This window comes from Xenopus tropicalis, chromosome 6 (genome assembly GCF_000004195.4).
Source record: "Xenopus tropicalis strain Nigerian chromosome 6, UCB_Xtro_10.0, whole genome shotgun sequence".
Classification (NCBI taxonomy): domain Eukaryota; kingdom Metazoa; phylum Chordata; class Amphibia; order Anura; family Pipidae; genus Xenopus; species Xenopus tropicalis.
The window spans coordinates 110,354,878-110,426,966 of record NC_030682.2 but is presented as its reverse complement, the minus strand read 5'-3'; the positions used below and the strand labels follow the sequence as shown (position 1 = coordinate 110,426,966).

The following is a 72,089-nucleotide window of genomic DNA, read 5'->3' as shown; positions in this document are numbered from 1 at the left end:
CACCTAAACCTAGGGACTCACTCACAATATACTGGTTATACAGAATATAAATATCACAATATAAGGTTGATCTGTAAATAATACAGATTTATTACTCTATGGCAGCTCTGAAACTAGTGCAATTAGCATCAGAATATAATAATCAGCCCTGTAACATCAGCTTATATGACAGATAAACCTCATTTTCTGCTTGATAATTATGTGTTGACCCGTAAGCTTAGCTTCTCAGCAGAGTGCACTAAGCATGTGACAGGGCCGGATTTAAAGTTATGCCTCCCCTATGCCCCCAGCCACTCACACATTACTACTCTCAACTTCTCCCTCCTCCATTTGCATAGGGGGGAGGCTAAGAATGGGGTAGAGTTTAGTTCTCCTTTAAGTTCAGTATATAAAAGATAGATATATTAATTTTGGGGGGTTAATTCAACTTTAATGGTTTTCTGATGGTGTGATAATGTCACAAGGTGACATCAATAGGCCACATCCCCATTTTTGCGGCACCACAAAGCAGCATTAGTCCCCCACCGCTGGGTCTATGCTGCAGCTGGTTGACAGCTCTGCTACTTATAGATTTTCACAGTAAGAATTTGTTAAATAACCGGGAATTTTAAAAGATTCAAGATTAAATATGCCATCCGATTAACCCAAAATTACATGCCTGTCTGACCAATCCAATTTGGGAAAACTACCCAGAAGCACATTGTTGGAAAGATGAAACCATATATGTGTTTTCAAGGGTGCTGAGCTTGGTTATGCAAACCTAATTGGTTTACATGCCATTGGTGGCTAAAGGCCCTATCTGACCAATAGCATTGAGGAATTCCATAGCACCGGAGAACTTCTCAGTAGCGGAAATGTTTTGTAATACAGAATAGTTTATTAAAAATGATTGTATTATTTTAAAAATGTAACATTAGGTTTCGAGCTTAACAACTTGTGGAAAAGCCAAGGCAAAACGAAAGCAGAAATGATCATGGCTCACCTAAATGTGACCATTTTTGAGTAAAAATCAAAACTATTCAATTATAGGGGACTTGTCACACATAAAAAACTGTATAATAAAAGTAATTTGCAAATTAAACATGAAACCCAAATTACTTTTTTTCTAAATTTTATTTAAATATATTTATAAAAGGTATGGTCCTTTTCCATATCTGGTTGGATGGCATCTATACTTGAGTATGGTTTCAAGCAGGTAATAGGCTGTCAATGGGCATCAGAATCAACGCGATTCCTTAGTAGCAAGCTGGTGTTTTCCATTCTCTCTGCAGAGATAGGAAAGAAGTACATGCCATTGTTTGGAGACTTTCTTGTGGAGTATGTATATATATATATATATATATATATATATATATACACACATATATATATATACTTATTGTACAGCGCTGCGGAATATGTTGGCGCTTTATAAATTAAATAAATGTTAATAAATAATAAATATATATATATATATATGTATTCCAACCAAGCCGCACTCCTCGTTGATAAAACGTAGCTTTTATTGAAGCTTACAATAAGACCATCAAAGTACAATCAACTTCAATGCAAATGCTTGCTTGTCCATCAAAGTAACAGTCAGACCGCAACGTTTCGGGAATACCATATCCCTTTCTCAAGCGCATTACCATGACCGCTTAACGTTGTAAAGTGCATTTCCGTTACAGATTCCGTGCATGAAATACGTAAGTGGAGATGGCGTCATCGGTGCCCTGGAGATGGAATGCACAACCAGTGTGTCTCACCTGCACGGAAGCGAACACACCAAATCCGCATTATGTTATAATGATAATGTTTTGCTTTAAACCATAGTCATATAAGTATACAAACATCATTTCCATATAGCAAGAAAAGATCCAATGTAACAAAACACCTCAGAATAATGGTCAAAGGCACAAATCGTTCACATCCTCCCATTATTGAAACACTATACCAAATGTAAAACTACAATATACCTGGAGATATACTGTATATCCATATAGTATAAAAACAGATGTAGATCAAAATCCCTATTAAGTCCATATGGGGTCAAAGCTTTGAGACGATGAATCCATTCATTTTTTCAAGGACTTGGTCACCTCCTCTTTTTAATGGAGCAATATGCTGTATAATGCAAAATTTCAAGTCATCAGAAGTATGTCCCATCTCCAAACAATGTCTAGAGACCGGGAGAGTTTTATTGCCAGTATTAATGGTAGATCTGTGTTGTGAAAACCTATCTCTGACCTTTTGTGTAGTTTCACCAACATAAATAAGACCACATGGACACACCAACATGTACACCACAAAACTGGTATCACATGTGTTGTGTCCACGTATCCTGCATGATTTGCCCGTAAGGGGATTCAAAAACTCCGGACCTGTCATAACATAACGGCATTGAGAGCATCCCTTGCATTTGAACATTCCCTCCCTAGGTGGTCCCAGAAAAGTAAATTTTCTAGATACAGGGGGAACTTCAGCCCGTACCAATCTGCTACCAATGGTCCCTCCTCTACGAAATGACATCATGGGAGGATGTTGAAAAACCATAATAGAGGGATAAGATTCTCTTAACAAATGCCAATGTCTGTTTAAAACAGACTGTATTCGATCATTATGTGTATGATATTGAGAAACAAATGTAACCCGTTGTCTTTTATTTGTGGTACGATGCGAGCTAGAAGCTCTATGTTCCCACACCTTAAAAAGGCTATTTCGGAGAATTTGTGGGGGGGTAACCTCTATCTAAAAGTTTCTTATTCATCTTGCCTAGGTCCTCTTACTCAATCTCTGGATTATTAGCTATCCTACAAACCCGAGAGAATTGACTAGTAGGAATTGATTTCTTTACAGAAGTAGGGTGGAAACTATCAAACCTAAGTAACTGATTACGGTCAGTGGGTTTTGTATATATACGTGTCTGGAACATATTATCACATTTAGTAACTTCGACATCTAAGAATATAATCTTTTGGGTGTCCACTGTCATAGTGAATTTAATATCTTGATGGACACTATTAATCTGATCACGGAAGACGGACAAGGATTCCAGGTCACCCCGCCATAGGAGAAACACATCATCGATGTACCTCCACCATGCACAACAATGCGAGGTGAAGAGTACATTCGAATAAACGTGTTCATCCTCAAACCAACTCATGAATGAGTTGGCATAGGCAGGGGCGACTTTGGAACCCACGGCCGTCCCCCGTATCTGCAGAAAAAATTGGTCTCTAAATCTGAAAAATTTTTTGTAAAGAATGAAGCCTAGGACCTCCACAAAAAAATTATTTCCCACTTTCTACTAGAAGTTTCTTTACGGCAAAAATGCCCTCATGATGTGGAATTGAAGTGTAAAGACTAGTGACATCAAAAGTGACTAGCCACAATTCACCCTGTAGTTCACCCTATTTTGAAAGTTTCCATAAAAAATCATTAGTATCCCTAACATAGGATCTAGTTTTAGGACCTTATCCAAAACCTCGGCTGCTTTACTTGTAAGAGCACCCATGCCTGCTACAATGGGTCTACCAGGCGGATTAATGGGATCTTTATGAATCTTAGGTAAAACATATATCACAGATACTATTGGAAAGTCCGTCTGCATATATTGTAAAGTAGATAATGTAATAACCCCGGACTGTACTGCTTCCTGTAATAACAAATTAAGTTCACATTTAAATGATTCAGTAGGATCCCCCTTAAGCAAAATGTACACATCAGTATCACTCAATTGTCGCTCAATTTCTGCGATATATTTATCAGTGTCCAACACAAATATTGCACCCCCTTTATCAGAGGGCTTAATAGTTATGTTGGACATCGATTTCAATTCCATCAGAGCCGAAGTTTCAAGTTTAGACATATTATACTTGCCCTTAAATGAATAATACAAATTATGTATATGTATATATATATTATACTATACATACATACCGTATATACTCGAGTATAAGCCGATCCGAATATAAGCCGAGGTACCTAATTTTACCTAAGAAAACTGGAAAAACTTATTGACTCGAGTATAAGGCTAGGGTGTTTGTTTTTTTAACTGTCAGGCAAGTTTGGGAAGGCTAAGGAAGCTGCCATACTAAGTATCAAGTACTTGCCATCCTGCTGTGTGCACTTTGCTTATACCTATATAACATGGCTATAACAGTTAACTTATACCTTGTACATCAGCCTGCTGTAAAGTCCATAGGAGCTCTTCACATATGAGCTTCCTTAAAGGAACAGTAACACCAAAATATGAAAGGGTTTTAAAGTAATTGAAATATAACGTACTGTGACCCTGCACTGGTAAAACTGGGGTCATTGCTTCAGGAACACTACTATAGTTTATATAAATAGGCTGCTGTGTAGCCGTGGGGGCAGCCATTGAAGCTGGAAAAAAGGAGAAAAGGCACAGGTTACATAGCAGATAACAGATAAGACACCATTGTATTCTACAGGGTTTATCTGTTAGCTGCTATATAACCTGTGCCTTTTCTTCTTTTGAATGGCTGCCCCCATGGCTACACACCAGGGTTTATATAAACTCTAGTAATGTTTCTGAAGCAAACACAAAACTTTTACCAGTGCAGTGTATTTTTCCCCAAATTGCATAATCTGTTGAGCAAATTACATGTGTCGGTGTTTTCTTATGATGTTTTAACATATAAGAACTATATATAAGTATATGCCTGGACCATTGTTACTAAAGTACAATAACTTTTTTTATAGAAAGGTACCTCAGAGTAAATTGCTGTAGAGCTTTGCAAGCAGACTTCCCCCCAGCAACACCCACTTTCCTCCAGTGAGCTCCAAAGTCATGTATGACACTTCCCTCTATTAATGTTGTTTTGCCGTATTGACTCACGTATAGGTGCCCAGTTCCCCGTGCTCCTCATATTCTATTGAGCGAAGCCGTGCGCCCATCCGGCCGGGTAAGTCCGTCCACGGGGGAAGGGGGGGATGGTGCTACCGTATATACTCGAGTATAAGCCGAGTCTGTCTTTTTCAGCACATTTTGGGGGCTGAAAACTCTGCTTATACTCGAGTATATACGGTACATATACACACACACACACTCACTATCTCTCTTTCTCTCTCTCTCTCGATGAATGTGCTTATATATTCCAAGAAGAAACTTCAGCAGTCTTTATGTAGGAGTAAATTTGATTTCCTTGTTGGACTGAGTAAGCGAATATATTTTTTCCCCTCTGGAGGCTAAGTTAAGATTTGCTTTAATGGGGTGTTTGGTTTGCTTCCCTTTGGATCAATATAAATAGAGTCTGTGTAAGGTTATATTTGATGGACCAATGTCCTGAAAAAAAAAAAAAAGGTACAGAATCCACTATTAGGCAGTACTGTTGGCAGATTTTTGTAATAACGTTTCTTTAAGATAAAAATGTACTATATATTTCAAAAGAATAGCGGTTTGGCAGAACAGTAAATCAGTTTGAGTTTCTCTAGAAACAGGAAATTGCACAGTCTCTGAAACAAGAAACCCTCTGATCTCAGAAACGTAACACGGTACAAGCAGAGTCAAAACAAGGAAATAGAGAATTTACTTCTGATAAGCTCATCATAAATACTACTCCAACCATGTCCTATGGGCACCGCTGAACTATTGTGCAATAAGGTCCTCTCCTGGAACAATAAAGGATCTCCCACTCAGGGGAATCAAAATACTAGTTCCCCTTTGACAAAGTATTTAATGAATGTGATTAATGTACATTTTGTTACTTTCTAATCATGTTGAAATTCTAAAACAATAGCAGAGGAATTTCTATAGTATCTATGCTAGTGTATGATGGGCAAACAGCCTAGGACAACCAACACCTAAGGCCACACTACCAGTAGAAGTGAATTATCAATATAAATATAAAAAAAAAAAGAAGTGCAAACATGCAGCAGTAAAATAAATCGCAACTAGTCTTTCATTTTTTTTGGTTAAAGTTGTTTATATATTTAACAACACACTTCCTTAACCCAACATATTTTTTGGCTGCATCCAACAGACTGAGACAGTGACAGCCTTCCTCTGCTCTTATTGGCTAAATCCAATATGAGGCAGCAGTTTTACACCTTTTCCCTTGAGACACTATTTAGTGATGGGCTGTGTGCTCCCTCAGAGATCACCTGACAGGAAATAATGCAGCTCTAACTGTAACAGGAAGTAGTGTGGGAGTATAAGACAGAACTTTGCCTATTAATTGGTGTCGTCACATGTATGTGGGCCCTTGGTTTGTTTGTGTGCACTGCAAGTTGTACAATTCCAGGGGGCAGTCCTTAATACTTAAAATGGCAATTTAGGATTGTCCAGTGACACATACTACTAGAAAAGCATATTTTTATAAAAATGGTTTATTTAGATGAAGCAGAGTTTTACATATGAGCTGCTTCATGTAGTATATTTTTATAGAGACCTACATTGTTCTGGGGTATAGTTAGGGTTGCCAGGTAGTGACTTCACTGGGGTGTGGAAGAACAGCCCCTTCGGTGGCAAACCTAGGTATAGTTTTCCTTTAAAGAAGTAAACCTTATGTTTATGTAGTGAGTAATGCAATCATGAGTGGGCACAGGGAAAAAAGCTGCTGTGGCACCTGGCTCCTGCTTCTCTGCATTCACAGAAAGCTTCTCTGCCAGGCATGCCCAGAAGGCTCTCCTCTTTGACTATCCTGTAGTGGAAGAGATGAGGAGAGCTCAACAGGAAGAGGGAGTGGGGCTTCATGCTGTACTAGGAAGGAGAGGAAAGGAGCTGGAGATTTCAACTTATAGGGGCACATTTACTTAACAATTTTAAGAAAAAGTTCTAGATATTTTTGAGATTTAAGAATAGGTTTTTGCCAGTACTTGATTTTTTTTTTTCATATTGTTTCTCGAAAAATTTGGGTTAATCAGAATTTGTCCCTGACAAATTCGAGTTTTTTGAAAATCACACATAATTCGTGATTTATTTTTTGGTTTGGTTAACTCTTATTTTAAAAAAAAAAAAAAAATTTGGCAGGTTTCATCGGTCGAGTAGCATTGAGTCCTATGGAGGCTTAGAATAGTAGAGGAATAGAATAGGCTAGTGACAACTTGCTCTTGACACATTTTCAAGAAGTTAATCCCCCTCATTGTTTTTGTTTCACCCAGTTTCAAGGAGAAGTAATCCCCTAATTGTTTTCTGTTTCACCCAGTTTCAAGGAGAAGTAATCCCCTAATTGTTTTCTGTTTCACCCAGTTTCAAGGAGAAGTAATTCCCTCGTTGTTTTCTGTTTCACCCAGTTTCAAGGAGAAGTAATTCCCTCATTGTTTTCTGTTTCACCCAGTTTCAAAGAGGAGGTAATTCCCTCATTGTTTTCTGTTTCACCCAGTTTCAAGGAGAAGTAATTCCCTTGTTGTTTTGTTTCACCCAGTTTCAAAGAGGAGGTAATTCCCTCATTGTTTTCTGTTTCACCCAGTTTCAAGGAGAAGTAATTCCCTCATTGTTTTCTGTTTCACCCAGTTTTAAGGAGAAGTAATCCCCTTGTTTTGTATTTCACCCATTTTCAAGTGAAACTTCAACACATTATTATTTTCCAAGAATGAGTGCCAATGCTCCTAAAATGGCTGCTGGAGCAATTCCTGTTTGGGAGAAATAAAAAAGATTCATAGAAACGAACGTCCGTTTAAACTGAAATTTTTCGACAATTTTTTTTCGACAGTTTTAATACTTTCAGCTCAAAAAGTTCGAGATTTTCGAATGTAAACTCGAAATTTTAATACAAACGATTCCAGCACTATTGTGACATTTTATAAATACAACAAAGATCGAGTTTAATTCGAATTTATACCATGTCGAGTTTATACACGGCCAGAAAAAAAGTGTTTCAGTAAATGTGCCCCATAAAGTCAGAAACCAGATCAGACTGAATGTAGGGACTAAGGTATAAGGTATGTTATTCTGGGGGTAGTTGAGAGTAAAAAAAGGTTTACTTCTTCTTTAAGGACTATAAGAAAAAAAATAAAGGCTATTTGTGAAACTATGAATTCATTATTTTACCTTTTGCTATTTTCAGCCCATCAGTAGTTTCTAAAAAGGTGCTACTGATACAAATTTCAGGATCTGTCTTGCTTAAAGGTGTTCTCAGCCTAAATATACAATTTTTCATAATGAAAGCAAATATAATTCAAAGAAATGTTCCAATATACAAATTGTCAATGATTTTAATCTTATTTAAACATTTTATTACTATTGAAAGCAGCATCAGTCTGTTTTTTCCCTATACACCAGCGGTCCCCAAACTACGGCCCGCTGGCCGGATCCAGCCCCCCACAGCAATTTACCCAGCCCCCGCTGCGTCCTCCCACCTGGCAGTGGAGAGAGAGGACTCAGCGGGGAGCGGCGCAGGGGAGCTGAGATGAAGGACGGACCGGGGGAACTGGTACAGGTAGGACACGCCGGGGGGGGGGGGTGGGGAGGAGTTGTGAACAGTCTGGTTTGATGGTGGCGCCGGGATATGAAAGAGGATGTGGGCCCAAGGGCCCCTCAGACTTGTTATCTTCATTGTTATCCTTTATCCTAGTAAACAATACTTCCCCAGGCTCAGCTGGATAAAGATCATGAAATAACACAATACAGGGTTAGGATATACTTTACCAAAATACCTAAAAGATCTGATCTGTTAATGCTCCAAGAACTGTCTTCGACGAATGTTACAAGACTCACAGCACCAGCTATTCAAAGAATTACTCAACACTTTGCCCAAGAAATAATGGGGCAGTGCAAGGGATCATTATTTCTATACCAAGAAAAAAAAATATGGTGCTGCATTATATGTAAATAGAGAAATATTGGCATGTACTAGAGAAAATTGCAGTGTGTTTGGTTAAATATATTTCTTACAGCCCTTGTTGTGTTGAGGTTGCTTTCTCAACAATACCTTCTAAACTATCTCTCTTAGTTATGGGACTACCCATTAACCCATATTTTACTAGTCTAAGAAGCCAAGCAAAACAATACCATATAGGCAGATGTATACAGTACAGCCCTTGAATTATTGAAATTGGCTATTTAATCCATACCCATCACTGCCAACAACAGTGCCACTGCCTCATAGAATGACATTCTTGATACCATGCTTCCTACTTTGTGAAAGTAAAGTACTTTCTGAACAGTGTGCTGAAGGATGATAACTGTGTGCACAAAGTAAGGTCCATGCAGAAACTTGACCGGCCTGCTCAAAACCCTAACCTCAACCCAAATGAACAACCTTGGGATTCACTTGAACACCAAATTTGTACCAGGCCTTACCAAACTTTAGTTACCAACCTCTTCTGTATGCAGAATGCATTTGATACAGTACTGCACCAAAAGTTAATGATAAAATTAAGGAATATTGGCCTGGAACATAATATTTGTAATTGGATAGAGAACTGGCTGAAGGATAGATTACAAAGAGTGGTTGTAAATGGAACATTTTCTAATTGGACCAGTGTTGTTAGCGGAGTACCGCAGGGGTCAGTCCTTGGTCCTTTGCTTTTTAACTTGTTTATTAATGACCCACAGGTGGGCATAGACAGTACTATTTCTATTTTTGCTGATACTAAATTGTGCAAAACTACAAGTTCAGTGCAGGACACTGCCACTTTGCAGAGCGATTTGAAAAAATTGGAAAACTAGGCAGCAAAATGGAAAATGAGGTTCAAGGTTAAAAAGTTATGCACTTTAGTAGAAATAATATAAATGCAAGTTATACACTAAATAGTAGTGTGTTGGGGGTATCCTTATTTGAGCAGGATCTGGGATGTTGTCTAATTCCAGGCAGTGTCATTCTGTGGCTACTAAAGCAAATAAAGTGCTGTCTTGTATAAAAAAGGGCATTGACTCAAGGGATGAAAACATGAGTTTGCCTCTTTAGAGCTCACCTAGCTCTTCGAAATATGGATGTACGTTAAAAGTTACCTATGGGTCATGTTGACCATTTTTTGCTGATAGGGCTGCTTTTGTAAGTAATTGTTACTTGAAGTGCCTAAACCTGACTGTTTTGCCAACCTGACTGTCCCTTCTCAGCCTGTCAGTTACAGCTTCTAATGCTAAAGAGCTACTGCTGCACAAATATGGCCGCCCCCTCATAGAGGATTATGGGGGGTCAGATAGGTAATGTACAAACATTGATCAAATACTTTTAAGGCAAAATTATAAATAACATATAAGGACAATGTTATGATGTAAAAAAGGGTTAATTTCTAGTGTCAGTATCCCTTTAAGAAGGATATTAATGAGCTGGAGAGAGTGCAGAGACTGTAACTAAACTGGTAAAGGGGATGGAAGATTTAAGCTATGAGGTGAGACTGTCGAGGTTGGGGTTATTTTCTCTGCAAAAGGGGCGCTTGCGAGGGGACATGATTACTCTGTACAAGTACATTAGAGGGGATTATAGGCAGATGGGGGATATTCTTTTTCCCATAAAAACAATCAACGCACCAGAGGCCACCCCTAGATTAGAGGAATGGAACTTTCATTTGAAGCAGCGTAGGTGGGCTTTCACGGTGAGGACAGTGAGGTTGGGGAATGCCCTTCCTAGTGATGTTGTAATGGCAGATTCTGTTAATGCCTATAAGAGGGGCCTGGGTGAGTTCTTGAACAAGCAGAATTTTTTTATTGAAAACTCATTGTTTAAAAACCAACGTTTCGGTCCTCATTAGGACCTTTATCAAGGACCGAAACGTTGGTTTTTAAACAATGAGTTTTCAATAAAAAAAATTTTTTGAATTTTAAGGGTGTGCCGGCCATGGATTATTTCATGCTAAATACTCAGATTTTGGCTGTGCACCCCACAGAATACTAAAAGCCTTGGAGTGCAGACACCATCAGGACTGATATATATATATATATATATATATATATATATATATATATATATATATATATATATATATATATATATATTGATAATGGGTGAGTGCAGAGGATCTCTTGTTGTTGTTTCTATGTATTTTGTGGTCACAACCTCATTGCACCCCCGCCTAATGGTTTAAAATTTAGTGGTTGAGCACAACTTTCCCTTTTTTTGCTATAGCTTATACAGGAGCAGTGGCCAGCTCCTTGTTGTAGCTCCCACCCCTCCCAGCTGCAGTCAGGTGATCCCAGTGGAGCCAATAAATGGGCAACCATATGGGGGTTTTAACCTTGAAAGCAAGTAAGTTGCAGGTAAAACTTAGTCCCTTGGCTAAATGTATATTGAAGCAGTAGAATTCTTAATGAATCGCATAAGTCAGTGTAGGAACTGGTCAGAAGGGATGACTTTGACGCAGTTGGCCAGCTTGAAGTATATTGCAATATATGGACAAACAATCCCTGTTTTGCTTAAAGGGAAGGGCATTTCTTAGTAGCTTAAATGCACCGAATGTCTTAATGTTCTATATATTGATAATGGGTGAGTGCAGAGGATCTCTTGTTGTTGTTTACTTTTGGTCACTGATTGTATTTTCACTGATAAATAGACATTGATGCTATGCTAGTTTTGAATTTGATGCCAGCAACACGTTTTAAATTTGGGACAGGGGGCAATCTCCAACACACCAATTAATTGTACAGCACTGTGGAATATGTTGAGGTTTTCTAAATACACATTAATAATAACAAAAGACTGGGAAAGTTGTTTAATGCTAATAAGATCCTTCCATAGAGGCTTGGTCTATCAGAAGTAAAGATGAGGAGGGGTACAACACTCTTTGAGAAGAATTGTGTAGGCAAATACTGCAACAAATTTAAAGGAACAGTAACACCAAAAAATGAAAGTGTATAAAAGTAACTAAAATATAATGTGCTGCTGCCCTGCACTGGTAAAAGTTGTGTGTTTACTTTAGAAAGTCTACTATAATTTATATAAATAAGCTGCTATGGAGGCAGCCATTCAAAGGTGAAAAGGCACAGGCACATAGCAGATAACAGATAAAACACTATTGTATTCTACAGAACTTATCTGTTATCTGCTATGTAACCTGTGCCTTTTTTCCTTTTTTCCAGCTTGAATGGCTGCCCCCGTGGCTACACAGCAGCTTATTATATAAATTATAGTAGTGTTACTGTAGCAAACACACCAGTTTTACCAGTGCAGGGCAACAGTGCATTATATTTTTATTACTTTAAAGCTCTTTCATTTTTTGGTGTTACTGTTCCTTTAAGGATAATGTCCCTCAATGTAAAAAATAATTAGGGGGTTTCATCATCTACAGTACATAATACTTTTAAAAGTTTCAGAGAATCCAGAGACATCTCTGTTTGTAAGGGAGGAGGCCAAAAGCCAATACTGGATGCCCGCGATCCTTAGGCAGCACTGCATTAAAAGACATGATTCTGTAATGTAAATCATTGCTTGGGCTCAGGAATACTTCTGAAAATCTGTAGCTACAGTTTGTCATGTTAAAACTCTTCCATGCAAAGATAATGCTTATTTTAGCAACACAATGCCAAGCCACATTCTGGACCTATTACAACAGCATGGCTCTGTGGTAAGAGAGTCTGGGTGCTAAAATCGCTTGTAGCCCAGACTGGTCACCCACTGAAAACAACTGTTTTTTTTAAGAAGGTAAAAATATGACAAAAGAGACCCCAAACAGCTGAGCAGCTGAAATCCTATATCAGGCACGGAACATCATTTCACTTTCAAAATGCCCGAAACTGGTCTCCTCAGTACCCAAACAGTTACAGAAAAAGTGTCACGGCCAGCTTTTTAAAACATCCAATTCAAAACAAGCACATATTTTTCAGAAAACAATAAAATTCCTGTTTCTTATTTGTTGTCTTTGTACCACTTGCAAATAAATATAGCGTTTAAATGATTTGCAAATCATTCTGTTTTTATTTATAATTGTACATAGCATCCCAACTTTTTTTGAAACGTGGTTGTGTTTGGGGTGCAGTTGATCCAAGGCCTGCTCACCCATAGGACAATTGTAAAAGGTAAGAATTATTACTTTTAATAATAAGGACACTTATGTTTTTTTTTCTGATAAATTATGAACAATGCTCAACACGAATGTACCAAGGATTCTGCCAGAGGGGCTGCTGTAAGATGCCACAGACAGTCACTATTTTGTGGGCTGGTGTGGTCTGTTTCAACCTCTGTGTACTTGAAATGCCAGGGCCTTCTTTGAATCTCAATCTGGGCCAGGAAGGAGCAAACACTTATCCATCCACTGAACAGAGTAAAACAACAGACACGGAATTCTGCTGTGGCAGTCTCCTTATTGTAATTTTATAACCTTAAAATAATTTTAGAGACAAGCAAAAGCTGTAGGGAGTCCTATTTTACCCATCTCCTATAATTATTTTTAAATTCTCTGTTTCTTTGTGGACATGTACAGACAACTGATTAAACCTACCATGCAAACCCCCCAAAAAGACAGGGTAAATAATATAGTATTAGTTGGACTTATATAAATATGTGGCAAAATTACCAATAGAGAAATGGCCACATATTCTGACTTTCATTTCACAGGTGCAAAGTTTGCTCCAGCTCTATTAACACATAGCTTTTAATAAGCAGGTAGCATGTATTGGTCTGTCATTTGAAAGCAAGAAACTGATTAGTTCCCTAGGTTATTAAGCCTGTGGCAAATTTTGCACCTGCTGTTAATTTGTCCATAAGATCTTAGCCATTTAGGCTGTCCCTAAATACAGTACAACCAGCTTTATCAAAATAAGTGGAAAAATGTAGCGTGCAAATGCAGTTTGTGCCATATATTTACCATACATACAAGAAGTAAGCAATATACAGACATTTACAAATACAAAACAGGCCACAGTTGCTATGTAGTGGGTTTAATTAAAACAAAATGCTGCAAACAAAAGAGCTTTCTTTGAATCATACTCCCTGAAACATTATCTGGGATAGTGCAACAATACTTAGAGAGTCTTGGCGAATCCACGTAACGTAATTTCACTTGAGGAGAGCACGATATAGTGATAATGAATGTTTACTTTCCCTTTCTTGTTCCATGCAGAATATTAAATCCCTGAGACTAACGCGAGTTATCCTCGGAACAAGTAAAGATTTTGACAGGCCAAAAATTGTGGATCCGGATGGAATTGTCTCCTAGAAACAAAGAAAGTGTATGAAAAGTCAGCATTAAAGATGCATTTAATTTTCAGGAACATTTATTACAAGCATATTTAGTACATATGATTAGGGACTTTGCTAGTGGCTGCAGAGAAAATCAGCAAAAGTATGATGCAGTGGGAAGAGTACAGACAATAATACGGAGATTAGACACAATACATACTGACAACTGCATTGATGACCTGAATGCAGGTATGGGACATGTTATCTAGAATATTAGGGACCTGTGGTTTTCCAGATAAGGGGTCCTTCCCCAATTTGGATCACCATACCTACAAAAAATAATTTAAACTTTACTTAAACCCAACAGAATTATTTTGTCTTCAATAAGGGTTATTGATATCTTAGTTGGGTACTCTTTTATTATTACAGAGAAAAACAATCATTTTTAAAAATATGAATTAGGTCTATGGCTTTTCCATAATTCAAAGCTTTCTGGACAACAGGTTTCTGCATAATGGATCTCTGTATGTTATTATTATTATGATTGTTATTATAATTATTAATAATAATAATGTATAATGAAAATTATACCCAAATAAACACAAACCTTGACACACAATTGAATAAATAATAAAAATAAAAGGACAATAGAAATATACTACAAGATTTGTAAAATCTGCACATATACACGCTAAAGCCAATGTATATGTATATATAAAAGTATTATATAATATTACAGTATTACAATATATTATATATCAACATCTACACAGTTATGCTGTATTTTTATTTAAAATGACACATTCTCATGGTAGGAAAACACGTTTCTTACAAAACACATTAGTTAATAGCAGGGCTGGAATTAGGGGTAGGCAGAAGAGACACCTTCTCAGAGGGTGGGGAGGGGGGCGCTGGACAGATATCGCTTCCTCCTACCCCAACTCCACGCTCTTGCCTCCCGCCGTCCTTGACATGGTGTTATAGTATTTTTTTTTTTTTTTTTATAGTTTTTGAATTATTCGCCTTCTTTTGCCTCTTTAGAGCTTTCAAACAGGGGTCAGTGACCCCAGCAGCCAAAATACTATTGCTCTGCCAGGCTAAAATGTTATCACTGTGGTTAATTTGTATTGCTTATCTGTCTATTTAGGCCTCTCCTGTTCAACTGCTGCTAAACTGCCAAACAAGGGCGCTGCTGAACAAACAGATAATTCAAAAACCACAAAAAATAAAAATGAATCAATATCAGACAATATCATTGTCTTTATCATAGAGTTAATTTAATGGTGAACTACCCCTTTAAAAAGCGTGAATTTCCACTATTCCTATTACAGGGATGAGACCTGGGGTTTTCCGGATAAGGCATCTTTTTGTTATTTGGATCTCCATAACTTAAGTCTGTTAAAAATCATTTGAGAATTGAATAAACCCGATAGGATTGTTTTGCCTCCAATAGGGATTAATTATATCTTAGTTGGGATCAAGTACAAGGTACTGTTTTATTATTATAGAGAAAAAGGAAATCATTTTTAAAAATTAGAATTATTTGCTTAAAATGGAGTCTATGGTAGATAGCCTTCCCATAATTCGGAACTTTCTGGATAACAGGTTTACGGATAAGGGATCCCATACCTGTACTGCCACTTGATTTAAAGGTGCACTGTCCAACTAAGTATTTTCATATTTAAAAAATGAGATCTTTATGTACTGGGACATTTTCCAGTACAGCTTAGTTCTCTATAATTGCTTGTACTTCAACGCATAGTTTTGGAATTGCAGCTGGAGGCATGTAACCCGCACCGCAACTCTTCCCTGACATGTTCTGGCACAAACTTTGACCCTGACTTCCACATGGGAGAATCCTTTTCTATACAAGAATGTCTGTATTTAATTGGGTAAAGAACAAGATTGTGCAATGTTTTAAGCCTGCCAGGACCTTTGATACCTTGAATCAGCTAACTTTTAAACTACCAGTATTTATAATATGTAATGTGAATAGGTTTCTGAAAATACTTTATTTTTAAACAGTATTTGTAGCTACCAAGTTTGCTAAAAAAAACCCCCAAAAAGGTAACAACCAGTCCCTTATACAGTATATAGCTACAAGTATGTAGAAAGCTGTCTGTCCAACATCTCAATCCAAAACCAATGAGTAATAACATGTAGTTTGCTGCTAAAACAGCCTTAACCCAGGTAGGATTTGCTTCCATTCATACTTGAGTTCTGCGGATGTAATGAAGCAAGTGATCAAACCTGGGTCACAGTTTGCAATTAAAAGCATCCAACGGGTGTTCAGGCAGGGGTTCTAGGGTTCACAGGCCAGTGAAGTTCTTCCACTCCCATCTCAGCAAACCAATTCAGCAATGACCTTACTTTGAACATGGGTTCTATTATCCTGCTGAAACAGGAAGGGGCCTCTGTGTTGACAATAATCTGTGACTTAAAATCCAAAACTAGAACAGTGTCCGCATACTTGTGTCCATATAGTGCACCATTAACAGTGTATTTTCTCAGATGACCATGTTCAGTGTCATTGGTGGTACTTGTATCGTTTGTAAAAAAAAGCACCAGAAGGTTTATGGTATATTCTGCCTTCTATAGCAACACAAACTTATGTCAGCCCTCAGAGTACAAGGGAAAAGCTTATATACTGGTGGGGGGTGGCACCACCCAGTGTAGTGCTACTGTTTGGGGGAAAAAATGAAACCTGTTGTTGAATCTTAAATGCTGCCATCTTACCCTGAGGGGTGGTGTTGTCCATAGCAACTAATCAGAAATTATATTTGAACGGTCACCTACAGGTTAGAAAACAAAAGCAAAGATCTGATTGGTTGCTATGAGCAACATCACTGATGATGTTTGTCTCCAATGTTAATAAATACACCCCACCCTGTTTCTGTACAATCATATGAATTTTGTAGTCAGAGCCTTATTGCACTCATTGGTTAAAAATGTAGTGGTGAGCACACCTTTCCATTGTTTGCTATAGTGTCTGTACATTTATGGAAGAATCAGTTGCCTGGTCAGTTTTTGCTCTATGGGTGGTATTCGGCATTATCATTTCAGAGCCAGTGTCTCACAAGACAAAGAATGGCACGCTAACATTCACTATATTGGTATTTGAAGGGGGGTGATTCAAAAACAATAGTGAAAGAGATAAGAAAGGCCATGCTGAGGAAACACAAACTAGTACATGTAAAATATTTAACTGCATGAAAATAAATGGTTTATAATAAAACAGGGCAATTCATTATGTTACAAACAGAATATGGAGCTAAGTAACAGATGCTACATTTAAATGATAATTCTGCTGTAATATTTACTGATGCATAAAAATACAACACATAGCAGACTGCCATAAATAATGAGCAATATGACCCATGATTTTAAAAAGGCAACTGCAAACTACAACAATCAAAATATTTGCCAATTTAACAAACAGCAGGAGCAGGCCAATTTACTAACAGCCAGGGATATGGAAGAATTTGTATGAAATCAGGGCAAAACACTTTACCCTACTGGTTTAAGTGCAGTGCAGTTAGACTACAGGTGAAAGAGGCAAAGTGCATGGGTGCCCCATAGGAGCCAATGGCAGGAGGTTGGGCATTTAGGAGCGGAGCATGAGTGCTGCGGATGAAATGATAGCAATGCAGCACAGCTGCCAGCAGCGGGTTGAAAAGAAGGTCAAATCTGCAGGAAGCAGCCGAAAGCCTAAGGCAAAATTCTAAATGAAACACCCCCCAGGGGAGCTGCAGTGAGCGATGTCCTTCAAACTTCTCAATTAGAGAAAGGTGAAAATATTGTCACATACTAATGGCTGGCATTTTACAGAACAGAAAGTATTTATGCATGAGGCAAGGAAAAACTCACATTATCTGATTTAAAGAAAAATTCTATGTTATATGCACCCCTGCAGCACTGTACAGCAATAAGAACTGTACCGTATATATATAATACAGGGGTGCTTACTGGGTTGAATGGAAAAGATTACATTTTGGTTATTTTCTTATCTTTAAGCCTCGGTAGAAACTCTGTGTAAATGATGGGACGTACAGAAGGTTAAGGCCTTGTAATGAAGAAAATCCCAAATCCGTATCTCACTGACAGTATATATTCCTAGCATAAAGTTATTATCAAAGGATTCATTGCTTTAAAGAGCCAATCATTTATTATGAAAGGTGATCATTTGAGCCCCATACACTCAGGGCCACCATGAGGAAACAAGAGGGCCCCATACTACTTAGTTAACAGGACTTGTCCAATTATTATAAACTTGTCACCTGGATCCCTGCCATAGGGCCCTGCTAACAAGTAGAATGGGGCCTCAATGAAAAAGAAATTGGCCACTGCACACAAGCAATCCCCCTACCTGTTCAGGCCACACCACATTATGCCCCTACCCACAACCCACCAAACCTCACCCACTCAGCAAGCCCCAACTATTTTGTGATCCACTAATTGGCCTTTTGCATAACTTGGGACCCCTGACTGCAGCACCTCCTGATGGTGGCTCTGCATGCACTGGCTAGCGTGAAGCCTGTTTGGTTAAGAACATCTGCAGCTACATGTCTATTGCTGACAGGCAGTAAAATACAAAAATATAGCTTACTTAATACCTCATGAGTACACTAAGCATACACAGGTATGTGGTAATACCATCACAAATCAATAAAAATCAATGTAGATGAATGCTGCATTACCTCAGTGTCATCTTCAACCTAATGGGAACCAACTAATAAAGGAAAGTACTCCATCTCCAAGTAGGTTCCATAAAGAAGCAACACTGTATTGAAGAAATATTACTGATGCATGTGTAGCTCTCTACAGTATAACATGCACATTGGTTATTTATTTTGTTCCCAGAGTCCTATAATTATCTACTACATGATGGCACCTTGTTTTCACAGCCACAGAGCTGCAGGGCAGGAGAGATATTTCTGTGCCTGTGTGATTTGAGAGACTCAAAGTTCATCCCTCATTTGACGTGGCATTTTCCCTTGATTTCAAACTGGTGTACCTTTTCAAATATAGGATTGTGTGAGCCGGTAACAGTGGAATTGTTTGAAGCAAGATATTTTTTTGCCCACGTTCCTTTCTTAATCCCTAATGTACAGCAGCGCACAGCAAGGATTCATTCCACCTGGGCACATGAGGATAACTACTATCCAGCTGGCTGAGGGTTTAGAGAGAAAAGAATGTAACACAGAGCAGCAGTGATGAGGGCTGACAATTTCCCACAGAAAACCTTGGAAAAGGTATTTTACCCTAGAGAAATAGTGTGACCCATTGGAAATGTAATCATTTTTACTGGAAACCCCATTAGGGGGTAAGGACTAGTGAAGGACTTGAACTTGTGTTAGAGCCCAAAAAGGTTAAGGGTCTTGTTTGATACGGTTTCTACAAATAAAACTGTCAAAACACTGTCTGGTGCAGCTCCATGTATTTTACTTCAGGCAGGTTATATTATTTATATTTTATGCAATATGTTTTCCCATATCACTCTATTGTAATAACCAAATGTATTACCCGTTATGCTACATAACAAAGTATCCACAAACAATACATACATCCCATCCATTATGAAGGCACAGTGAATCCAATGGTCTCTTCTTCCTTGGCCCAATTGCAGCTAAAGCAGTAAGGTTGGCTTCCCGATACTGTATTTGTTCTAACTCCATCTGCTGCAGCTGAGAACAGATAAAAGGATATTTTAAGACAATTAAGGTAAAACACTACTTTGCTTACCCAAAATCTATTTATGTAATCCCCTTGGTATTTGTGGTATAAAGCTGGCCAAACACTGTTCCATACAGTAACATCTTCAAAACCAAGAGATCGTCTTTCATTTAGTTGATAAATTCACAGATCCAATCTTGCAATAAGAGCTCAGAAAGGTTTATCGACTGATGACCATTTAAACTGGCTAAACAATAACCTGATCAATTATGGAAGGGTTTTCTTCCAACAGTCTGTTCTGTCTGGGCCATTACAATTACTAGCCCAACTTGGAAAAAATTACCTATGTGAATAAAGAAATTATTATTAAAAAATAATTATGAAATTCATAGGACTAAGTTCCTAAGAAGTTCCTTTTGTCTATAGTTACTGGGTTTATACCTTCATGGTAATTAACTCCTTAAAATATACCCCAGAAATAGGAGGTCCAACAACAGTTGTACTGAACCTTAATGGGAACAGGTTTCCACCCGAAGATGAAGCACTTGAGTCTCTACACTGGAGGATAATTTAGCCAATGTACAAACCCAGATACACACCACCCCAAAAAAAACCCTGGCTAAAGATTCTGTATATACAGAATAGATAGTAGAATACTGTATTTTTTTTTTAAAATTAGAAGACTAATAGGGACTCCAAATGCAAGATAAATAAATGAGGGTTTGAATAGAAATATCCACAAAGAAAATATCAATAACTTAAATTTAAGCCTAAAAGTCAATCACTTTTTTTGTTGCTGGGCCAGAGACTCCAACAACTAGGCCAGGAAGAGGCAGAATTGACAGGCACCCCCTGTGATTGTAATCACGTACCCTATACCATGGATTGGTGCTCCTGTTAGCAGAAAACCACACCGGCCCAGGGTATCTGTGACCAAGTGATCCTTGCAAACAATAACATGTTCACTTTTAAATAGGTGACTGGTAAATGCTACCTGCCAATTGGTTACTCTAGGTGATTTGACATGTAGCAAACTTTTCATATTTTATTACATAGCCCACCTATGCTTTCTAAAAATCTCTCCATTCTACAACAAAGCAATATTGAATTTACCAGTAGCAGCTTTAGACAAATTAAGAATGTACCAGTGCATTATACTCCTCTAAATATAGAAGGATTATGCTTTAAAAAAGTTGTGTTTTATATTTATTGAAAAATTTCCCTAAACCCTACTAGTCCTGCCCATCTGTTTCACTTCCTGCTGGCTGAATTCTTTGGATGTGCAGGGGAGCCAGTGGCACTCAGCACACTGAACTGTAGGATGGGAACCAATCAGCAGCTAGGCCTACCTGTTAGGGAACTGCAGCCTGCCTTTGCTTAGTGGCCTTCAGGCCTGTGATTGGCTATCCCCCTCCTACTGTGAAAACTTGGACAGAGACCAAGCAGTGTAAGTGGTTTTTCATGATGGCAGTGACGTTGTGGAATGCCCTTCCTAGTAATGGCAGATTCTCTTTAAGAGGGGCCTGCATGAGTTCTTGAACAAGCATAGTATCCAAGGCTATTGTGATACTAATATCTACAGTTAGTACTGATGTTGGTATCAATGATTTATGTATGTGAGTATATAGATAGGTCAGTATAGGTTTGTGTGTGCTGGGTAACTATGTAACCTGATAGGATAAATAGGGAGCTCCAATAAAGGTGCATTTTTTTCAGACAGTATTAATATTTTGAGCAAAGTAAAACCAGCACCATATAATATTCATAACTGCCTACAAGATAAAGGTTTTTTTCATTTATGCAATATGTTTCCTGTAATGTTTATCTATAATGTTTCCTCTGAATGCATTCTGCCTTGCAGCACTGGAGTCCTGAATTAGATGCCAACCTGGGCACTATCTGTGACTTGTGGGTTTCCCTTACACATGCTAAAAACATACAGTTTAATAAGCTCCGGAGGAAACTAAGCCTAATATGTTGTGTAAATATAAGGGGAGCCCTCGATAGTTTGTTGCAGTTGGGCAGAGACTGATGTGAATAATTAAATGTGTTGGATAATAATGCTAAAAGTGGCAGATGGAAATTTTTCAAGGGGAAAGTTCAGTCCACAGTTCACAAGGTAAAGCAGTGTGACAGTGCCCCAAGTAGCACAAAAACAAAAAGGGGTGGCACTCTAAAAATCCAAGAGATAGGCCATTTAAAAAGAAAAAATCTTTATTATACACTCATCTCAAAGTCTTTCTGACACTTAATCAAAGGCTTAATTGTACATACAACAGCAACAGTATTTAAAAGACAAAACACCAATAGAAAACTGGATAATGGGAAAGGGAGGAGAAAAACAAAACCCAGTGAATAATTTAAAGGAACAGCCCTCATATATAAAGGGCATGAACCAATGTCAAAAACGGGAAACCAATGGACCCTAAAGAGACAGATGTATACCTCGAAATATTAATATTAATAAATAGCATCTGTCACTGAACTGCCTTTAAAGAGGATTTACCTCAATTCCACTTGTACAGGCTGGGGTTTGCCCCATGCTTAAATGCACTGGGGTTTTTTGCCGGAATCCCCAAGCCCTGAAAGTGGCGTAAGTACTGGGGATGCACCAAATCCAGGATTCAGTTCGGTATTCAGCCAGGATTCTGCATTTTTCGTCAGGGATCGGATTCCGCCGAACCGAATCCCAATTAGCATATGCTAATTAGCATTCGGAAGGGTTAAATGTCGCCACGTGAAGTGGAAAATATTTCACTGCATATGCTAATTAGGATTCAGATTCGGTTCGATGTTCGCCCAAATCCCTTACAATGGATTCTGGGGTTCGCCTGAATCCCAAAAAACTGGGTCCGGTGCATCCCTAGTAAGTACAGGGAACACCTATTGCTTAATTTCTGCGGCCCCACTACCTTTGTCATATAGAGGCATCCATTGGCTGCATAATACATCTCAAGGCAACCCTTTTCCTTTGCATCCATTATTTATGGCTCGAACAGGACAATACCCCCATAGCACCTGGGAAGAACATTTCTAATGTTGGAAAAAGCAACTAAATGCATTTTATCTGATGTTTGCCATGAAAATCGCAGGAAAGCTTACACCAAACACTAAGCTTTAATGATGTCTGTTTCACTACATAATCTTAAAAAGAGAGACGGGTTGCCACTTGCAGGAGAGCAACAACTCTCTGGGAGATCTGTTTGTTTTTGCTTTAGATTGTACATTAATAGCAATAATGATGTTATTTAAAACATTCAAAAACAACCTGCTGCTGGCACCTTGGAGCAAAGTGCAGTAGTGTTCAGCCACAACAAATTTCACAGTTCAAGAGGCACAGTTAGGGAGGTTCACAAAGAGGAAAAATAAGGTTGCTCTGAAAGTATCTGACTCATTTAGAGCACAGATCCTCCAAAATTGCATGAAATCACTAGTAACTATAGAAACCAATTTCTTCAGCTCCATATCACACGTCTCACACCTCAATTGTCTTTATTATCGTCTGCTGTCAGATCCTTAATCAGAAATGTGAACAGGCTTGATGATTTATTCAGCAGGGGAATGAAACTGTAGGTCAAGTGAAAAAATATCACACACCTCTCTCTCTCTCTCCCCCTCTCCTGCCCTAGGTGCTTTCATTTCATTCTGTTCCAAGCTGCTCGGGGCCAATTCTAGCAAGCTTCAATATTAAGGCTCAATTAAAATAAGCTCTAATTAGTGCAGCTTTTTTTTTTCCCTCCTCTCCGGCTAGAGAAGTCAGGAAATGGATATTGGGAAATACAGAGGAGGGATTTTAAAAAAAAAAAGGGAAGAAAAACAGCTACTGAGTGAAAGACTGCAGACATAAATGAACGTATTTGTTGGTTTGTACAGTTGCTATGCAGAGGCCTCTGGGAGTAAAAGCTTAACCAGCCTAAGCTATAAACTAAAACCCCTGCAGCTAAACATGAACTGAGAGAAAACAAGGGCTCCATCTCTGAGCTCAAAACTGCTGGGCTCAGAAAATTAAAAGCCTCAGGCATTTTCCATTTAAAACGAAATCCCAGAACCGCCTCCCAGCCAAGAATTATAAGCAGTATCAGATTTACAAAACGAACAATTACCCTGGAAAAATGTAGCCTATTGTACAGTCCCAGATGCTAAACCTAAAGTGCTTTCCTCTCTCCCGATTAATCTCAAGATTCTTCACAGACACAGCACATGTCTAAATAACCCTGCAAACAATGTATGTGTGTGTACCTGTTATGTTATATATATGCACAAACACAGTACACACACAGGTCTGAGCGTTCGTGCTTTTCTGTATATGGCTGCAAAGCCTAATTTGAAATGCTGCCCTTGCCTTTGGCTGTTCCTGTCCTTCCCCGAGGCCCATATAAATGGCACGCAACAGCAAAACAAACTCTGACCTAATTGCCAGGAAAAAAAGCTTCAACTTTATAATAACCCATTCACCTCCAGAAGGCTTTAGAATGATATGGCTATGCCTGGCTCCTAACCTGAAGGATTAAATGCACAATAACTAATTTAAATAGGAAGGATAACCATACCTCTTTGGCCTTTTGCTTTAACCTTAGCTGCTCAGGATCCTCCCTATTTGAACGACTCTGTGAAAATAAATAAAAATAAATATAGTTTACAAATAATCCTCACTGCCTTGAATGCCATCATAAGACAAGGATAACAGCACAGATAACAGTGGACACAAAAGCTGCTGCAGAACTTCATGGTATGGATTCTGGGAGCCATAGGTCTACAATGGCTCCAAAACAGGGAAATTTGTACCATTCTGTGAAGTTAAATAATACACAAAAAACACTTGGCAAACTGGAGAACGTACAAAGAAATGCCACATTCTTGAGCCTGCATCAGCCATAAAATATTTAAAGCATGGCAAATTTTCTCAAGAGATTCAAATGTTTGAGTGGGGGCAGAATAAGCCTCAGTCCAGGATTTGTAAGACTCTGTTCATGCATTTTTTTATTCATGTTTTCCATATAGGCTGAGTGCCGGAGCTGAAGCCTGGAGGAAATAGCAAGCTGAAAGAGATGCCTATGCTGTCGCACAGGTTAAGTCATGGCATGACCTCGTCTGCACTGCTATCTGCACTCTGCAAGTCTGCCACGGAAACACAATTCATTCATCAGTTCTGAAAAAGAGAGAACTGCACTAAAGCTTTAACAAAGTAACTTTTTGAACTTGTATCCAGATATATGGCAATGTTAAATTTAAGGATCATATGGAATATGGATTTAATTCCTTGGAAATCTATACACTTGTACTTTTTAAAGACATTTTATTGAGTTACTTACAAAATGGATACACAAAACAAAGATGAATTCTGAATAATACAGTTATAAAGCCTTTACATATTTGAAGAGGTTGCCAAAAGATTGCTAAAACATTTCATCATGCTGGCCTTATATACAGACCAGTAAGCTCCCCCAGTCAACAATGAGATCCTATTTATGGACATCTTGAAACAGTGAAAAAAGAACAGATTTTATTTTTTGGATATTTGTTTCATTTAAACCCTTTACAGGCAGGAGTTATATTGAGAAATATACAGAATTTCTTTAAAAATGTGTGCAATAAATCATAATACTGTGTCTGAACCACAGTTGCACCTGCAGGTCAGAGATACTGTCATTCAAGTGAATGGGGGCGGTTTCAAGATTTCTTTTGTCCACCTACAAACCTGGTGGGACCCTCGGAATCTTGGGTTAAATATTTGGGCCTACCTTGGCTGCTCTAAGCAGCATTTCCCGTTCCTCTTCATTTCTTCGTTGTTTCTCCAAGTGTTCCAGCTGCTCAAGAAACTTGAGTTGTGCTCTTACATCTGAATACTTTAGATATCGATCACTTTGCTGAAAAAAATATACATATATTGATTAAAAGCAGGATGGTTTAACTTTTAATTAGAGAAAAATGACAACATAATGACTTGCTACACTGATGAAAAATTTAGGACTTTTTTTGGCTGGTTCAAGATTAGAACAAAATGTCATTTATGTAGGCACCCCAATATCACTGGGAACTCCTGGGGGAAAGCTTTTATGCTGATGTTACTCAAACTTCATTCTCCTCTCCCAATCTCAATCCCAATCTTTTTTTTTTTTTTTTTTTTTTTTTGTAACTCCGGTCTCCTTGATTGTCAGCTGTTCCTAGCTACATTAAATTAAATCTAAGGCAGAAATGGTTCCCTTCCTCCTATTTAACAGCCATAATATCCAAAAAGAACTGTTAATGAATCCACTATTACCCCAACTCACCAGACAAAGTGCCTTGGTGTAAGCTTGGATTCTACCCTCTCCTTCACTCCACATATCAAATCTATAACTAAATTGTGTCACTTTCACACAAACAATATCTCCAAAATATGATAATCACACAAAATGCTACTAAAATTCTAATTCTTTGTCATATCCACTCTCGCTCTGCTATGCCACTCTGTTCTTCTCAGGATGAAATTTATTCCATGACATTCAAAGCAGTTCACAACTCTGCTTTAAGTTGCATCTCTGAATGTATCTCCAAGTACTTACCAAACCTCATTACACTCTTCTAGTGACCTTCTCCTTCATACACTCATTACATCTTTGCATACCCGCATTGCAGAGTTCAATACAGCTGCACCCCTTTTTTGCAATTCTCTCCCATGTTCCATCTAGCTCAACTTTATAATCCCAGAATGCTGGCTTTACCATCAGATTATTCAAACCAAGGCAGGCTTCATAGAGCAGCAACAACATACCAACCCCATTAGTGATAATGGGCATTTTGAACATGAGCATGTCAAGGCAAATGAGGAGATACCAATGCCCTGAAATTTACTGTCTTTGGAAAGGAAGGTCACAGCTTCCATATAGCTTGTAGTTTTACACTAAAGATACTGTGTACTCCGTGTTCTGTGATTCATTTTTGAGGTTCTTTAGATTGGACAGAAGGATGTAAATGGTTTTAACACATTCTAAGCTTATTTTATACTTTGGCGCAGATTCTATCCAGTACAGACTTTTTTTCAGCTTTCTTACCTTAACAACTAAAACATTACCCAATGAAGAACTTAATATACTTTGTATCAGTGTAGAAACATATGTGAATAGCTTGTAGCCTCATATTGCCACTCAGATGAGCTGGTATACATTTTTATACGAGAATCAAGAGCAGAATATGCAAACAAATAGGAATCCAAACTCAACAGCAGTCATCAATACTGTATGCCTTAAGTACCATATGCCCCAAAGGCTACAGTTATATATAGCAGCTTCCCTCTACAGCCTTTCTACAGCCCTTGACAGCCTTGTTCCTTCAACTGTCCATCACCTTCACCCATTGCTAAATCAACCCTAATCTTAGCACACTGTCTCAACTCACTACCAAATTTGCCTCCAATTACCCAACAACATTGGAAACATAACCCTTATATCCTACATTTAGGTCCATCCTTTGCCCTCCAGCACCTCCGCCACTCACAACTTTCACCCCTCAAAATCTTGTCTTTAGAGACAAAATAGACAGCATTAGACTCTGCATTCTATTTCATAACAATAAATTCAATATTACATAGCTGCATTGATACATCTACCCTCTCATCTAATGCTACAGCCTGATCTCTTGACCTCTCACCTGCCTGCTTTCCATTACGCTTATGCCTGCTAGTAAAATTCAACATATCGCATTCTGGTATTTTGTTCATCTTCATTAAGGATTACATACTTTATTAAAAAGTAACTTGGGTCGTAAAAAGGACATGTCCTTCAAGTTCAGACTTTTGTGCAAGGGAATCTTGTCCATGTGGTTGTTTTAAAAAGTTGCCTCTAATTTTGTTCAAGAGGTGAAGCATATCAGTAACTGGATCAACCAAAACTGCACTCAATATGCTAGATGAGGCTTTGCGTGCTTCCAAAATAGGTAAAATCGTTTTTTCCTTGCTCTTCTTGTTTGTGTCTCCTCCCCACTACCCCTGTAAGCATGCCCCATCACTCTTAGGTTTCCTGCTACTCTCAATTTATATCAGATCTTTAGAAAAAGAATTGTTTAAAATGTCAACACCATCTTTATGTTTATTCTCCATCACTCCCATCTGTACTATCCAAGGTCAAATTGCTTGCCATCTGCTCTTGAACTGCTGCATTTCCTACACTACGACTTCTCAAAAATCGAATCCATTGTACTTCCAGCACCATATTGTTCTGTCACTTTCACCATATTGGTCTGTCAATTTCACCAAAAATTCACAATGTTACCTATGATTCAATCAAGGTTTAAACAACAAAATCTGATGTAGGGGGTTCTCCATATGCTTCCATAATTCTCTTGCTATTTGTCAGGTGTCAGATTTAAAGTAAAAATCAGGTGACAATGGCCCTCTTATTTGCCCTGTTGCATTTAGTTGGGTCTCTGGGTTAGAAAGTGCTGCTTTAACCCATCGCAATTTGCTGTTGGTTATATAGGGACAACTGAATCTTGTGTATGTATTTTGGCCTTATTGTTGATGTTCAACAACACTGGTAAATTCGACAAACACATAGGGGCACATTTACTAAAATGCGTTTGACATGGTATAATTTTCGAAGTAACCACAATCATTTCTAAAATTCTAAAATGTCTTGACTTTTTTTTTTCGTTCGTACGAAAATATTGCAATTGCGTTCCGAAAGTCACTAAATTTCAGAGCCGAAAAGTTTGTTAACGCCACAAAAACCTTTCTGGCTTTGATGCCTTCCATGTCTGGCTTTGGAAAACTCCCACAGGACTCAATGGTACTCGACAGATCAAACCTGGCGAAAAGATAGTCCCGATGAAAGTGTAGCCAAAGCGTTAACAAATTCCGAAATGTTCGTATTCTTTGCGCAAAGTACGATTTTTTTTGTAGAAATTTACAGAAAACCACGAAAAACTTGTGGAATTTTAACGAAATTTTTGCATACACTTCGAAATGTTCTAATTTAAAAAAAAAATAATTTATCTCAAAATAGTTTAATAAATGGCCCCCTTACTGTATTCAAGCAAAAACTCCATTAAAGCCTATTAAAGGAAATGTAACACTAAATTTTTTAAAGTAAAAAAGCTATTCTACCCTGCACCAATAACTGCCCTATCCTGCAAACCCCTTAGTATTTTAACTGCTTTAACAGAAAATACCTGCTAAAACTTGGCTTCCTGTCAATTGCACTACGGCGATACGGCGAAGGAAGGAGCTGCATCCACTATGCGACGATCGATTGATCGAGCCTAGCCTGACTCCTTCTTATACAGAAAGAAGGCTGGATCAATAGATCGTCGCATAGTGGATGCTGCTCCTTCCTTCCCCGTATCGCCGTAGTACAATTGACAGGAAGCCAAGTTTTAGCAGGTATTTTCTATTAAAGCATTTAAAATACTAAGTGGTTTGCAGGATAGGGCAGTTATTGATGCAGGGTAGAATAGCTTTTTTTACTTAAAAAATTTTAGAGTTACTTTTCCTTTAATAGGCTTGAGAAGGAACAATTCGCCTTTGTAATTACTTCTATATACTTTTCTAGGAGACATTTACTTGCAATATATTTTATTTAAACATTCACATCTTATCTGATTGGACAGTACTACTGCAGAATTATGCAGCAAAAAAAGGGCCTTTAACAAAACTGTGCAACATTTAATTGATTTTTTTTACAAACTGAATATATTTATAGACACATAGACTAAACTGGGTGGTATTAATCACAGTCAGTTATATATATTTTATCTTGGATTTTTAGCCGTTTTGTCACATAGTAATCTCAAAAAAGTTGTGTCTTTTATTCTGTGACCTTAAAAAAAAAAAACAAAAATCTGAATCGGAGAAAAAGAAAATCAGAGAGAGTTAGTAAATGACCTCCTTAATCTCAAATATAATGTTGCAGATGTAAATCTGCAGCATAGCTTCTACTACTCATAGATCCCTGGTTGCTATGCTAGGTTACACATGCTAGGTTACACATGCACCATTTTATAAGGAGCTATGGAAAACTGGTTCTGATTGTAAGCTTAGCAAGTTCCGGCAGCAAGTTTATGGTCTCTTGGAGTAGCCTGTTTTTGAACTCTTTTAAAGACACCCAAAATAAAGGCAAAGTCCATTCTATGAGATGCACATAAAATAAAATGCAGTTTCTGTTGTCCCTGTCTGTCAAGGTAAGGGACTAGTGCCCCGGCCACTACAATAACCATATACAAGGGTTTCACACTTGCAAGTCAGTAAGGTTCTCACAGGACTTCTGCTCATGCTTTCCCCCAAGCTATGTCTAACACCAGTGAAGCTCAGCAAAAAGAGTTAGTACTTACCACTTAATACCTGTATACAGAGACAGATGTACCAAGTACCCAAAAAAGCTCCAAAAGAGGGTATAAACAGTTGAACCACCAACTGTCCATATTATGTCAATGTCCGACTCACTCCAATTGTTTTACAACAGGACTATGGGGATCAGATTTATCAGGAAAAACGGATACCGATATTACTGACACCAAGCAAAAGGCCAATTAACTTCTGGCAAAGCTAGGGGGTTGTCTTACAAATTGTGGTTTTCCAATAGGAAGCAGTAAAGAGAAGAATTCTGACCACAAGTTATCACAACTTTTCATTTAAAACTCAATAAAAGCAATTTCTAGAGATATCACATTTGTCTGAAAGTACATATGAGCAAAGCAGGGGGGTACCCCCAGCTGTCTGTAGGTATGAAGCCTGAATCAGTAGTCAGTCCTTGTCTGCTCTAAAACCACAGTTCCTGAGCACTTTGAAAAATGCAAACCTATGTACCATATTTCTTGACTTTCTCTGAATATTCCAACAACAACCACATTATTAAATTAGAGGCTGGTGCTATATTCTCTGTTTAAATGATACTTAACATAGTAAATATCAAATATGCTGAGCATTATTTCCAGCATCGGCATTAAAACACTTGCAAACCTAAATTCCATCCTACAAAATAAAAAGGCACAGATACATATAGTATTCAAAAGTGCATTTACAGTTACCTTGTAGTTGGTAGATCTGTGCTGTGCTGCCAAAGTCAGCTTTTCAATAAGGCCCCGTAATCGTTCCTGTGTCGCATGGGAGACCAAGTTCATAACATCAGAGTTAAGTTCCTTAATGTCATGCCTTTTACCTGTGCAAGCAGAGAAAATCCATTACATATTTTAGTGAAAGCTGATAATTGAAATAATTAGCACAGCGGGTTTTCTGCTCCCTCTAGAAGACATATCCATTAAGAATAGAGGCTTGCAGATTATGATTTGCCTGCTGAAGTAACAACTTCAAAGATACAAGACATTGTGTTAATAAAACTTAGCCTGCAGCTTTAAAAAGCCAAGGCAATTTTTTCCCTTACTAAACCATCAGAATATATTTCCTTTCAAGGTCACTTTTAGGATTTTAGAAAAAGAAGTAAAATTCTCATGGTTTCAGAAAGATTGTAAGTCTTAACTATCCCATCCTATGCCATTTGTGATATTAAAATTTGTTTCAATATACTGGAATGTCTCTCTCTTTATTGGCCCCTACTGCTCTTAGAGCAAGTTAAATACATTATTACAAAAACAATGACAGGATGGAAATTCTAATATTAATAGAAAGTGCATCTGTGCTAAATGGAAATAAGGAAAAAAACATAATTACAAACTCCCTTACCCTGTCATGCAACCCAATGTGTAAAAACAGCCCTTATAGTAACAGTGGTCCACTAGATTTCCTCTGTAAAATTCATTGCAATACTTGGATCACAATAAAGGTAGATTCCTGTAGTTTCATTGGGTCACCTCATGTTGTAAGCATTCTGCACCTTTTTTATACATTAGGCTTCACACTCTCCTATTACACAGTGCTGTGTACATTGCAGGTTAATAATAAATATATAATATAATATATATTAAAGATTTTTAAATTACTCCCTAGTATTGAACGATGCACACGGGGGGATGGAGGTGGGCGGCAAAATGGCTTTGTGAGGGGCCAGGCTAAGGTACTTTATGCCACTGAATATATGCATAATGAGATGATAACTTCATTAGCTCATAACCAGTGTGGAAGCACTTATAAGTACACATTTGAAGGAGCTCATCTGAATGTATTCTTCAGTTGTGGAAGCTCAAAGTCTCCGATACCTCTGGCTACTTAGGAAACTGAACCCACACCAACAGACTATTTTCAGTTGTATATTATGGGCAGCAACCCCCTAGCTTTGCTACCATTTGTGCAGCAGCAAGCATCTGGCGCAGGCTGAGGTTCTTTGGAAATGTTTTATTTTGTTTTTAGGCACCCAATGTTGCCTATATTAAAAGCCCAGTGTCTGCATTAATATGTGGATTCCCCTCAATGTAAACAATACAGGCCTTAAAGGAAAACTATACCTCCAGAATGAATATTTAACCAACAGATAGTTTATATTATGTTAAGTGGCCTATTACAGAATTTTGCCAAACTGGAATATATATATCAGTAAATATTGCCCTTATATTGCACCAGCCTTTCTCAAAGTTTCTCAAAGTTGAGAAAGGCTGGTGTTACAGCCGAAACGTTAGTTCTCTGTTGGAAATAAATATAAATATATATATATATATATTATTATTATATTATTATTTCTTCATAAGTCCTGAGTGATGCGATCCATTTTTTGTATGTATATATATATATATATATATATATATATATATATATATATATATACATATATATATATATATATACATATATATATACATATATACAAGAACAGAGAGGAGCACACCCTTCAGGCAAACAAATGCCCTCGGTGCTGGTCAAACAAAATTCCAATAAGCAAAAAAGAGTACCGCACACGTAGGGACTTTATGAAAAAACAAAAAAGGTTTATTGAAAGAGATCCGACGTTTCGAGCACCAAACTGTGCTCTTCCTCAGGGACAAACCAAAAGACAAAAGTGCATACACAACCCTTAAAAACCCTAGTGTACAAAAATGGCGCCAAAATGTACAAACCGTAACCATGGTAACCCCTATACACAAATAGTATGTACCAATGAACAACATAAAAGACATAAAAGACATAAGTGAGAAATCAAATGGGGTATTAGTTTGTATGGCAGATTATTATTGTGTTGGAAAGAATAAGCAAAAAGAAATAAACGAAGTGAAACAAGTGGATACGTGTAACCGATGCTCTCACTCAAAGTGTCAAACAAAAATAGATACAGTGTTACAGATCGGTAAAGAAGGAAGCTCATAGCAAAGGCAGGTATAGCTTACCATTAGAGGTACATAGAGAGAATATGCCAATCGATCGCTATCAGAAAGCGATAAAGCGACCGATCTTGTGAAAAGAGGATCACTGCTATGCCATGGGGTTACTGCCGCCCGACGAGATATCGCCATACCCGTGGTTTGGGACGTCATCATGTGGAGTCAAAGCACGGCGCCGTCGTCATAGCAACGGCCGAAGCCGAACCGAACGAGGGGGGAGTAGTAGCGCACCACACATGAAGAAAGCCTGCATGAACCGCTGGGCACAACAAGACAGGTGCAGCTTCGGTTGGAACATAATATGTAATGTGAAAAATGATAAAAGGCGGGTCACAAGTTAGGTGCCACCAAGGAAAATACTTGTCTATAACACTCAGTATATCATATGAAAAAAACCGTACAAGGAGCCCCAGTGCAGGTCTCATGTAGTAACACCACCAAGGATGTCAATACGATATGCCGCTACGGGCATTACTCGTGTCTATACAGGTGTACCGAGCACGCACCACTATGGGCGCTAACATTAAAAAATACAGGGATGATTTAATTAATTTCAAAGAGAGTAAGCTTAATACTGTTAAGAGGGATTATCAAGATCGACGTGTGTATGGGTGGCTACTGGGTTTGACTGATCGTAAACAGAGACCTAGAAATAGAACCAGGTTTAATAAGAAACCACACACACTGAGTACTGTTGATAGTTCCGGACACTCTTCTGATTCTGATTTGACCATCTCCACTGAATCCAGCACTCCCTCTTTTTTAGGGGTGTCCACAAGGTCCCAGGGACCAAGAAAGGTCATAGAAACAGACGGCCAAGGAGGGGTGGGCACCAAACAAAAACCCCCCAGACAACCCCTCAGTCAGACGACCAAGAAACGGTGATCTTTAATTTATCCAAGCACATTTTGTCTGTACAGGAGATGTCTGTTTTATCTAAGGGTATGTCTTTTGTACCTACACATCATGCAGATCCCTTTGAACTTACACAGGACATATTTAAATTTACACGTAATTTGAAACTTAAGGATCACTTCAAGAACTCGCAAAATACACCTATTACTTTATTTAAACCTAAGAGTAATTATATCCCCCCCAACACTCCAGCCTCCATCTCTACTTTTTCTCGTTTATTGATGAAAGACTGTAAATCTTTATGCAGTGCACCTGACAAATCACGCAGTAATCTTTCCAAAGATGAATGGGGGGCCATCAAATCACTGAAGTCTGATAATGATCTTATCATACGTCGGGCTGATAAAGGTGGGGCCATTGTCTTACTTGATAAACAATATTATCGAACTGAGCTTCTACATCAGTTATCCGATATAACTACTTACAGCAATTTAACCAAAGACCCTACTACTGAATATAGCCACGAATTGGGGCTATTACTTCGCCTGGGATTAGACAGTGGCTGGATTGATATGCCCACCTATGAATATCTGCTTAGTCCCAACCCCAGAACTCCATTCATATATACCATCCCAAAGATACATAAGTCTCTGGATAAGCCTCCAGGAAGACCGATTATTTCAGCCACAGACTCTCTATGTCAACCAGTAGCTGTTTACCTGGATCATTTTTTACAGCCTTTAGTAAAGTCCATGGATTCCTACATACAAGATAGTACTCATTTGATTTCTATGCTACGCACTTTATCCATTCCTGCTGACTGCACATTAGTCTCCATGGATGTGTCCAGCCTCTATACTATCATTCCACATAAGGCTGGGTTAGATGTGATCCGTTCATCCCTTACCAAATTTGGTCACTCAAAACCCCCTACTGAGTTTTTATGTGCCCTCCTTGACTTTGTGTTGACACATAATTATTTTTTATTTGAAAACACTTTTTACCTGCAGACCTCTGGCACCGCCATGGGGTCTAATGTTGCCCCCTCATTTGCCAATTTGTTTATGCATCACTATGAACTCACATACATCTACCCCAGAATAGGAACCTCCATACTATTCTATAAACGTTACATAGATGATTGCTTTATGATTTGGCAGGGTTCGGATTCTGACTTGTCTGACTTTGTTAGTTACTTAAATGACTTACCTAGCCCAGTAAGGTTTACGGCTGAGTGGAGCGACAATTGTATTCATTTTCTGGATCTAGAAATTTTCAGGGTTGGGGACCATTTAGGTACTACACTTTTTCGTAAGCCCACGGACCGCAATACCATCCTACACGCACAGTCGCATCACCCTAGTTCAACCTCAAGGGGGGTCTTGTTTTCTCAATTTCTTCGGGTAATCAGAAATAACTCTGACCGTAATAAAGCAATATCCCAGGTCAATCTGATGGCTGAGAGATTCCTACAGCGTGGTTACAGTCAAAAACTGATTTTGGAACAGAAAACTAAAGCACTAAAATTTACCCAGAACGATCTTTTATTGCCTAAGACTAAAGCCTTGGATAAACAGTCTCCATTGATTTTTACTAACACCTTTTCCGTTGAAAGTAGAAGCCTACAGCAAGCCCTCCTCAGCAGATGGGACATCGTTACGTCGGATGCTTCACTACCCTTTTCAGGTACTAAAAAACCCCTCATGGGCTATAGGAGAGCAAAGAACCTGGGCGATATGCTGATGGTCAAGGATCTAAAACCCTCGATAAAACCGACTTCCTGGCTGGGTTTATTACACAAACCAGGGTGCTTTAAGTGCACTGGCTGCCAGACATGCAGTGGGATGGTCCAGGGAACATCTTTTAGACACCCACACACTGGTCAAACTTTCAAAATTCGCCACAGACTGACTTGCACTAGCAATTATGTGGTATACATGGCATGGTGCCCCTGTGGCCTCGCATACGTTGGAAAAGCTGCCACTGCCTATAGGGACAGAATGAACAACCACAGATGTGCGATTCGAGCTGGTCTTTCCTCTGGGAGTGCTGATCAACCTGTAGCCAAACACTTTGTGACTGCCAAACATTCTCTCCCCCAATTCAGACATATGCTCATAGACCATGTCCCTGTCCCTAGGAGGGGCGGCAATCGAGATTTGGAACTACTCAAACTGGAATCCAGATGGATCTTCAGACTGGACACTGTTAATCCGCGTGGATTGAATAAAGTACTTCCTCTCTCTATCTTTATTTGATTTCTATGACTGACATTATACTAGTATTTTTTATTTTTTTATTTATTTTTTCATTTTTTTATTTTTTCATTTTGTTGCTTTTTCATTTTTTTTTATCTTTTCCTGTTGTGCATTTTTTGCTAACTTCCTGGTGGCAACAAGGCCGTACTGGACTTGAATCCGAAATCCCTGCAATTGATTAACACTATAATTGTGTTCCAACTTATATAGATAACTTAGTCTCTTCTTGCTTTAGAAAGTATATATAATTGCTTTTTCCTCTACCCAGTTTAAGTCTGACTAGATTACACCTGTATTGTTTACAAAAAGTTTCTTTTTATGTATATATTTTTATCATAATTTAATGTCGTGTATGTTGTTTGCTGTTCCCTAAGCACTTAGACCCTCACTCTTTCACTATATCTGGTTCTATACTTTTCCTTGCTTTTACTCATTTTAGTCTATGATCCTGCAATGCTAGCAAGGTAGACTACTTGCCATATGCCCACCACCTACTGTCTAATGGAGTTGTGCCCGTTTTTTGAAACAATGAACTTGTGGCATTCTACATCTCAGCCATGTGTTATGATATCAGCACATATGGGTCGGTAATCCTTTTTCTGACATTTTAAAGTCGCACACAGTGCCTATACCGGAGTGCTTTGTCTTATACCCACTGCCCGTACAGGTGCCCACTCTGATGTAGGCACCATTAGCCAAGTTTGTCACCCATGAGCCAAGTTTGACGCCTGCAGTGGTGTATATGAACCAGCACTCATGATAGTGCTATCACATAATGCACATAGTGCCTTCGCGAACAGTCTCTAATGAGTGACACGGAGCAGCGCCTATAAGGGTGCTACTACCAATGCCCTCTGAGATGGTACTGTTCAGCACCCGCAGTGGTGCAATTGATTAGCGCCCATAGTGGTGCGTGCTCGGTACACCTGTATAGACACGAGTAATGCCCGTAGCGGCATATCGTATTGACATCCTTGGTGGTGTTACTACATGAGACCTGCACTGGGGCTCCTTGTACGGTTTTTTTCATATGATATACTGAGTGTTATAGACAAGTATTTTCCTTGGTGGCACCTAACTTGTGACCCGCCTTTTATCATTTTTCACATTACATATTATGTTCCAACCGAAGCTGCACCTGTCTTGTTGTGCCCAGCGGTTCATGCAGGCTTTCTTCATGTGTGGTGCGCTACTACTCCCCCCTCGTTCGGTTCGGCTTCGGCCGTTGCTATGACGACGGCGCCGTGCTTTGACTCCACATGATGACGTCCCAAACCACGGGTATGGCGATATCTCGTCGGGCGGCAGTAACCCCATGGCATAGCAGTGATCCTCTTTTCACAAGATCGGTCGCTTTATCGCTTTCTGATAGCGATCGATTGGCATATTCTCTCTATGTACCTCTAATGGTAAGCTATACCTGCCTTTGCTATGAGCTTCCTTCTTTACCGATCTGTAACACTGTATCTATTTTTGTTTGACACTTTGAGTGAGAGCATCGGTTACACGTATCCACTTGTTTCACTTCGTTTATTTCTTTTTGCTTATTCTTTCCAACACAATAATAATCTGCCATACAAACTAATACCCCATTTGATTTCTCACTTATGTCTTTTATGTCTTTTATGTTGTTCATTGGTACATACTATTTGTGTATAGGTGTTACCATGGTTACGGTTTGTACATTTTGGCGCCATTTTTGTACACTAGGGTTTTTAAGGGTTGTGTATGCACTTTTGTCTTTTGGTTTGTCCCTGAGGAAGAGCACAGTTTGGTGCTCGAAACTTCGGATCTCTTTCAATAAACCTTTTTTGTTTTTTCATAAAGTCCCTACGTGTGCGGTACTCTTTTTTGCTTATATATATATATATATATATATATATATATATATATATAATTACAGTTTTGGTACAGAGCCATTATCCAGAATGCTTGGGACCAAGGGTATTCCAGATAAGGGGTCTTTCTGTAATTTGGATCTTCTAAAACTAGTCTACTAAAAAACAATAAAACAATTAACCCAATAGGATTGGTTTGCCCCCAATAAGGATTAATTATATCTTAGTTGGGATCAAGTGCAAGGTACTGTTTTGCTTTTACAGAGAAAAAGTAAATCAATTTTGAAATCAGAATTATTTGATTAAAACAGAGTCTATGGGAGACAGGCTTTCTGTAATTCGGAGCTTTCTGGATAACGGGATTCCGGATAATGGATCCCATAACTGTATAGGATTTATAATGCAAAATGTGTGAGACATTTCTTGACAAGGGGTCTTTATCTTAATATGGAGCATTATGGCAATTTTATTTATTTTCAAAAATGGAACTTTAAAAAAAAAAATTGGAATGTGAAGTAAGCATGGATTTAAGATAGTTTAGTTATTAAAAAGAAGGTACTGCCTTACGACAGAGTGAAATTTAATCAATTAAAGGACAATGAAAGGTCAATATAAATTAAAAGTAAGTCTAAAGGCATTCTTTTTAAGTACTTACTGCATATCTAAATTCCCAGATCCCTGCTTGCTTCTCTGAGATATGGTGCTGGCAGCCTACAGCAGTGTGAAGGCTACAGTGACATCACTGAAATCTCTCTCCCCTTCCTGTAGGCTGCCAGCGGCTGCCTTCCTATTCTCTGAGCATGTGTGTAACTTGATCCTGTCTCCTGTTCTGAGCTACACATGCCCACCAGCCAATCAGAAGCAGATCTGGCAGAGGGGAGGGAATTAAACACATGTGCAGTATGAAGCAAGGAGGGAAAGGAAGGGAGAATACCTTTTTAGAAATGGCTGCCTATTATAGAAAATGTGAAGTGTGACTGAGTAAATATTTGATTAGGTGAGCCAAAAGTGTGGCGTTTTTACTAAACAATAGGAGGACTATTGGGCAGTATGCTTTTTAAATTTTGACTTGCATTCTCCTTTAAAATTAAGAATCGTTTTGTTTGTATAGAATACTGTGGGAATTTTTTTCCCATTTTTGTATTTCAGGGTACTCTAAATAATGAGTTTCTGGAGAATAGGTCCTTAAGAAAATCATAAAAAACATTTATTCTAGTTGAAACCCACAGGGTCTCCCAGCCTGGAGGTTAGAATAACAATGCTGCCCACAGTGACATTTCTAACTACAGTGTGAGTACATTACTTCTCCAACTTACCAATGTCTAAGATTCTGTTTTGCAGAGCAGAGGTAAAAAGAAAGGGCTCATCTTTACAGGAGCGAATGACTGCACCAACTAGTTCTGAGTTGGCAGCCAAGATGCAGGCACTCTCCTCACTAAGATTAACACCGGCCATAGAAGTGACATCATTAATATCATCTTCTTCCCTACAACCACAAGGGGGAAAAATGGTAAACAAAGGGTATTAAACATATTTCCTGTATTTAAATAATATGAATATTGGTTTATGCACTGGTAGTAGAAAAGTAGAGAAATCTGTAATACATGGAGAAACCCCCGCTGCTTGGGAATTTGAAAAGGCATTTTTTTTCTTTTCATGTAAGCACTATGATTTATTTTTACAAGTGTTTGTAATGGCTATATATCAGGCTCTTTAAATATGCACCGACTACAGGCGTTTTGCTTATTGAGGGTGGATGTTGGGTGCATTGTAAGGATTGGAAACACACCACACCAGGCTGTGCCAAATACATTTAAAAGACATTTGTTTGATACAGCTGATGTACCATTATTGTGCTTAAGAGGGCCAACATCTGCTACTAAATAGTAATGTTGCCACACATTGGCCAGGCATACAAGGTAGTGCAACTTGAAGACAAATTTGAAGGGCAGAAAACTGCCATGAAGCTAAGTGGCGTCCTATTGTGGAATGCAGTAGGAGCTTGAATCCAATATTATCATTCATAAAAAAATCTTGAAGTTTCAAAGCTACTGCTGGCTTAAGCCACTACTTCTGTTTTATATGCTGGAGTCATTTATGTTTTGGGGTCTTTATAAGCCACACTGTTGGTTAATCATGGGAATATATGCTATCAAACTATTCAAAAGACCTTTTGTGTACATATTTCTAAAGTGTTGTGTTTGTACAGAAACACTTGTATTGTGTAATAAGATGCTGCAATTTAATTTTTAATTTGATTTTCAGAATTTCTGTAGTAAAGCTATGTGGTTTCTTGGACTGCAGTAGAAATGCATATTTAATAGCTTTGAATTCTACAGAATCTGTACTTGCTGAAAAAAAACAACAAAAACATACAATTAGTATTGTACAGTATATATCCTTATCTAAATATTTTATAAATTTTAATTGAAATCTTACATTTAAAGGTGTTGAATTTGGTGTAATGCCTAATTTCACACAAAAAAATAGGCTATGAAAACATATTTTGGAAAGCACCACATGCTTTGGCCTTGCAGTCTAAAGTACTGTATGTTGATTTCTAGAGCAGAACTTCAAAGTTTTTTTGACCTATTCATGTCTCCATAAAACCTTCATAAAATCTCCATAAAACTATGCATATTTGGTGCTGGCACTCTTAAGAGGTATGGAGCTTTAAAAAACAATTGCGTTTCCATGCACATTAAGGGGCACATTAACTAATCCACGAATCCGAATCCTGAATGGGAAAAAATCGGATTGGAAACGAAAATTTTGCGACTTTTTCGGCACCGCTTTTCGTATTTTGTGCAATTTTTCCGTCGCCGTCACGACTTTATCGTATGTTGCGCGACTTTTCCATCGCCTTCGCGATTTTTTCGTATTGAGCAATTGTAAATGCCGTAAAATCCAATCCGATTTTTTCGCGACGGCAATGAAAAAGTTGCGGAAAATATAAGATAAAGTCGTAATGCCGACGAAAAAAATTGCGGGCCATACAAAAAAGTCGCGACGGCGACAAAAAAGTCGCAAAAATACTGATCATTACGAAAACATGCGTTCGGACGCTTTCGGTCCGGTTGTGGATTAGTAAATCTGCCCCTAAGTGTAAAAATTACACACTACTTCAACAGCATTTAAAGAATGTGTTGGTTGGAGAGGTGCAAAGGTCTTCACCACTGTACTCAAGAGCTGTGCACCTTTATTCTCTGGAGCAGCAAATCTGGCTCTACCAACTGACAGCATGAGATGGTTCTGGGTTGCCTAATGCAGACTTATTAAGAGGAATAATGATATGTAGATGTAAAAAGTGTTGGTGAGCCACACAAGCAAGAAAAGTGTTCTTTGGGGATGCTAAATAAGGACCGTGATTGGCTATTTTGTAGCCCCATGTAGACTGCTAGCCTGCAGCAAGCTCTGTTCATGTTGCTCACCACAAAAACAAGCAGAGAGTGGAGTTATTTTACTTTGGCAAGCTCTAAAAGATATAGCTTTACCCCTTTAAATCTACTCCTTAGCAGTCGGGTGGTAAAAGAAATCCCAGGAACTCCTTTATTTGGGTATTTCTGAAAAGGTCAGATCAAAGTGAAACTGCAAAAATGTAAGCAAATAATAATCTTCAAGCTAATAATAATAATTAAATGTTGTGGTTTTAAAACATGTCCCAAACAAACTGATCTCTGGGCGATTTTGGCTACCCTCGTGCTGGGCAAAATCGGAAACTGCTGTCAGGCAGCACTTCCCAAACACTTCATACTCCGGCTACAAAGGCTGATGCCACACTGCACTTCTCCTGCAACATTTCTTTGCCAATCTCCACCGTGTGTGCCTGCACCTGGAGGTACACAATGGTAGAGCTGGGCAGTATGACCAAAAATTTATATCACAGTATTTTTCAAAATTATATCGGTGTCACGGTATTTGACGGTATTTTTTTTTTCCATGCATGATTAGGTGTTAACCCCATTTCCTAATAAATTAGAGAATAATTACTGCAGTATTGAAAATCAGAGTCAGGCAAGCGAAGGCAAGAGAAAGTCGTAAGGTAAATCAGGCAGGCTTAGTTTCCCAGGCAAGGCCACAGACAACATAGCACAGGAGGAGGCGTTTGATAGCTTTAAATACCCCCCACACATGCGCAGAACCGGCGCCGTCAGCGCGTCACGGACGTGCACACTTTGACATGTACGTGCGCTTTGACGCGGACAACGGGGCGCACGAGACCGGCCCGCACGGGTGAGTACCCGGACACCCCGGTATGGCGGTATCTGAAAAATGAATATAGTTTTTAAAAAAAAAACACCGGTATTCGGTATTAAACGGTATATCGCCCAGCCCTACACAATGGTACACAATGGTTTTGGATGCAGGCAAAGAAGGAGGCTGATGCCAGCAGAGGGGCTGCCCCAGTGGCCACCATAACAGTGGATTTGGTCCAAAGGATTTGGCAACGTAATAGGATTAATTAGCAGAGTCATTAATATAAGAGAGATTTGCAAGGACAGGTCTATAGTAGTCTTATATTTAACTCTTGCACGTCAGATTTAAAACATGTAATTTGACAAAACCTGTGTATCATCAGCAACAGAACACTGGCCAGTACCAAGAACATTAATTAAGTATGATTATGTGAAAAGCAAACTATAGAAATCAGGAAAATAAATCTCCCTACACTGTTCCTGATTACTCGGCTGAAGAATCTAAACTGTGTATTGGTTAACAAAGAATATTATTGGCAACGTCTGCAATGAAGGGAAAAAAAACATCCTCTGCTGGCTTCAGGCAAAGTTTGCACTGCAGACATTATTTCCTAGAGAATCCCAGGGCCGCAAGCAGCCCGTGCTGAAACCAAAGGTGCTAAATGTATTTTCCTAGCACTAATCCTATTAAGGAATAGCAATGCAGCTTTTCCACAAGAACAATATCTCCCAAGTTTATATTTCATTTTTTATAATTGAAGGACACTTTTTTTTTTTTTTTTTAAAGCCAGAGAAAACATTTTCAGTTAGAGAATTAATAGGCCGTAGCAATTACATCTGCAGTCTGAAAATGATTGTTCTGTCTAAGTGTGGCATTTCCAGTTGTAAACGTGTAAACACTACCCCGGGCTGGTCTTTGGATGCACCTTTTTAGTAGCCCTGCTAATGTATGCTTCTCCATAAAACATATGGATAAGGTGCACTTTATATCTTTGGATGAAAAACTAGATTTTCTCGCCGCACTATATTAATGAACAGCCCCAAGGGTGACTCAAAGGGTTGTAACATAACTATTACAAGTGGGCAGAAAGGTTTTAACCCTTGCCTCAGTCTGCAGAGAAAATTAAGTTTGTTGGCTTTCCCTCACAGCTCCCAGAGAGTAGGGAATTTGTAATCATACTTTATCACATATTTGTGCCATAAAACATCTATGAATAAATGGGAGAATGCATATATTCCCCAAAGTAGCCTCTAAATTTAAATGGGTATAATAAGATGTAGGTATTATTGTCTTATTTTAATGTTCCTTTGCTGAACTGAGCCCCCTGGGATCCAATTTCAAATTAGGCAGTACACCTAATTGAAGCCACCCTGATGGGGATATAAAAAGAATGAGATGCCCAGTCAAGTGTTGGATAGTCCAATGAACCTCTTGCACCCCCTAGTGGTTTTTGAAAACCAATGCATTCTACAACAGTAAATTAAGAAAACTGATATACTGCTGTATATCACAAAAACACACAATTCAGGCTGAAGGGAAAAACTTTCATTATTAAAAAATTCAGCAATGTGTACAACCCTGTGCTTACTGTCCTTAAACTGGGAGTATAGTTACAGCTAATTGAAGCAAGATGGCCAAAATATGATCAACTATACATCATAATTAATACCTAAATAAGCATTAGATGAGTTTGATATAAAATAGATCCCACATCATCCTTAAATCAATCTTGTACTGTACAAAAAAAGGAGAATGGGAATTCTACAAAATGTGATGCGACCAGTAGGATTACATTAGGATGCATTACATTAATTCATGGTTGGGACAAGTATAACATGTGCCTCTCCCTTGCCTAAACAATTAAATTTGCTCTGGGTTATCTGAATTTGTGGCTACTGCCTATGAATATGGACTAAGGCTTTTCAGGTATTGCAATGCACACTTACAGCACACTGAACAAACAAGCACTGTGGCACATACATATTGCCTGCTTTCAGAAAACTATACTCCCTATAGCTTATATGGATGACTTGAATTTCAAATGTTTCTTAAAAGGGTTCTAAAGGCACAATATTTTCATTGATATATACCTTCTGCAGGACATACGCACCTACAGTATTTTAATGAAGTGTTCTTAGTTAACAATACTTGAAAGTCCCTTTAGGCTAATGCCAGATGAGGCATAGGGCGGATATTTTCGGCAAGCAGAAAAGCGGTTGCTGAAAATACCGCCCTAAGCCTCCTACATGTGCCTGCACCCGTATGAATGAGATACGCAGGCACATGTAGCGGTTATACGCATGAAAACGCGAGATAATGCAAAGTCTCGCATTTTTATGTGTATATCGGCTACATGTGCCTGCACCCAAGCGTATCTCATTCATTCCGGTGCATGCACATGTAGGAGGCGTAGGACGGAATTTTCAACAAGCACTTTTCCGCTTGCCGAAAATATCCGCCCTACGCCTCATCAGCCTTAATTCTGGTCTGCGCACATCCCCTGAAAATTTAGATGGCGACTGTCAGTGTGTTGCTTCTGCTTGTCCCAGCCGTATCATTCTCCTGCTTGTCTTGGCCGCAGATAATTCCCCTGATATGCAGACTTTTGAACACAGTACGATTGGAAAACACACATGCCATTAAGTTTATCAGTAGCTGAAACAAGCAGGAGAAAGGCAGGGCCGGGACAAGCAGAAGCAACACACTGGCAGTCACCGTTTAACTTACAAGGAATGAGCGTAGACCAAAGGTTGCCAAAACAAACTGGTCTTTTTCTGATATGTCCACTTTGTGGTGGGCAATATCAGGTGACATTAACAGTTCACAAAAATCAGAAAATAAAATCAGATAAATCAAACTTAAAACTGAGAATTTTTAATAGATGTATATTGTGAAATAGGTGCATATGCCATACGAAATCACATATCAATTACATTTTTTTTGCTTTAAAAAATTTAAAAAAACATAAATGGAAATAATTTGTCTGCTTGCAGTGTGAGTTTCTGGCATATGCAGAAAACAGTGAGCCAGCCCAAGATTCCCAAAATGATTACAGAAGATCAGTGATTTGAGAACACAGGGATTTAAGTGCTTATATCAGAGTAGTGATCTTATTTCACAGAACAGTGAACCTAGAAGGCCATGTTACATTTGAAACCACTGATATACAGTAAATTATTAAAATTAGATTATCTGTTTTATTTTGTGGCAAAATATAACAGATAATCTAGTTATGACTAGATTGTTTTAGGCAGTGAATCTTAGTAGCACCTGTGGCAAGCATGGTTCCAAAGTCCAATATAAGAAGGCTATTGGGAGAGGGGGGATCTGTTTATAGACTAGGACCACAAGCTGCCAAAAAGGAGGAAGCAACTGTGATCACATGAAGGAACCTTACACAAAACTAAACTAGACTAGCACCTAGAATGTTCCTTCATATGGCTGGTTATGCATGTCAGATTCTTAAAAGAACTCAAAAAGCATCTGTACAGAGTAATACAGGTATGGGATCACTTATACGGAAACCTGTTTTCCAGAAATTTCCGAATTACGGAAAGGCCATCTCCCATAGACTCCATTATAAGCAAATAATTCTAATTTTTAAAAGTGATTTCCTTTTTCTCTGTAATAATAAAACAATACCTTGTACTTAATGCTAAGATATAATTAATCCTTATTGGAGGCAAAACAATCCTGTTGGGTTTATTCAATATTTAAATGATTTTTAGCAGACTTAAGTTATGGGGATCCAAATTACGGAAAGATCCCTCATCCAGAAAACCTCATGTCCTGAGCAGTCTGGATAACAGGTCCCATATCTGTATGTTGCAATACATGTTGCAAAGTTTATACCAGGTGTATCAACTTATAGGAAAGAATCAGAAACCTGTTTTTGGAGCTGTTTAAAAGCAAATATTCCATTGGTTGCTATAGGTTACAAGGCAGGGTGCTAAACTTTTACTACTGTAACCCTAAAAGGTTATAAATAACTCTTGCTGAAGTTGCCATTGGAGAAAGATATCTGCAAGGCCCTTACATTTATTTTGTGGCAATAAGGGCTAAACTCCACAGAAGATACTGTAGGATGTGTTGGAACATCAAAACACATTCTACAAGTCGGATGTAGTTGCACGTGTTAAAATGTCAGAAAAATCTAATGTGTAAACTATATGAAAGGATTGCCATTCGACACAACACTCCTGTCAGAAAGAACGCTGCATTTTGCTTCTGCATCTGACAAGATAAAATCTGATGGTGCCAAGATAAAATACAATGGCTGTTGGATGTAGATGCAGGAACAAAACACACCTGTGGAGATCAGCTTTTGTAGGATCCTACAAAATCTCATGCTGTTGCACTGTGTTGCATAAAATCTGACCTACAAAATCTGATCAAAATCTCCTATGGAGTTTAGTCCTAATGTAAGGTCAACTAAACCTACTAAACGTGGTATACTGTTCCTTTCATGACAGGTCAAACAGATTCCAAACTAAAGCAAATCCAGATCTAATAATCCTTATCTTCACTTTTTCATCTTTATTTTACAGTATAGCAATATCAAGAAATTCATATCTGTTACCTGAAACTTGTGCCACTTTCTTTTATGTGGAGAGGGGCTGCTTGAACAGAAATAACCTTGTTTCCAGGTATGGTGATTTGTTTTAGAATAGAACCTTTAAAGGGAAAGAAAACAGTACACATTTCAATTAAAATATTATCTGCATTTAATTATGGGAAACAATGGCTTGAGTGATGTATTTAGGGACAGAGACAGAATTTTAAATAAAATAGTGTGAAACAAATGATTAGTGCTACTGTATCATCATTGGCTTCGGTTGATCTAAAAAAAAAAGTAGCAACTAAACCATAGGCTTTGGACTAGTTGAGCTGATAACGCAGGTAGAACTTATGTTTTTAGATGAAATACCACATTGCTCATGGATTGCTTTATAAAGTCAATTTGTTCTTGTTAAGAACAAGAGGTTGACCTTAAGCATTGTTGAAAGGTTTGGATCTTCCCCCTAGAGTAGGGTATGACTCCTCTTATTATATGTTGGGAAAAGCTTTAAAGGGGATCTATCATGAAAATGGAAATGTAATATAAGCTTCAACTAACCGAAATATGAAACTTTATAAAATTTAAAAAATCAGTACTGTTTAGGAAATAATGAAGTTAGTCTTCCCTATCCCTCTCTCAGCAATCTGTCTTTCTCTATTCTCACTTTATGCAGGAGGTGGAGTCAGATTTAGATTGACAGCTAGGTCTAATACATTCCTTGGTGGGGGGCTGCACCCTTTTCCTAGAAGATATATTAGAGCTCACTTTCAAAATAACTGGCTCTGACAGATATCCTTTTTCTCTATATGAAGAATTTGTGCAGGAGTCAGTTCTTGTTAGATTTTGTTCATGTTGGAGTCGCTTATTTGAATTAGCTCTAACACATCTACTAGTAATGGGAGCCCCCCCCCCCCAAAAGATGTATTAGACCAACCGGTCAATCAAAATCTGACCCCAACTTCTGCATAAAGACAGACTAAAAGAGTGACAAGTTGCTAAGAGGTAGATAGTGACAAGTAACTATTATTTCAGAAACAGGAGATAACACAGATTATTTTTAGAAATTTCAGGCTTTCCTGGCCTGTACTGCAGTCGATGCTACCAGAGAAAGTTCTACAGGAATAACTTTCCAGCATGACAAATAATTTTTTTGAGACAAGGCAATTGGAAGTTCAAATAATATTAATATGATCAATGCTTAACAACACAAATAAACATGCACATGCACATTCCCCAACACATTCACTCTCCAAGTGACATCTATATGGAATTATAATTAACAAAGTTGCTTGCCTCATGATATACAAATGTAAAATCCATACCTGGTGGCAAGTGACTAGCTTGAATTAGGGCATTTAGAGAGACCCTGTTTTCTCCAGGTTTTTGAATTGTAAGAGTTGAGTTTTGGGAAAGAGAAACTTGCTTTAAATTGCCTCCTGGTGACTGCTGCTGAAGCACCTAAGGAGCCAAAAATAAAGTTAGGTGGAAGCAGGTCCTTATGCCTTCCTTTGTAACTGTAGGTCTATCAACATGCTCAATCAACCCAGAAGTGCTGTAGGCATCCATGTCTAGTCGAGAGTTTCCACACATCACGCTCATGAAACCTCAAGCATACTTTTGTCTTAATATGACAACAAGAAAATTCACCAGTTGTTTACATTAATATCTAACAACATAAACTTGTCCAGATGGTTCTAATCCTTTGAGACACACAGGCCTAACCTTCCGCAAGACATGTACATTTCACGATTCATCATTACTGCAGTTTAGTCAAATGTCATGAAGTAAAATCTGCAAGGTTTTTCTCTGCAGTTTTATTTCACAAAGCATTATATCCGAGAGAACAGATGCGGCTTTGTGAATGTTCTTTTAATCATGTGGATTTTAAGAAGCAAGGCTACTTCTATATTTCAAATTAAATGACTGCAAATTCAGCTGAAGGGTTTTCAGTTAACAACAGTGCACTAACTGCAATAAACATGCATAAAAATATATGTAATTTGTGTCAAACATAACCTGTGTAATTTAACATGCACAGCTGTAGCCTGAAATGATATGCATCCATCCCCACTACGCCCAAATTACCTACATGATTACAGTTACAGAACAGGCTCTCTTAACAGCCATAGGATTCCCAATCTTATGCCACCCACTGGGCTCCCTTTTCTTCTAGGCCTTAACTTAGCCAATTATGAAATCTGTACATTTTAACGACACATAGCAAAGCTACATGTCTTCCAAGTCTACCTTCTGTCCTTCAAAATCCAAACTGGGACCAAACATTTACACTGAGTAAAAGCTCCTCAGACCCTCGAAGCTATCAGGTTAACAAAGGGCTTTCTGCAAGTGATACCCATAAGGGCTTTCTGCAAGTGATATTATATATATATATATATATATAAGCAGGCACTCACGTAAAATTGGAGTAGAGAATGCCTGGGTGCAGTATATACATAAGTAATGCACAAAATGGAAAAGATACCGCACTCACAGGTCTTAGTACAAAAATAAAGAAAAATTTATTGTGTCAGACTAACGTTTCGGCTGTCACAGCAGCCTGAGAAAGGCTGCTGTGACAGCCGAAATGTTAGTCTGACACACATATATATATATATATATATATATAGTTTGTGCTGAATATACTTTTTGCCTACTCTGAATCACTAAAAATCTATGTTTTTTCTTATTTGCTTGCTAGGTATATAAATATATTACCAGTGCACAGATAAGCCCACTACATAAACCCCTGCTAAAAAAAATAGTCACAACAAAGTGTAAAGGAAGGAATATATATAGATGACTCAATTGGCATTTAATTGGTATTTAATGTGTTTTGTTACTCTATAGTTACATCCTTCATAAAGGCCCGCAGAAGGGACCTAAATGTTGAACTTGCTTTTCACCATGTTATAATAAATAAATATTGTTTTATGTGCTGATACTCCTATGATTATTTGTATATATTTTTGATCGTGCACCTCACAAAAATGATGGTATGAGTGCTGGCATAATGAGACTATAATTTCGTCAAAATCTCTTACCACTTGTTTTATGTTCACTGTCTTCACTGTGCCAATTGGCTTAGTAGTAGCTGATGTTGTTTGTTGGAATTTAGCATTACCAATTGTGCTACCAATTTGCTTCCCAGCCTGCAAAGAGAATGTTGGGGTACTCTTCACAAGAGAGACGGAGTTATTTGCTGGAGGTTGAGGAGTCTGCTGCCCACATTGCATAATAAATTCTTGCGAATTAGGCATCAGTTGACGAAGCGCAGGTAAACTTTTCTAATAGTTTAGAGACATCAATGAAAAGAGGAAAAATAACAGTATGAACATCACAGCATATAAATAAAGAACAATTTTTATCAGCTATTACACCATTATTCTTTACTTAAAAAAAAGGTCTAATTGTCTAGGGATGCTCAACAGGTGGTCTCTGTGCTTAGGATCAGCAGTGGCGCCTTTGGAGAGAGACCTTTGTCTCTAGTTTTTGCAGTTTATACACTGATCAGAAATATTTGCAAATAATATGTATAATACATAAGGTTCGAATTCACATTGCCACATTGCATTGCTGACCATCCTGCAGAAACAACTTCCAAAAAAAAAATACCCAAAGAAAATGTGGGTATGTCTGTTTTATGAAAATGGAATGTATTGAGCGATCACCATCAGGAAATTTAATCTGGCCCTCTTGATTAGTCAGGGGCCATATGCAAGTGCTCCTGAAATCATGGAACAATGGAAAGTTGCCAATACTTTTTAATAAAAAGGCAACAAACATAGCGCATCATTTTCTAAAATGTATTCACATAGTATTAAACCTTTGCCTGCCAGTGATGTACGTAATAGATCCTCTGCAAAGAAAGAGACTGCTTGCCAACGATGTAGCACCCACATTTCCAAGTAGGACATGACACACACAAATTTAATCAGTGAACAGCCTCTTTAAAATCTTTCAGTACCTGCCATTCTGGTTGTCCAGAGGTTAATAGAAAGGCTGCAGCATCCCCTTAATTACTTAGATTTCCTTCTCCTCCTGTAACCCACTCGCCCCCCTCCCTCAGGAATTTGCTTTAACTTCTTGCTTGTGGGCATGCTCAGTTGTTCTAATCTCAGATTACTAAACACGCCCTCCAGTCTAGCAGCCAGTGAAGAGATGACATTGCTGGTTCCCATAGAAACTCTGCTCTAGGTGTCTGTTTCAATTTTTTTCTCACAACCTCCTCTCCTGAGCTCAGCTCAAACAAAGCAGAACTTTTATCAAAGACAGTTCTACCTGTGTGAGGTGACATTCTTGATGAAATGTGAATAAGGGTCTTTATGTATGTATGCTGTTTGCAGATTTTGGAGTATCTGATTATGCATCAGAGGAAAAATGGCCACCGGGTGAAAGCTGCTATTTGCTTTAGGAACATGTGATGGTGCTGGTATACGGAGGGGATAAGGAGATTTATGTACTTACGGTTAAATCCTTTTCTCTCCAGTCGTAAGGGGGACACAGGGACCGTGGGTAAAGGGCCCCTCCCATCAGGAGGCAGGACACTGAAGACAGAGATGTGGACCCTCCTCCTCTCCCCTTTATCCCCTGCCATACCGGAAGGGATTCAGTTTGTAACAAAGCATTAACTCAGATAAAACTATAACTCTCAACAAGACTGAAGATATTTTGAACAAGAGTTCAGGGAGGGAAGCCCTGTGTCCCCCTTACGACTGGAGAGAAAAGGATTTAACCGTAAGTACATAAATCTCCTTTTCTCCCACGTCTAGGGGGACACAGGGACCGTGGGGACGTACCAAAGCCACCCCACAGTAGGGAGGGAAGAACTCTGACCATTTAAGAAACTACTGCCTGGAGCACCTTCCTTCCGAAGGCTGCCTCCGCTGACAGATAGGTATTGAATTGATAGAACTTAGTAAAAGTATGAGGAGAGGACCAAGTGGCCGCTCTGCAAACTTGTTCAGCCGATGCGAGATTCCTGTGTGCCCATGAAGTCCCCAGGGCTCTGGTAGAGTGTGCTCTGAGCTTGATTGGTGGCACCTTCTTCTGCGCCAGATAGGCTCTTCTGACTGTCTCTCTTATCCAGCGTGCGATGGTGGTCTTTGTAGCTGGGAGACCCTTCTTTGCTCCTGACGGAATCACGAACAGGGAGTCTGTCCTCCTAAACGACAGAGTGCGAGCAATGTATGTCTTAAGCGCTCTGACCACATCCAGTCGATGGAGTCTGGTCTCCTTGTCATTCTTGGGTCTGTTGCAGAACGAAGGTAGCACGATCTCTGTGTTTATGTGGAAGTTGGAAACCACTTTGGGCAGGAAACCAGGAGTGGTCCTGAGTACCGCCCTATCCTCGTGAAATACTAGGAACGGTTCCGAGCAGGATAGAGCCCCCAATTCTGACACTCTTCTGGATGATGCTATGGCGACTAAGAACACAGTTTTCCCTGTGATCATTTCCACCCCCACCTCCGACAGAGGCTCAAACGGGCTGTCGAGAAGAGCGTTCAAGACCAGATTCAGATCCCATGGTGGTATAGGGTGTCTGAACGGAGGAGAAATGCGAGCCACGCCCTGAAGAAACGTGCGAACGTCATCTGAAAGAGCTATGCATTCCTGGAATAGAATTGATAGGGCTGAAATCTGAGTCTTTAGTGAACCCAGCCTGAGGCCTTTTTGAAGGCCTGCTTTGAGGAACTGTAATATCCGAGGCAGTCTGAATTCTATGAACGAAAATTCTCTATCCTCGCACCATCGTCGATAGCACTCCCACACCCTGTGGTAGATCTTTGACGTCACCGGTTTCCGGGCTCTAATCATGGTCATGATTACCTCTTCTGAAAAGCCTTTTTGTCTCAGAACTGACGCCTCAAGAGCCATCCCTTTAAGGTGAAGAGATGAGGTTTGTGGTGGAATACTGGGCCCTGGGACAGAAGCTGTGGGAATACTGGGAGCAGTATTTGAGGTTCTAATGATAGTTCTAGAAGACTTGAGTACCAGGATCTCCTGGGCCACTGCGGCGCAACGAGGATTACTGTGACCGGTTCTCTGGTTATCTTCCGCAAGACACGCGGTAACATTGGAAGAGGGGGAAATATGTATGCCAGTCGAAATCGCCATGGAAGAGTCATGGCGTCCACTCCCTCCGCCAGGGGGTCGCGGTACCTTGCATAGAATCTTGGTACTCTCCGGTTGTGCCTGGAGGCCATCAGATCGATTTCCGGCACTCCCCATTTCCGTGTCAAGCACAGAAATGCATCCTGGTGTAATTGCCACTCTCCCGGGTCCAGATGGTGTCTGCTGAGAAAATCGGCCTCTATGTTACTCACTCCGGGGATGTGGATTGCCGACAGTTGAGTGTTGGTTCTTTCTGCCCACTGTAGGATGAAGGTCACCTCCTGGTTTGCCCTGTTGCTTCTTGTGCCGCCCTGTCGGTTTATATATGCCACTGCCGTGGCATTGTCCGACTGAATTCGCACTGCTTGGTTTCTCAGATGATGTTCCCATGAGCGGAGTGCTAAGAGTATGGCTCGTAGTTCTAATATGTTTATTGGCAGACACGTTTCCTCCTGTGTCCAAAGTCCCTGTGCGGCTCTTCCCTGAAAGGTTGCCCCCCATCCGGTGAGGCTGGCGTCTGTGGTTACTATTAACCACACTGGTTCCAGGAAGGTCTTTCCCTGTGTTAATCGTTCTGGTGTTAGCCACCAGTTTAGCGATCTTAGGGTGTTCTCTGGTATCTTTATTCTTTGGTGAAGAGAGATTCTGTTCCAGAGCTTTAACACTGCCGTCTGAAGGGACCGAAGGCGAAACTGGGCAAATGGGACTGCCTCTATGGTGGAAACCATTAGTCCCAATACTCTCATGCACATTTGAATTGTTGGGTGCGCTGTTGATCTGAGTAGTCTGACCGAATTCTGGATTTTTAACTGCTTCTCCCGTGGGAGAAATACTTTCTGGAGCTCCGTCTGGAACTGGAGTCCCAAGAATATTATGTTCTGGCTGGGAGACAGAGACGACTTTTCCCTGTTGATGACCCATCCGAACATTAGTCTGGCTAGCATTCTGTCAATGGATGATGTCAGTTGTGGTATGCATTGTAAACTGGCCAGGGATTGTGACAATGTGACAGCCCAACCTGGTGCATCAGAGGTGCCCTGGGAATCCGTGGCCCTTGCGTGGGAAGGGGCCCTGGGAGTACCATCTGAAGTAGCATCAGTGCGTGAGGTAGTGGTGTCTGATGGTGGGGGCTGTACTGGGCTGCAAGTTGGACAGAGCGGTTCAGCTTGGCCCTCCTTAAATTTAGTGAGGCATTTTGAGCAGGCAAAGAAAGACACTGCATGGTGAGCGTGTCTGCCCCCCCTGGAGAATAGATCCCCCCTACCGTCAGTCATGCTGAGTGTGCCTGAAAAGATCCTCTGGGAGAAGAGGAGAGGTGCCCGCACTCGTGTCTCGCTGCTGCGCCCTGCAGGGATGATGGCTGCTGTCGCGTTGCAGAGAGGAAGAGGAGCGCAGAAAGTGGCGCGAAGTTAGTGGCGCGAGTGAGTGACGTCACTCACAGGGCGTAGCGCTCACCTTACCTCATGGCGGGGAGCGCTGATGGCAGGCATTTGTCTCCCTTACTTGTGCCCTAGATGGGCACGCACCGGTAATCCCGCGGGGGGGGCTAGCCTTCCGTGAACAGACTAAGCTGACACAGCCTCACCCCGGGTGTTAGCGCTAATCGCTAACTGTAGAATCCTTTGATGGGCCTACCTAGAGGCCATTTCCTAACCTCCTGAGGCAGGACACTGAAAAAACTGAATCCCTTCCGGTATGGCAGGGGATAAAGGGGAGAGGAGGAGGGTCCACATCTCTGTCTTCAGTGTCCTGCCTCCTGATGGGAGGGGCCCTTTACCCACGGTCCCTGTGTCCCCCTAGACGTGGGAGAAATATGCAGTACAAATGATGCCATTTATGTGGGGGAGACGTGCCCAACTGATATACATTGTAGGCAGATGTAGGCTTTACATGTCCTTTAAGGTTAGGCTATGGGAAAAGCATGTTGCCTAGCAATGAGCGATTTGCTAAGAGTAACTAACTCCTGGCAGGGAAAGGGTTAAAGGGGGATTATTGTGAAGAATACATTTTAATATAATAGTCATCTTATGGAAATAAGAAACTTTCTAAATTAACCAATAAAAAAATATACTGTCTCTGAAATAGCAAAGTTACTTTCCACTACCCCCTGCTCAGTAACCTGTCTCTCTCTATGCAGCATTGTGTTGGAGTTAGTTATTTTAAAAGAAATGTAGCTATAATTCATTGTCAAGGTAAAGGTACCGCATACCAACAATATACTTGACCTAACTGTCAATGAACAATGGGAGTATCTTGTCTACTTTGTCCAGTTGTCTTGACTTTCTAAATTGCATTCATCATGTTTAATAGGTCATAATTTTGGATGTGGTTACCTGTTCAGGTTAATCATGGCTACTCCAAATTTAAGAACTACTTACAAATAGTGTAACTTTTCCCTGTAACATCCAATCTGTAAACCCAAAATGATTCTCTGGAAATGGCTGCCAACAGCAACATGCTGAAAACATACACACACATCACAGGTCATACAAAGCTTAAATACCTTTAAAAATGGCACTAGGTATGGCTGTGGAGAAGACTTTAACTCTTTGTACAGTTTTGCAGTAAACTCTTCCGGCTCAATGTCTGAGTCCTGGCACCAAAGAGAAAATGACACTTCATGTAAATATTATCTCCCTAGCACATATGCTCTAGAAACTAGATAGCAAACATACATACCTACCCAGTTTCCTTATCTGAACAGTAGCATAGAGAAAAATAAAGTGACAGGAAATAGATTATCATGTACATTAACACTGCTTAACAGTATACATTTCCCCAAGAAGACATTATGGTAGAGGATAATAATAATCAAAGGATTCTTTCCCTTGATTGTGATAGAAACAGCATTTAATAATGGATTGGATGAATAGTAATAGCAGAGTATAATAAGGGTGTTATTTGAAAAGTAAATATAATGTACACTATTGAAGAACAGAAACACTTACTAGAAGACTTTTGACAAGGTTCTTCACATTTTGCCCCATGGTTGGAGACTGCGGCCCACTAGATGCCAGTTTTATTAATGTCGCAAGGAAGTTCTTGCATTTCTTCACGTTGTCTAATATTTCCTGAAGTCCATATAAGGAAACAAGGGTCAAATGGCAGCCTCCAAAGTAAGCTATTATATCTAGAAAAATGCATCTCATGATCTTCCTTTTATTTTGGGCAGAATTGTAAAGGTTTATACGAGTGTGTATAATGCATTCTCAAAGTATCAGCTCTTGACCTGTGTTCAAGCAAAGGCACTAAGGTCATATTTGGGTAAACTACCAGTAATTCTAAATATGAATATATCTAATATCTATAGCTGTATATTTATAGCTATTTTTCTATTCATTCATCTATTTATTTAAATATACAGTGGTGTGAAAAACTATTTCTGATTTCTTATTCTTTTGCATGTTTGTCACACAAAATGTTTCTGATCATCAAACACATTTAACTATTAGTCAAAGATAACACAAGTAAACACAAAATGCAGTTTTTAAATGAGGGTTTTTATTATTTAGGGAGAAAAAAAATCCAAACCTACATGGCCCTGTGTGAAAAAGTAATTGCCCCCTGAACCTAATAACTGGTTGGGCCACCCTAAGCAGCAATAACTGCAATCAAGCGTTTGCGATAACTTGCAACGAGTCTTTTACAGCGCTCTGGAGGAATTTTGGCCCACTCATCTTTGCAGAATTGTTGTAATTCAGCTTTATTTGAGGGTTTTCTAGCATGAACCGCCTTTTTAAGGTCATGCCACAACATCTCAATAGGATTCAGGATAGGACTTTGACTAGGCCACTCCAAAGTCTTCATTTTGTTTTTCTTCAGCCATTCAGAGGTGGATTTGCTGGTGTGTTTTGGGTCATTGTCCTGCTGCAGCACCCAAGATCGCTTCAGCTTGAGTTGACGAACAGATGGCCGGACATTCTCATTCAGGATTTTTTGGTAGACAGTAGAATTCATGGTTCCATCTATGACAGCAAGCCTTCCAGGTCCTGAAGCAGCAAAACAACCCCAGACCATCACACTACCGCCACCATATTTTACTGTTGGTATGATGTTCTTTTTCTGAAATGCTGCGTTACTTTTACGCCAGATGTAACGGGACACGCACCTTCCAAAAAGTTCAACTTTTGTCTCGTCGGTCCACAAGATATTTTCCCAAAAGTCTTGGCAATCATTGAGATGTTTTTTAGCAAAATTGAGACGAGCCATAATGTTCTTTTTGCTTAAAAGTGGTTTGCGCCTTGGAAATCTGCAATGCAGGCCGTTTTTGCCCAGTCTCTTTCTTATGGTGGAGTCGTGAACACTGACCTTAATTGAGGCAAGTGAGGCCTGCAGTTCTTTAGATGTTGTCCTGGGGTCTTTTGTGGCCTCTCGGATGAGTTGTCTCTGCGCTCTTGGGGTAATTTTGGTCGGCCGGCCACTCCTGGGAAGTTTCACCACTGTTCCATGTTTTTGCCATTTGTGGATAATGGCTCTCACTGTGGTTCGCTGGAGTCCCAAAGCTTTAGAAATGGCTTTATAACCTTTACCAGACTGATAGATCTCAATTACTTTTGTTCTCATTTGTTCCTCAATTTCTTTGGATCTTGGCATGATGTCTAGCTTTTGAGGTGCTTTTGGTCTACTTCTCTGTGTCAGGTAGCTCCTATTTAAGTGATTTCTTGATTGAAACAGGTGTGGCAGTAATCAGGCCTGGGGGTGACTACAGAAATTGATATTGAAATTGAAAATTGAAATTGATAAACCACAGTTAAGTTATTTTTAACAAGGGGGGCAATCACTTTTTCACACAGGGCCCTGTAGATTTGGAGTTTTTTTTCTCCCTTAATAACGTAAACCTTCATTTAAAAACTGCATTTTGTGTTCAATTATGTTATCTTTGACTAACAGTTAACGGTTTTTGATGAGCAGAAACATTTAAGTGTGACAAACATGCAAAAGAATAAGAAATCAGGAAGGGGGCAAATAGTTTTTCACACCACTGTAGATATAGATCGATACGATAGACAGATACATATACATTTTAGTAACTGTTTGTTATCTGCTAGCTATCCTTAATGTAAACCCACCCTTCCTTAGGGCAATGCCGCATGGGGAGATTGGTCAGCGGCAGGTAAATCTTGACTACTGTTTCCACCTTGTTAGTCACAATGAAAACAGCAAGGTCACACATTAAAACAGTAAAATGGCACTTAGCTTTTTATTTGTAGCCAGAATCAATCCAAAATTATAAGAACTTACCAACAGATCAATGCGTTATAAATATAACAACACTTTATTGTTCACCTGGAAAGTGCAAATTATGCTTTTGTAATGGAACAGGATGTCAGTTCCTAAGTAAATACACATTTTCATTACAATATGTGTACTTGAGGATATTTATGTACGTAAAAACTGCACATATATTTTTTTGTTTTGAAGTAGGTTAAGCCTACAGCAAACAATGTTTATTCTCTGTAGTGCCATCCTCCAATGGTAAACTGGATATTGAAACAGATATAATTTTTAAACAGTAACTATACCCCTTTTTGGTTTCCCCTTTCCAAATTCTTTAGTCAAACACACTTTTTTATTTACCTAAAACAGAACTTTCTCCTCTTTCAAATTACCACCATCAAAATAAATGATTTTTTTCCCTTTGAAATATTGCCAAGATCTATCCCTTTTTCTCTCAAGCAGCTACTAAAATCCTCTTCAATGGCATGCCCTAGACTACTCTAATCTACTGACCATATCTCTCTTTACCTCTACCTCTAGCTTAACTCTGCTGGTCCAATGCTCACCTAAGAGAGAACCAACTCAACACCTCATTACACACCTCCTGCACACCACAATACACATTCACTTGTGTCTCTACATCAGGGATCCCCGCCCTTTCTTACTCGTGAGCCACAGTCAAATGTAAAAAGACTTGGAGAGCAACACAAGCACCATAAAAGTTCATGGAGGTGCCAAATAAAGGCTGTGATTGGCTATTAGGCAGCCTCTATGCACACTATCAGCTTACAGGAGCTTTATTTGGTAGTACATCTTGTTTTTAATCAACCAAAACTTGCCCCCAAGTCAGGAATTCAAAAATAACTACCTGGTTTGGGGGCACTGAGAGCAACATCCAAGGGGTTGGTGAGCAACATGTTGCCCCCGAGTCACTGGTTGGGCATCTCTGCTGTACATGTTCCTGGTCATCTCTACAAAGCCACCAACCTGTTCACTCCACCCACGTCCACTGCCCTCTCACAATTTAAACAATTCTCATTACCTCTAGAAATGCATTTCTGAATTTATATATCATTCACTCTCTTCAATTCTAAACTTAAATCCTACCTCCTATAGTATAGTATTTGATTTAATCTTGGCACTTATGGGGTAATGCCCCAACTACAGTGAATATTAAGACTTACCCATACTTTCCGACTATAAAGGACAGGTCCTTCTTCCTCCTCAGAATAAATTTTATCTTACATATTTCTATTTATTGGGATGTTTGTAACCCTGTACATACTAATAATGTATTGTAATAATGTATAGTGCTTCTTGAATGGGAAAAAAATGTTTTTCTCAAAAATGCATCAGTTAATAGAGCTTCTCCAGCAGAATCCTGAATTGAAATCTGTTTTTTAAAAGCACAGATTCTTTTTTAATATTTAATTTTTAAACTTCCCATGGGCTAGCCATATTCTTAATTTCCCAAGGTGCCACAGCAATGTGACTCGTGCTATGATAAACTTCAGTCACTCTTTACAGCTGTGCTTTAAGTTAAAGTGAGATCACCACCTCCCTTCCCCCCCAACAGCTGATCAGCAGAACAATGGGAAGGTAACACTCAGTAGTAAGAAATCCAAGCCCAGCTTGGGACTCCTCCAGTTACATGGAGTAGAAGAAACAATCACTTATCTGAAAGCAGTTCCATTGTGTAGCGCTGGCTCCTTCTGAAAGCTCAGACTCAGGCACAATGCACTGAGATGGATGCCTACACACCAATGTTACAACTAAAAAACAAATTTGTTGGTTCAAGAATAAACTTTTAAAGGAGAAGGAAAGGCTAATAAAGAGTTCATCTCAAGCTGCAGGCATACCTCTATTCTCTCAATAGTGCCCTTAAGTCTCCCCATATTTCTCCCATTCAGATGATCAGAAGCCTCATAGGAAAAAAAACGCTGAGCTCTGCAAAGAATGTTCCCACAATGCCTCACTCCTGCATCAAGACCAAGACCGATGTACATGCTCAGTGTGTAAGACTATGAGGAAGCTTCCTGCTGATTGGGTCAGATCACACATTTCTAAGGGGGGGAGGGAGTTCTTAGCATTCTTGAGGGAGGGGGGAGCAGGAGAGGGGAGAGAGGAGAGAACGGCCTGTCTCTGGCACAGGAAAACAAAGAGACAACAAATCCTGTTTCCTTTGACAGAGAACTCAGTGCAGTGTTTCTGTGAGTGCTTATGGCTGTATTTACATAGAACTTTCTGATAAAGCTTACTTAGTTTTTACATTTCCTTTTCCTTTAAATGGTAGAGTGAATTATTTGCAGTATACCATAAAATTCATGACAGGGTCCCTTTAAATAAAAATATACATACTTACTGGGGAATTTTGTGTTGGTGTGGTTTGAGCCATTTTTGGAGGTCCAGTTTTGGAAGGCACCCCACTGGGAGCTCCTGAAAGAACCTTTATCTGCCCCTGAGCTGGTCTTACTTGAGGTACACAATTTTCAGACAGCACAGGTGTTATTACAGAAGATGCTTGTATTGTATTAGATGTAGTAACTGAGCTGCAAGTTCCTGCAGCAGTAGTTGTAATATAAAGGTTAGTTGCTTTTAGTTTGATGGCTGAGCCACAGGTTGCTGTTAGAGTGCTAGATGGAGCATAAATTTTGACTGATGGTATACTGGATGGGGTAGTGGTCCTTACTGAGGCAGACAAAGATGATCGAATTGGATTTTGTGACACTGAAGGTGTTACACTAGCTGATGGGATCACAGCAGAAGTGCAAGTATTGATTGTAATAGGAGTAATTACTGGGGTAGATGCACTAATGGGTAACACAGTTATAGATGATGTTCCAGGTCCCATAACCGAGTTAGCAGGAATTACTACAGAGCCTGTAGCTGACACTGATGAGGCAGAAGTGGAAGAAATGTTTGTCAGAGCAGTGACTGCTGGGCCAGGAGCTTTAATCACTACAGTAGAGGTTCCTTGAGTGGAGGAGACAGATGTTGTCTGGGGTGTAGATGGTGTGCATATCCGAACAACTGCAGGTAAAGAAACAGGCGCATTCTGTCTAGAACCCATGGATGACGTCACTTTAGCCAAACTGCTTGTCAATGATGAAGTCTGATGAACACAAAAGTAAACATCAACATCATTAATTTCATAAACTGACCTGCAATCTTCACATATAGGTCTAGGTAAAATATACCCATACCCAACTGTGATCTGCTTATCAGGTACACAAAATATCCATTTCAACGTGTAAACGGATGTGCCTGCACACCATTTACATAAATCACATCTGTCTTGTAAAGCTATCCTCTACAGAGAGATTTAGGTTGCTGGGTGAGATGAGAGACAAAAGAAGCCCAGGACAATCCCAATGATTCAGCATTTTTGAGAGACAAGTTAGGCCTGGGGGCTGATTCCTGGCCAGTTCAATGGAAGTTTTTTTTAAATTGACAAGAATCATCTAAAAAGTGTCTCTGTTTTTAAACAATTTCCAATTTGGGAGACTAATTTTTTTTATCACATATGTAGGCACTAAGCATCATGCTGGGCAAAATGCCAGAGAACCTCCCTCCTGTGTTTTACAAGTGTTGCTATTTGATTACACACTACAGAGTGAATTCAGGTATAGATGATTGCAAACATTTTCAAGAATCTCACAACTGGTTTTCAGTAGCAGCCTATCTTTACTTATCTTTTGTCACATAGTTTCGCACTGAGTTAGGGTGGGGTCATAAATGGGCTAGCTCCTGTTGTATTTTGACCAACTGGACCATGGGCTAAACAAGCAGACACCATATGAAGAGGCATACAAGTTATGCCCACCTCAGGTGGCAGCATCTCTCAAGTTACCAGGGGTGGCAAAAATCAGCTCTTGGTAACTGCAAGAACTGAAATTCTAATTTGTATATTGGCATGTTGGCTCTTTTAGTGCAAAGAGGGGCACTGCACTCTTCACTAGCAATGTAGCTTCTAGGCTGCCTCAGGGTGGCTCTAAGTGCCAAAATGCTCCTGAACAAGACTAATACTAGATTACATTGCAATAATAAAGCACACAAACCTGTAGGGGAGAAGGGCTTCTCTGAACATTCGGTGCAATGGAAATCGTTGTTAAAGGTGTCGTCTTGACAGCTGAATTTGTAAGATTTGAAAGTACCTGGGCCCCTGGATTCTAGGGGAGAAAAAAGTAACAAACAAAAACGAAATATTAAGTGTTGCCAGTGCATGTTTGCAGGGAATACACATAAATAAGAGATACAATCTGGACTGCACATCTACATTATCGTGGCATACATACATACTGGCGGTGTTAAATATGCATTTTATACCTGTGCTTGGACCCGGGCCAAGGTTTGTTGAGAAACCAGCATGAGTTGTCCTGTGCTGCTTCTAATAAGAACTGTCCCTATAAACAAAATATACATTAAGCAGATGAAGATTTGTTGTTCACATAAGTGTCTCTTGATACTCCTTACAACACATCAATCAGAAACTGCAAGGTGGAACCAGTGTCCTTGTAATCTAAACACCAATTTTACACTAAATTTAGATGGATGTCAAAGCACACACTTTAATGTGGTCATGGCTTTAAAAGTGTGCGTGGTCAAAAAAAGCGATGCACACCTCAATTCTTCCCCATCTAGTTAGCCCCAATTTAAAATACTTTCTGCTTTCTATAGCCCTCATTATAACTTGCTGCACCTCCACAAGCTGCTACAATACACAGCATGCCAGTGCTTCCTGGCATATGCAGTTTTCCTTGTGTATGGCAAGTCAGCAGTGTTCCCTGCACTTTCCTGCACATCTGCTATCTATCCTTTATGCAACCCATGAAGAACGCTACAGGAAGTGAGGGAGAAGTCTAGAACATGGACATCACAGAATCGAGTAAAGTTGACAGGCCCATGTCTTGAAAGCTGCAAGAGGTGAGTTCTTAGTTCATCATTAAACCTAAAAAAATGCCCAACTGTCAAACCAAGGCATTGATAATTGGAATGGTTCATACTTACTTGAACCAAAAGTTTGAATTTAACTACATTTCTTTTTAGCTGTAGTTTAGTACATTCTCCATACTTAGAGTACCCCTGTCTTCCACGTGGAACATACACAGTGCTCCATGCCATAAGCCTTTTTCTGAACTACCTGTTTGTTGAATGGAGGGAATGGGAGGTATATACACCATAAGAGTGGGCGTCTACAAAGATAGAGGCTGCAAGCACTAAAAGGAAGGAACTCTGTAAAAACAGCATTTGCTTTTGTAAATGTTCTTGGACTGCACAAATATAGTGGTTCAGGAAACTGTGGAAAATGTATGGTACTGGGGGACTTCCTTTTACAGTAATATTTTTACCAAGTGACAGGTAAAATTATTAATAGGGATGTAAACCCAAACATTTAATTTTACCCTGATGCAAGCCATTTTCCAATATTAATTAGTAAATAATTTCAATGGTAAAGTAAATGTGTGCTTGCAACTGAAATCTGTATTGGAATGTCCCTCACTGCTGGTTCTGACTCGTGAAGTCAGTGATCAGTGCCTCAAACTCACAGGAAGCAGGAAGAACATGTAGATATTTTTTATTCTTCTGTCTATCAAGTGCAGGATTTGTAATGGGTTACAAACATTTCATTCACAGTACAACATTTCAGAAATAAAATGTATTCCATGCTACTGATTTGGTTTGAAAACAGTTAACTGTGTCTCTCTGTATGTACTATAAGGGGTTTATGTAATAAAAAGGTCTAGCATGCTATAGCAGCAGTTGGCAGGTAGAAATTAGTGCTTACCTGTTTAAAAGCAAAACATCTTATTTGTTCATAAAATCTACTGCAATAAAGTCGTGTCAAATATTTTACATATTTTATTTTCCAAAGAAAGTGTAAAAATTTTTGTAGTTGTTAAATAGTAATTTATAAAACTCCAATGTTGTGCATCTTGTGCATGGGACTTATCCATTCAAAAAACTCCAGTGCTAGATTTAGAATGTCTGACAACAGTCTAAAGGGGAATTGAAAAAAAAAAAAAAAAAAAATTATATATATATATATATATATATATATATATATATATATATATATATATATGTATTCCAACTCAGTCGCACTCCACGTGTAAAACATAGCATTTATTTGTGATCTATATAAAATTTTTTGATACATACGAAATAAAAAAAGGTTCACAGTTCAGTTAGCCACACTCACGCGACGTTTCGGGTATATTGTAGTCCCTTTTTCAAGCGTTATATCGTGGCTCCCACATGTTATATGGCGTACATCCGTAAAGCAGTAACGTATATAGTTTAAAACCGGACGTGGCGTGTCGAGTCACCATGGAGACAGGACGCTACAGCGTCCCATCTACACAGGAGCCAACACATTACCCCGGATATGAAAAATAAGCAACAACTAGAATATCACTTAAGAAGCTTTTGCAAGGGTCACTTCAATACAGTATATACAGATTAATCAAACGAAATATACAGATAAGAAGAATGTTTGTAGGGCTCATTAAGAGATTTATATCCGTAATATTATGTATACATATATCCATTTAAAGCATTATAAAGAAAAACAAAAATAATAACTTAAATCCAAAAGCAAAAACTAAAGAAAAACAAAAAGCAGGAAAAAGAAAAAGAAAAAACAGAAGAGTCTACAGAAATAAATGTAAATCAAAGTCCCTATTTAAGCCCCTAGGGGCCAATGAGCTAAGCCGATGTATCCACTCCACTTCAGTTCTCTTAAGGTGTAAAATCCTATTACCACCTCTTTTTAAGGGTGGAATGTGTTGTATCACTCGAAACCTCAAATCCTCAGAACTGTGTCCCATCTCCAAACAGTGTCTCGATACAGGTAAGGTTCTATTCCCAGTATTAACAGTCGATCTGTGTTGTGAGAATCTATCCCGAACTTTTTGGGTAGTCTCCCCAATATAAATGAGATTACATGGGCATATTAACATGTAGATCACATAACTGGTGTCACACGTATGATGTCCACGGATACTATAGATTTTACCCGTAATAGGATTACTAAACTCGCGTCCCACCATAACAAATCGACATTGTGAACACCCCTTGCACTTATACATGCCCTCCCTCGGTGGTCCTAGGAAGGTAAGTTGCTTAGGCATTATAGGAACTTCAGCTCTAACCAGTCTGCTACCAATCGTGCCACCCCTCCGATATGACATCATGGGGGGCTGTTGGAAAACTGTAATCAATGGGTATGACTCCCTAAGTAAATGCCAGTGTTTATTTAAAACAGATTGCAAGCGACTGCTATGTGCATGATACTGTGAAACAAACGTAACTCGTTGTCCCTTTTCTCGTGTGTTATGTCTATGTCTATGTTCATGTGGGGTAAACATAACCCTTTGTCCCTTCTCTCGCGTGGTATGTCTATTCATGATGTCATGTCTACTAAATTTACTACGACTGTCTTCCAAAATTTGTCTAGGATAGCCCCTATCAAGGAATTTTTTCTCCATTTTATCCAAATCCTCACTAACTATATCCCGGTCATTGGAAATCCTACAAACCCGGGAAAATTGACTAATAGGGATTGATTTTTTAATTGCCATAGGATGGAAACTGTCAAATCTAAGTAATTGATTACGATCAGTGGGCTTTGTATAAATACGTGTAAGGAATTCCTGTTGATGGAGATTTACCTCTACATCTAGAGGTAAATATATATATATATATAAAAAGCCATAGGTACATGCCCTCAAGTATCAATATACAAAATTGCCCTGTCCCTTACGGTGCCCATACATGTTCTGATTTTAGCCTTCTTCCAACAAATGTTCGGATATCATTTGTACATTTAACTGCAACGATCTAAAACTAACAATAGTTAAACTTACAATATTTAAATTGTAAATTAAATAAGAAATTGAAGGATGTTCCGAATATGAACTAGTTGGCATACACCAATCATACGAAAGGGACTTTCTGGAAATGCATTGTAAGCCCCCCAAGGATATTGTTAGATACACAATACATGCACAGATTTTATTGTTATCCAACCAAAATTTTCTAACCTGTTTGATCGGCTAAACGACCAATCCCCATGGTACGAAAATTATTGGGATGATAATTCGGAGCCGACACACAGTCAGAAAATCGTACAAAATTACGTTTTATATGACTCAGTGTTAGGTTTTAAGCTACAATCTGGCCTGTATAGCCACCTTAAAGTGATACTGACACCAGAAATAAAACCTTTTTTACATCTTTCATAACATTATCCTTGCATGAGCTTTATAATTTTGCCATAAACGTATTTCCTGAGGCTTTTACATTTCCTATCTGATCCCTCATGTTTCTCTATGAGGGGGCGGCCATATTTGTGCAGCAGGAGGCCGTTAGCATTAGACGCTATAGGTGACAGGATGAGAAGGGACAGTCAGGTTGGCAAAACAGTCGGGTTTAGGAACTTCAAGTAACAATTACTCACAAAAGCAGCCCTAACAGTGAAAAACGATCAACATGACCCATAGGTAACTTTTTATGCAGATTCATATTTTAAAAAGTAGTTTTTTCGTGTCAGTATCACTAAGACTGTAGCATGAACCTCAAGGCATACCACTTTGATTCCACAGTCTCAAGTAAGTGTAAATATTCTGGCTGAAATCAGTGCAGTGTGCACAGACAGTTATTTGCCAAGGCATATAAAGCCTGCCATAAACAAAACATTGGCATCTCATGGGGGCATTTCTATGTTTTAACATTTCAATAACTAGACCAAGAGACTATCACTAGCTTCCTTGTGCTGGGGAAGATTCCTGACTAAAAATCACCATATATCAAAGTCTACTCTGTACTGATAGGAAATATTTGGGTGCATAGTTTCATATCCAACCAGCTACATGTTTGTGTGTAGGTAATGATTAGTAAATGGATGTAGCTAGGCACTGGGTAGGTCAGGCAAAGATTTACCACAGAAAAATAAATGTGACATAACATCAATTCTGCCGGTGCCTTACAGAGCTAACATGAACAAAAAGCAAAAAAATCAGTTAAGAGACGTGCCTGGAGAATGGTGCCAGATGCCCTGTCACAATTGCCATTCCTTACCTGCGGGGATCTGAATGGCTGTAGTTTGTGGAGCCTTACTGGCCATAACATGCTGCGGGGCTGGCATCCTGGGGCCACCTCTGACTTTGGTGGCTTGGCTTGTGACAAGAACTGGCGCCACTTTGGAGAGCAGAGCGGCCGGGGCCAGAGCGACGCTCACTGGAGTCTGAACGCTTTTGGTGGGGAGATCAGGAGAGGGCGCAGCCGGGAAAGTCTGGGTGAGCAGGGATGGAAGTCCTGGAACCCCATGGCAGGGAAGGGCTGGAGCTGCTGCAGTGCCTTGGTTACACTGCATCACCCTTTGCACCCTTATTGTCCGGCTGCCAGCATATTTGTAAATCTACGTAGCTCTTCAGCAAACACCAATGGCAAGTAATGTATACTAATGTGCGCTGGGACGCAGTGCTTATTGCATATAGCGCAAAGTGACAGGCGCTCCTGTTACACTCTTTTAGTGAGAGTTCATGTTCATTTTCTTGTACACCACTCCCATTCCCCCCTCTCTGCTAAAGTACAACCCCTAATTAGCGGAATGGGTTGCTCGCAGCCATGTTTATATAGCCATGTGCACGCTGGGTAGGCGCGCAAGTACAAGGCAGCAGTAGGCTGAGGAGCGCAAGCCGCTGATTGGCTGCTCAGTGTAAGCCGCTGATTGGCTGCTCAGTGCGTACTGAACGGTAACCACCAAGACTACGTTTAAAATACACAATTATTACGTTATCAACCTTGAATGATTTGTTGCTAATTTTTGGGTGAAGGCCGTAGCATTCTATTATTTTCAGAAGTTATGACACATTGGCCACAGGGGGTCGCTATATATGGGGGCAGTATACCTGTAGGGAAGTGTTGCTTACCATCTCCCTCATAGCAACTCTGTGCAGGGGCGCTGCTGCCTTGAGGTGAGCTGAGAAATTCCCCTCAGGTGGCAGACTGCTTCCCTGCATCTGATCTGCCCTGCTCTGTCTCACAGGATTTATTCTCCTTTCAGTGTCACTGAGAGTTTGTGAGACTCTTTAGCTTTTACATGCGCCAGGGTGCTTTAATCTGCTGTTGCAGCATATTACTCTGCTTACACTACCTTGGTACCAGTAGTAAATCTCGCACACTCATACACTCAGCGTTCTTAAAGGGACCTTGGACATTTTCATTTAAAAAGGGATCTCGTTCCCAACCTGAAAACCATAGGCCTGTTAGTCTGACATCAGAGACCCTGGTCTCATTGAATTGCTTATATGTTTTCTTGTTAATATATGACATCTATGACCAACTTTGCAAAGTCTGACTTGGCATAAAAATTGTGGGACTTACAGCATTTTACACTTCACCATTGAAAGTAAATAGGTGAAATATGATTGGCTGTTGGTGGTAATCCACACTCACCAGCACACCCTGCCCTTTCCACTCTGTTCCGCCTGGTGCACAGTATTTAGAGAGACGTCGGCACTCTCCACCACGATCCAAATAGCACAAAATACCGGCACAACAGGATTTGTTTTAGCGGGATAAACCCTGCTGATTTTAATAGTAGCAAACCATGTGACATGGTTTGCTACTATTAAAATCAGCAGGTTTTATCCCGCTAAAACAAATCCTGTTGTGCCGGTATTTTGTGCTATTTGTCTGTTGGTGGTGCCGTCCACTTTTCCTACCTTTGAACGGCAAATACCCAGTGACTAACTTTGCAAAGTTTAACAACCCCAGAATTAATACTTAAATACTGGCATCAGTTTAAATATAAACCAATGAAATTTAATGGGTGGAAAAGGATTGGCTGTTGTGGGCTCCACCCAGTTTTCTAACCCTGAATACGTAGTCCCAAAGTTTGGGAACACTGACATAAATAGTGCGAGAAAGACAGCATTTTAAATTTAAACCAAAAAATTCAATAGGTGATGTTTGATTGGCTGTTGGTAGCTCCACCCATTTTTTAAAACCTAAAAATGCAGTCCCCTAGTTACCCTGGTGTTATTACTGTGAGAATTGCAGCAGGCTGAATTTTCCCATTGAAAATCAATAGGTAAAATCTGTTGGCTCCACCCACTTTTTTTTTTAACTCTGAACCGAAGTTACCTGGTGACTAGCTCTGCAAAGTTTGGGGACCTTAGTATTAATATTTAAAGAATGGCAGCAGTTTAAGTTTAAACATATGAAGTCTATAGGTGAAATCTGATTGGCTGTTGTTGGCCCCGCCCACTTTTCTAAGTGTGGAATGTAGTCACCCAGTAGTTTGGGAACCCTGACATTAAACAATGAAAGAAATGCGATTGGCTTTTGTCGGCCCCGCCGACTTTTTCTAACCACCCCCTCTGGATAGAGGTGAGTGACAGGCCTGTGCTTAGACAGCAGGTTGGGGGGTAATAGCTCACTCTGCCCTCACTTTAGTAAGGGCAGATATCGCCCCTACAGGAGATAGAGGGATTAAGCACTCATAGCTGGAGTCAGGGACAACAGTGTTAAATTCAGGAGATTGCCTAATCCAGTGGGTGCTCATGCGTGAGTACCGGGGTGAGGTCTCAAGGGGGTGTCCGCTTGGCGGGAGTACTGGGGAGAGCTCTAAAGAGGGTCTTCTGGCGTGAGTACCGGAGGGAACCCCAAAGGAGGATCACTTGGCGGGAGAAGCTGCAGGGAGAGAGGGTCTCCAAGGAGGAGAGAGTAGCCTGTCTGCTCTATCTGTGTCCTGGTCTCTTCATACAATGAGGATCCTCACTGCCTGGTAAGCAGCTACCCCAAAGGAAAGGGGCAAGGTACCAGGAGTGCTGGGAGTCCCTGACCAGAGATTGCAGTACAGTATCAAGTTCCCAGGGAGGGGAGTTAATCTGTCCCTACCCTAGGTGGAGGCATGCCATTAACTAAAGTAACACCTGTAAGCGGGGGCTCAGGGCTCCTGTTAGCGCCAAAAGTATCAGCAGGTAGCAGCACTGTCACAATAGTGGGCTACATATATACAGTATATATATATATATACCAGTTTCTCATTCAAGCCACTGCCTGGTTGCTAGTGTAAATAAGACCCTAGCAACCGGATAGCTGAAAACCAAACTATAGAATGAACTATAGAATGAAAAAATAAAATAAAATGAAGACCAATTGCAAATTATCTCAGAATATCTATGTCTACACCAAACAGGCAGATGGAAGCAGGAAAACATTGAGGGGGCCTATTTATTACGATGTGTAAAAAAACGGTGACAAACTGCATCACTTTGAAAAACAAGGTGCACTTACAGTATGAAGCAGTACAATAGTTTTCAGTGATCGTGATGGGTGGTATAAAGGTAGAGGAGTAGAGAGAGAGACAGAGAAGGGAGAGGTAGAGAATAAAAGTGGAAAGATAAACCATAACACCTGCCATCCTCCAGCTGCTGAATTGTGTGCCTGTGCGTGTACTTGTGAACCAGAGCCATGTAATAATTGTGGAGAAATGAAGTAGCTGGCTTATGGGCCCTTCACAACAGCTTGTCTGGATGGACTACACTACCCTAGTCTGTCACTGACCCCTGCATTTGAAAGGCACAGGAAGGGAGATGCAGGGATAGAACGGTGCTGGCTCTGACACAGTAATACATATTAGGGGGAGGCTACTACTGCTGCTGAGTATTACTCCTTATAGAGGAAATTCTTTTGCATTATTGGTGCTTATTGGTAATTTGTCAGTGGTCTTATCAGCATTTCTGGACTTATTGGAGTGCTCATTGGCCATTTTTTGGTGACTGGCCATTTCTACAGTCATTACAATGGCACAGCTGGGGTTAACATTTTTAATATTAATTATACTGGCATGGCTAGGTAAATTTGCCGAGTATCCATCTTCTGAGGTAATTATTCTGGCACGTCTAGATTATGTTTTGGTGAAACGGGTGAAATGTTTAGTGGTGTGGCCTAAAAGTTGGTGTATTTAAAAAAAAAAAGTGGCACCAAGGCCTTAAAACAGTCCTGCAGCTTGCTTTCCTCGTGGTACTTGTTGGCCCTTTACCTGCCCAGGAGTCAGTGTCCCATAATGTGCAGCCCCGGATGAATGGGCAGTTTTGTTTCCTGTTCTGATATTTTGGAGCCCAGGGAGGGTGTTAGTGCAGTGTGTTTGCCCGCTAAGTCTTTGTGACTTGGTTGCACTTTATCAATGTACAATCAAATATAAAGCCAAATGAAGTTCTCCCTTTAGACATGCCGGCCGCCCCCCAACCACCCCCCCCCCCAAATTAAGTAAATTCTTAATCTTTCAGCAGTGGCAGTATCGTAGCCAATGAGGTCCAACCGAGGTGTGATTGTTGCTAATTGCGCAAGCTGAAGCCTGATGAAAGCAGAGGAGCTGTGTTCCCATTAGGGGGCTTCACACATGCTTCTTCTGCCTAATCATGCTTAACTTCCTTTGCAACAGCCATTAGGCGGCGGGAGGTATTTTTCTTTTTAACTTTCGAGCCACCAACTGGAGCCTTACCAAGGCAATCAAAGGAGAAGGAAAGGCTAATAAAGAGTTAATCTCAAGCTGCAGGCATACCTTCAGTTGTCTCAATAGTGCCCTTAAGTCTCCCCATATTTCACCTGTTCAGAAGCTCAGAAGCTCAAACTGAGCTGTGTAAAGAAATTTCCCATAATGCCTCACTCCTGCACAGACATGCAGACCAAACTGAACATGCTCAGTTAGTTAGACTATGAAAGAAAGGTTTGTCAGCGCTATAGGTGTCCTCGTGCTTAATTGCTTTCAGTCTTCAATGTAGACAATAAGCGTGGTGCTCAAATCTCCTGCTGCTTTCTCCAAAGAAAATACCCCTCTTGGATGGGTATTAAAACATGTGCAGACCCAGTGTGTTGGAAGCGCATGAAAAATAAAAATACAAAATAGTGCAATATGTTTCAAAAGTTAATGAAACTGAAATGAAAAAGAGTTATGTCTATAACTCCAAATAATAGCAAAGTGCACATAAAATATACAAAGGGCAGAGTGGTGTAGTTGCACACTCACCAGATGGTAGTTAAGATATGCAGAGGTAAATGAAATCCACTGTTGATAGAGGTAGGTTCAAGATCTCCATTCAGTTTGGGAAAGCAAAAGATAAAAACAAAATAT

General features: G+C 39.5%; 1 protein-coding gene across 1 annotated transcript; it reads right to left on the bottom strand.

The window, feature by feature from the left end:
* Positions 1-13,655: 13,655 nt before the first annotated feature.
* On the bottom strand, positions 13,656-67,596 carry taf4b (TATA-box binding protein associated factor 4b). The gene is made up of 15 exons (XM_002940927.5): positions 67,025-67,596; positions 62,273-62,349; positions 62,005-62,115; positions 60,309-61,058; positions 55,678-55,800; positions 55,233-55,322; positions 49,660-49,902; positions 47,941-48,076; positions 46,640-46,733; positions 39,180-39,349; positions 30,675-30,805; positions 25,415-25,540; positions 24,224-24,280; positions 19,565-19,684; positions 13,656-14,033 (listed from the first exon to the last, which is right to left on the bottom strand). Exons 1-15 carry the CDS (start codon positions 67,317-67,319, stop codon positions 13,878-13,880), a joined length of 2,679 nt encoding a protein of 892 aa, XP_002940973.3. The 5' UTR covers positions 67,320-67,596; the 3' UTR covers positions 13,656-13,877.
* Positions 67,597-72,089: the final 4,493 nt, after the last annotated feature.

Coding starts and splice junctions, on each gene's coding strand:
- taf4b (XM_002940927.5), bottom strand. CDS start 67,319: ATGCAGTGTAACCAAGGCACTGCAGCAGCTCCAGCCCTTCCCTGCCAT. Junction 62,350..67,024: donor AGCCATTCAGATCCCCGCAG/GTAAGGAATGGC, acceptor TTTTGTTTATAG/GGACAGTTCTTATTAGAAGC. Junction 61,059..62,004: donor GAAGCCCTTCTCCCCTACAG/GTTTGTGTGCTT, acceptor TGTGTTCATCAG/ACTTCATCATTGACAAGCAG.